Below are 72,089 nucleotides of genomic sequence, written 5' to 3' on the forward strand. Positions count from 1 at the left end.
GTTCCCCTTTTTGCGCATCCTCGCCAGCATCTGTCATTTCCTGACTTGTTGATTTTAGCCATTCTGACTGGTGTGAGGTGATATCTCATTGTGGTTTTGATTTGTATTTCCCTGATGCCGAGTGATATGGAGCACTTTTTCATGTGTCTGTTCGCCATCTGGATGTCTTCTTTGCAGAAATGTCTGTTCATGTCCTCTGCCCATTTCTTGTGTGGATTATTTGTTCTTTGGGTGTTGAGTTTTGAGCAATCTAATTTTGATAGGAGTTGTCATTATCCTTTTGTTGCTTGTGTTTGAGTCGGTTATGATTTTCTGGATGTGTGGATTTACAATTTTCATCAAGACTGGCACATTTTTGGCCATTACATGTTTAAGTATTTGTTTCCCTTTTCTTTTTTGTCCCTCAGAGACTCTAACTGTCTATGAATTAGGCCACATCAAGCAGTCCCAAAGCTCACTGAAGGTCTTTTCATTTATTCAATTCTTTATCTTTGTGTTTCATTTTGGATAGTTTCATTGCCTTCTAATGTCAGCCTATTAATCTTTTCTTCTGCAATATCTAATCTGCTGTATTTTCCATCTCAGTATTATAGATTTATCACTAGAAGGCTGTTTCTGATCTTCTTTATATCTTTTTTTTTTGAAGATTTTATTTATTTATCAGAGAGAGAGAGGGGGAGAGAGCGAGCACAGGCAGACAGAATGGCAGACAGAGGCAGAGGGAGAAGCAGGCTCTCTGCCGAGCAAGGAGCCCGATGTGGGACTCGATCCCAGATCCCTACTTAACTTTTTGAACATGTTGAATGCATTTATAATAAATATTTTAATATCCTTATCTATTAATTCCAATATATGTATCTCTCATACATCTATTACTATTGGTTACTTACTCTCCTCGTTATGGAACATTTTTTTTTTTTTTTTCCATCCAATCCCAGTAATCTTGAATTAGATGTCACACATTTTATATTTTACCAAGTTGAGTGCTGGGTACTTTATATTTCAAGTAAGTTTAACTTTTTTCTTAAATGCTAAAATAAATTATTGAAAAGAATATGATGCCTTCATGTTTTGCTTTTATGATTAGCTTGGTCTAATGAATGTTCAGTGTTGGATTAATTATTCTATGCTATTGAAGCAAAACTTTCTGAAGTACCCATTGTCACATAAATTAGTGTTTTTTGTTGTTCCAGCTCATGGGAATGGGCACTGTGTCCAGACTGATCAAGTTCCAAAAATTGTTACTTATAACTCATATGGATGAGAAATTATGTTTCCTATGAAACCAACCTACCCCATTCATGGTCCTTATTAGGGGCACAGGTCCTTGCTGTGATTTCTCTGCTTGCCATAGCCAAACTTTATCCAAGCTTCTGGGTAACTTTGTGTGGCCCTCTGGGCATGTCATGCCTCCTTCTTTAGGACCAGTGAGAACAATAAATTCTTTAATTTCATATTTTTCTGAGTGTAATTTCCCTGACCATGTAAGATTGATCTTTAAAGACCACTGAAAGAGGAGTTACTCCCCCACTTACAACACACTTAGATAGAAAATAGCTTCTTCAAATACATGTTGGAATGAAATCAATACTTGACCAGGATCTTGTGCATATGTTTGGGGTCCTGTCTAGCTACCTACTCTCTGATAAGCTATTCTAAATGGACTTTTGTTTCTTCACTCTTCCAGAATTCTTAGTTCAGACTCCTCAATCAGGAAGTTCATTTCATTCCCAAGAGACTAAAAACTCTTTCAAGACAATAACCTGGAACTAGGGTTCAACTTTTTTATTTACAATCTTTTTTCTTCCTTTCCTTTTTTTTTTTTTTTTTTTCTCTCCAGGAATTACTGTCTCTCTTTGACTGCTACCTAGTTTGAAAATTGTTTCTTATACTGTGTTTGGTTTTATTTTGTTTTTATTATTTCAGGAAGAAAAGTAAATGCTGTCCTTACTATTCTGAAACCTTGGTCAAAATTAGGTGATAGTAGATAAATTTAATGTATTTTTTAGACTTAAGACTCGAATATTTGATTAAGATAGAGTTAAAGAATAAACAGCACACAAAAGTAGATATAAAGTTCGATGGGATAGTAGGTCCTATTATGACGGCATTTACTTATTTAATGCTGTCAAAGAGTGTTGATATTTGGAAATATCTTTTGCCATAGAAGTGTAGAGACTTATCACTTTAAGATTAACTGAAAGTGAGGAAAGTAGTAGTGTCTGAGTCTTACTTTTTTTTTTTAACAATAGGGAGGAAATAAAAGCAAAACACAAAGTTTTATTACATACATTATCTCTACCTTTCTGATCTCAGTTTTCTTATCCCTGAATATCATCTAAGGAAATAAGTTCTTGAACTGAATTATTTGAATGGCAGTTTATGAATTTTCTGACTCCATTTTTCTTGGAAGGTTAACAGGTCTCCTGGTTCACTAGTTTTGAGTAATGTTCAGGGTGATATTTCTAGGGGCCAGTTACAAGTTAGCTCCTCTAACCGTTCCACCAATTTTCTATGTATTTGATATGCTAGATTTTTTTTTCACATAAACTATATAGAGTGGTTTTTCTTTTCTGTGTTAACACTGATGATAGAATTTACAACTTATATTACCAATGTGTCATATAGGTTCTTTTCTGGGTTTTTGGTTTTAAAATGAATGTGTGAAAATAGATAATACTGATATTAGGAGGTGATCATTTGGCTAATATTCTCAAAGAAGAAGACTAATGGTAAATGAATATTTTGGAGGCATATTGTAAAGTAAGGTTAAATGTAATTTCTGCCTACCTTGAGGTAGGCACTTTAATTTTATTTCCGTGACTATATTTTACTAACGGGATTTTTCAATGCACTTTATTACCCTAACTTTAGATAAGTTCCTTCCTACATTCTGGGAGAACATGTGAGTAGTCAGTCCTAATTTTTATTGGCAGTAGTTCCTTTTATCTTTTCATTTATTTTCATCGACATTTTGAAGTATGTTAGATATACCTACACTCATAATTGTAAGCCAGAGAACATTTTAATCTAGTATTATTATGAATAATTTCACATAGAGCTGCCTACTTTAACATTTTGAAGGACATAAAATGTTTGTTATCTCACTTTGTAAAAGGTAGCTTGTTTTCTGGATGTTAAAACTGTACAAGTCCTTTGAGTGTTGTTTTTTGTAACATTGGATCATTTACTTTATCCTTTTATATTCATATTCATATTCATATTTACCTTTTTTTGGTTATTATTTTGTTTTGGTTTCATTTGATGCAGTGGATTTAGAGAATGACACATCTATTTTGACTTGTGATTGACCCTGTAATTATGCACTCATTTCTCAGAATAAGTTCTTAAATGAACAAGTTTCTGATGTTAAAATCTCAACGTGAGCATCTTCAATATTGCATTTTCCCCATTTTTTTGTGCTTGCTTGCTATTTCAGCAACCTCTTTGAATGCTTAATTTTTCCTATTGCAATTAGCCATTGCTTTTCTGTCTTCAATCATGATAGGAATTTTACTACTTTCTTATATGTTTTACTTAATTTTCTCAGTTTAATAATTTTGAATTATTTTTCAAATAAATGTTTTACGTGGGCACCCCATTATTTCTCATTTAAAATTTTTTTTAAGATTATTTATTTATTTATTTATTTGTCAGTGATAGAGGGAAAGAGAGCAAGCAAGCACTGGCAGACAGAGAGGCACTCAGAGGCAGAGGGAGAAGCAGGCTCCCTGCAGAGCAAGGAGCCCGATGTGGGACTCCATCCCAGGACGCTGGGATCATGACCTATGCCGAAGGCAGCCACTTAACCAACTGAGCCATCCAGGCGTCCCTATTTCTCATTTTTAACTTGATGAGCCTCTATTGTTTTATTTCTATATTCTATGTAAGATAATACATTGGCTTCTTTACCCACAGCACTTCATAAAATGCTGCACTTGCCATCATATAACTGGAAGTATTTAATTGAAAGAAGAAATTACATGCTATTTTTTTTTCAAGCTCCCTTAATACCCATTCATTGGCATCCTTAGGATACACAGTGTGGGAGAAGACCTTTCTAAAAGGTATTGATTCTGTTAATATCCCTTAGGCTTATAGATTCAAATTATATTAAAAGCATCAGTTTGGGGAAAAAAAAAATCTTCAAGACTTCATTGTTTGGTAATACTGAAAGCCTGGTCAGACAGTCAAATCTGATTGCACAGGCTGTATCATTTGTATTTTCAAGGATCTCTATTCATTTATTGCACAATGTGACAGGTGCTCTCTAGAACTGTGCTATATATCTGATTTGATATCTTGATTGACTTTATAATTTTAAAAAAGTGAAAAATTCTGTGTGTTTTTCTGGAAGTCTTAAATAAAACAACAAAGCTGGAAATAAGGATTTCTTAGAACAAAAAGACTAACTAAAGGCTATTCAAGTACAGGTTTAGTTCAATATAATGTATATCTAGATTTAAAACCAAATTCATGTGCTGATATTGAGTTTGGATATAAACTTCAGTTTTCATTCCTCAGCAGCAGGTGCCAGAAATAATAAAAGAACAAAACCAAGAAATACACGAGACAATCTAATTGGAGCTCTTTCTCCCATATAGATGGGTTCATGAAGGGTTACAAATTTAGTGTATGATAGTAGCAAGAAATAGTTCCCTAGCCATGGAATGCATTCTATTTAGAAAGTTGGTTTAGATTTTAACTTGTGGGTTGCAATCACCCTTGAGATTTTGGAAGGTCAAGACAGCAGTCATGTAAATTTGTGCAACAAGCTCACACTACATTGGTCACACAATGATACCTCAATCAAGATGTTAAAGTAGAGTGATTCTGGACTGGTAATGATACAAGTAGATGGTGAATATGAACCCATGGTACAAAAAACAAATACAAAATTATGTGCAAAGAAATAAGGTACTATTTAAAAAAAAAAAAAGAAGAAGAAGAAGAAGTTAACAGGGGTGCCTGAGTGGCTCAGTAGGTTAAGCCTCTGCCTTTGGCTCAGGTCATGATCTCAGGGTCCTGGGATCAAGTCCCATATTGGGCTTTCTGCTCAGCAGGGAGCCTGCTTCCCCCTCTCTCTCTGCCTGCCTCTCTACCTACTGGTGACCTCTCTTTCTGTCAAATAGATAAATAAAATCTTAAAAAAAAAAGAAATTAACAGAATTGTATCATTAGTAATATTAATAAGAGAATTAATAGATGCAAATGGAAAATGATTAATGCATTATATTTAACTAAATAAAGTTCACATAAGAACAAATTAAAATAGAAAAATAAAAACTAAAATGTGAAAAACCATACAACTCTTACAAATAAGTGATATAATAAGAACATGGAAGTCATAAATATAAAAATATTTCTTTGAAGAAATATCTTAAATTCCACAATTGCAGAGTGTACTAGATTAAAAAAATTAAGGTAATCATGATGTAATTTTCAGCAATGCTAGAAAGAGTAAGAAATTTTGTTAAGTTGAAAAGGAATAACCTTAATAAATATATAAACATAGTTATCAGGGCAATGAAAAACTACCCTTTGGTATAAAAAAATTGAATATGATTGCCTTTGTTAAAATTCATCTTTACAACATTACTTTAGAGATTCTGTTCAATGCAGTGAAGGAAGAAAAAAAAAACAAATTAAAAAATAGTTTATGAAAAAAGATGAAATTGATTATTTATAGCCAATATTAAAGCATACATAAAATATTCCATCTATCTTATAATATAGTAATACATAATTGAAATTAATTGAAATTTAATTGAATATATCAAATGTGTTAGATTTAAAAAAATCAATAAGCAGAAATCTAGTACATTTCTATATTCCAAAAGAAAGATAATCAGGAAATAAAATTTAAATGATAACACTTCCAAAAGCAAAAAAATGTAGTAAAAATAATAAAAGGAAACATGTCCAAGACATTTATGGACAAAATAAATAACATTTAATGATACTTTAAAATGCATAAATAGAAAGATATAGAGTATTTGTGGACCAGAAAAAATATCATAAAATTATTAAATCTCTCCAAATTGATCTACAGATTCAAAGTAATCACAATCAAAGTCTCAGTAAATTTGGGGGGGCATGGACAATTTAATGGACCTATTTTAAGCTTTGTATGCATCAGCAATTAGCTAAGAGTAAAGTAGGTACTATGCCCTATATAATAAAATTTTAAATAATGAACTGGTAATTAAGAGTATGTATTAGCATACAGGTAGTCACATTGGAATAATAAAAAATACAGCAGATACACAGGGTCAGAAAATTTAAAGTATTAATGAAGCTCTAAAATGTATATTCACATAAAGCTTTAATAAGAATAAAAGATATGATACAACAGGAAAAGAGTGCCCAGGCAAACGTCAGAGAGGATCCAGCCTAAAGAGAATCGCTCTGAGTCCTTTCTCAGCATAGACTGGGATTAGTCTATGATTTGTGAGTAGCAAATACATGGGCAAGATTTCTAAGTCTTAGGAGACAATCAGTCTTATTCCAGGAGGCATCTTTCATACACCTGTGGTCACAGAGACAATATTATACTATATGACCAGGCTCAAAAGCAGATACCAAGATACTATAACAGACACTAGGTGAAATAATCAAGCAGTGTATTTTCTATAAACAATGTTCATGAACTAATATAGGTTTTGCTTTAGTCTGTCTCAGACAACAGAACATAATTATACCAAGCACTAGTTCATGCATTTTATTCAAGTTTGTGTGTGTGTGCATTTCATGTATCTAAAATAGTTTTTGACATATGTATTCAATATGTACTTTTTGAAAAGTGCATAGATGTCATCTATTGAGAATCTATTGTGTTTGGGCCACAAAACAACTAGCTATGTGTATGGTATCTCTCTAGTCTCATCACCTTTTCATATTAAGAAACCAGCTCAGAGAGTTATACCCACAATTTTAAAGTGAGGGTAATAGTTCAAGTCTGTTTATATTACTATAGAACTCATATTGTTTCAAAAAAAAGGAGAAAGATTTTCTCCAGGATATAGGAATAGTAGTGTTCTGAAAATTTTTTATCATAATAAAACTTGATATATTATCTCTAAGAAGGGTTGAATACTGATATATTATCCATATTAAGTATTTTCCCTTTAAATTTTTAATTTAGTGTTAAATAAACATTAATTTAGTTAATTTAATATTAAGCTATTTTAAAAAGAATTTTAAAATTTTGTCTTTTAAACACGTTCTATACTTTTTAATGTAGTTTTATTTCTGTAATAATATCATATCTGACTATATTACTTCTGTATTTCCGCATCTTTTAATTGCAATCAATTCAATAATTTTTTTTTTTTTTTTTTTTTTTTTTGTCAGAGAGAGAGCGAGCGAGAGCGAGCACAGGCAGACAGAGTGGAAGGCAGAGTCAGAGGGAGAAGCAGGCTCCCCGTGGAGCAAGGAGCCCGATGCGGGACTCGATCCCAGGACGCTGGGATCATGACCTGAGCCGAAGGCAGCTGCTTAACCAACTGAGCCACCCAGGCGTCCCTCAATAATTTTTTTAAAAAGATTTTTAGAGACAGAGCCGACAGATTTATTTATTTTAAAGAAAGATAAAGCACATGCTGAAGCAGTGGGAGTGCCAAAGGCTAAAGGAGAAGCAGACTCCCCACTGAGCAGGAGCCCCATGCAGGCTGACTTGAGCTAAAGGCAGATCCTTAACCCTAAGCAACTGAGCCACACTTCTGCCCCTAAATTTTTTACCTTTATTAATATTTTCTTACATTTAAAGACATTGCTAACTTTAGCAATTAGTTTTAACTCTATTTGAAGAAACATGTCTCACATGAAGCCTATACATATATATCACATAAAACTACATAAATACATATATATATGAATAAATTAGTGATAGATGAATGGTCACTGGCTATTGCAATTTTAGTTTCCTATCTTTTTATGTAGACGTGTAGCCAACTTTATTGATTTTAAATTACTTTCTCTATACAGTTATAGAGCAAAGGTTACTAAGATATATCATGGCACTTTGAAGACAGTATTCAAAGTAGTAATTATGACATTATTATATCAGCTTCCATTATATGCATATATATATGAATGAAGGTGTAGATTTGATAATTGAATTTAATCACTGGGTTTGGTTTTGTGCTGTTTTCAATTAGTCCTTGACTTACAACATTTTATAGAGCATTGTGATTCTTTCACCACTAAATTTAGCTCCTATTAAGTTCAGCAAACTAATAATTTTCATCAACATTTACATTTATTACTTTATAAATCCTCTGAGATTTCTAACATGGTATCTCTGAATTAATCCCTTAGGTAAAGTTAAAATATATCATTTTCTAGGGTTTCTTAAAATTGGTGTAATGTGGAAGAAACAAATATTTTCAAGGGTCATACAATTTTGATATTAGTGTTTGCAATATCTATCATCCATTTATCTACCCTGAAAAGACTTGTCTTTCTGGGTTGCCTGAGTGGCTCAGTGGGTTAAAGCCTCTGCTGTTGGCTCAGGTAATGATCCCAGGGTGCTGGGATCCAGCCCCACATCTGCTAGCTGCTCAGCAGGGAGACTGCTTCCCTTCCTCTCTCTCTGCCTGCCTCTCTGCCTACTTGTGACCTCAGTCAAATAAGTAAATATAATCTTTAAAAAAAATTGTCTTTCTCCTCTCAATAAAGAAAATGTCTGCTTTTGCATGCAGCCAAGTTTTGTGTTTGTAAAAATAAATAAATAAATAAATAAGAAATAAACTTAACCAAAGCTCTACATCTTGTCTAAGTAAGAATAAAATAACATTTAATTCTTTTCTGCTCTGCCATTTTGCTGCTATTATAAAGTCATAGAAGGATTACTACCAGGCTCTATTTTGATAGAACTCTTACCCTGATATTAGAGAATAAAAATCCAAGAACAATTTTCAGAACTTGAGTAGATTATATGCAGTAGAAGAAGTAGTAACTTGAAGAAAGAGATATAGTTTTAAGTTCTGCCAATGGCCCTGAGCATGAATTTTGCCAAGTCATTTATAATCAACAGTTCTCAATTCCCTCACAAGAAAAAGAAATTGGAATATATGACTTTTCATTTCCATCTTCCATTCTATGCCTTTTTTACTCTTTTGGAGAAAATTTCAGTTTGAAGATTATATAAATTTATGAACTAGAACATTCATGTAACAATAAATACATTCAACTTCAATTATTTTTACTTTAAATAAATGACAGATCTTAAATTATACTCAAGAAAAATGGGAATTATATTTTAAATGACATTGAAAAGTTTTAATAAAACTATCAAAATTATTGTATCATTATAGGATGAAATGTCAAAAATTAAACTAAAATTTTAGTAGAAAATGCAATTAAATATATTTCCGGTTTTATGCTATAATGTATGTTATAAATGGTATACAAAACCTATTAATTAGAAAACATAGACAGTTAAAAAAATAAAAACAGATATTTTGTTAAATTGAATATGGCCATATATTAGAAGTTTTTATTAAAATATATTATTTATCATCTACTACTAGGAAATATACATATATGATAAATATTTCATTACTTATTCCACATATTAACATATAAATTTTTTATTTTATTTTTTAAAGGGAGCCCAATGTGGGGCTGGGTCCCAGAACCCTGGGATCATGACCTGAGCCAAAGTCAGACCCTTAATGCCTAAGACACCCAGATAGCCCTTAATATATAATTTTATAAAATAAAATTATTCTACATATGAATAATTTAGAGTTCAGCACTTGTTAACTCAAAAGTAGTTTTAGGCTTATACTCTAGTCAGGTTGAAGTAACATGGACCAAATTTAATTTCCTGCCAGACACAACAAAAACAGACATAACAGATGAGAAAATGGTGTGCAAAACAATGAACGTCAGGCAATAATGGCAATAATTCTGAGAGATGGAAGACAAGGTGAGTCTTATCTTTGTACCCATGAACTCTTTGTTTCTTTATTTCCATAAACTGTTTTGAAGAAGTTTCCGAGTTCTGATATAGGGAGAAGAGACCCATTTGGACTGGATTACTACCTGAGTTGAAAAGATAACAGTGAACAGAGTCAGGAGAATTAAAGGCAGAGCTCACAGAACAGAGGACCTGAGAGGAGGTTGTTGGACACAGAGATCACACTAGGCATTTGTAGAAGATTCCTAAGTACTCAAATAAGTATTGATCAACAGAAGGATATAGGAAACTACCCAGTGCTGGGAAGAACAAAGGATTAGTTAATGCCTAACAGAATGGGATTAACAGTTAGAATGGAAAATGACATTCATGAAGCACTGGGCTGAGTACAAAAACGTCATGGTAAACAGTTTTTCCTACCATAAATATTTATCCAATTTTGCCTAATAAATCTGAAAAGCAAGATTGTAACATATCAAACTCATCCTAAGTAAATTAACAATATCACAGACAAAATTCAATAATCTTTATGGAAAAACAAAAAAAGATATACTCAATAAGTTTAAATTACAATGTCTGTCTTCCAATAAAAATTTACCGGGCATACATAAGAGCAAGAAAATAAGGTTTCCAAAGTGTGTGTGTGTGCTGGGTGGCAGGGGGCGGGGGTGGGAGGGTGGGGGAGAGGAGAGAATCAATCAGTGGAAATTGACAGAGAATTGACATAGATATAATAATTATAATTGTATTTTGTAGTTCAAAAATTAAGTAGAGACATAAAAGATATGAAGAAGATCCAAATGAAACTTATTGTAACAGAACTATAATATGAGGTGAGCATACCCCAAATGAGGGCATTAGTCACATTGGCAATGCTAAAGAAATAATTAACTGAAATCCTAGAAATAAAATGAACAAAAAATGAAACACTGAGAGTAATGAGAACTATAAAAAATCAAGAGAAAACCTAATGAACTGTGGCACAAATTCAAGTACCCTAATAAATATATATATGTAGATAGATATAGATATATAGATATCATTGATATCTCAAAAGGGAAAGGGAGGGCACAAAAATATTTGAATAAGTAAGGGCTGCAAATACTATACATACAAATATTATAAATTCAATTAAAATACTAAAGTAACAGATTCAAGAATCTCAACTAACGTCAAGTACAAGAAACATGAAGAAACTACCACTAAGTCATGTCACACTTAAATTCAAGAAGATCAACTATCAATAAAAAATTTTGACCAGCCAATCTACCTCGACTCTACTCTTCAAATTTCAAGGTCCTTAAAGATCAGAAAATTTTGTGAACCTGTCACAGATTGGATGGCTCCTAAATATTATTTGATATCCTGAATTTGATTTTGGAAGAACATAAAAGGAAATTAGAAGCAAAACTGATGAAATTTGAATGAAGTCCATAGTTTACTTAATGGTATTGTACTAATGCTATTTTTAAAAAATTTTGATAAACGTAACATTATTATGTAAGAAGCTAGCATTACAGAAAACCTAATTTGAGGGCACATAGAACCTCTGGTACTACCTTTGAAAAATTCCTCTAATTCTGAAATTATTTCGAAAATAATTTTTTAGAAGTTTAATATTTTATTATGTGTTAGTAACTATCTAGGTATAAAGTAATATAGACACGACCCTTGACCTAGAGGAGAAGCAACATTTAAACAAAAATTTCAAAAAATCTAGGGTAATCTGGTGTTTGAAAGAATATAATGTAGTAAGCATTGGGCTCATTTGCCATGTTTACCTGGAAATATAAAGAATTTGTATAGAAAAAGGCCTTGTTATTAGAGGAAATGTATAATTTTCTCTATAGATCATGCAATGCTATGAATGTAAATACTAGTGATTTATGTACATACTGCTCATATTACCATGTGGCCTGAAGAACCGAAGTAGGCAACTAAGAAATAATCACCTTTAATATTCAGACATGTCTGATTATATTTGGACAGTATATGGAAGTATCTTATATTAGGAATTTCTTGAAAAAAAATCATCCCAAGCATAGAAGAAGCTGAAATGCCCAAGTGTGAGCAAAAACAGCTTAGAAGGATCAGAGCAGAGAAATTACCCAAGAATGGAAAATAGTTACTCAGACTGTCCTCATTTCAGAATCCAATGAAGAAGGAGCTATTACAAAGAACAAGTAAAAATTAAAACTGTTTCAATGATCTCTCAGAAAATTATATGGAAAATTAAGAAACAATATCTTGTTTCCTATTTGCTTGAGTGTAGGAAAGAGTAAATGACAATTTCTTCACTGAGAATGACTTGTAGAATACACAAATTCATCGAGCTCCCAAAGTAATGGGCAGTGAACCAGAAATACACCCTCTAAAAGACTGTAAAAAACTAAAATATAAACTTCCTTGGCATTTGCTTACTGCCTTGATGACTTTGCAGCAATAGAAGCATATTAAGCAGAGCACAGGATATCAGCATAGAAATATATATGTACAAAGCAGGAGAAAAATAAAATGGCAGATGTCAAACTGAACTTAAAACACCATTCATGAAACACAATGAAACAAATTCTGAGGATACTGTTAACATCACTGGAAAAATTAGAAGAGCATCAAATTTCTGTACACTGATTCATGGTGGAGCTTGACTTTTACTGGTATGAATGATTAATACAATTGTAAATCTGTTTTTTCACAGATGGATATTGTTTGGTTTAAATTTTCTTGTCCTGAAAGTAACAAAAATAAGCAAAATTTTGTGAAATGGAATATTTGTATAAGAAGCCAAAAGCAAACGACCCATAAACAAATATGAGTTTTTATGGATGAAGGAGTAATAAAAAGTAGTTATTTAAATTGACCTGTGGGTTTTTATCTTTACTTACATTTCCCTATGAAACAATCACATAACGTTGTGGTCTCGAAACTGTTCTAACCATTTCTGATATTATAATCAACAGAGAACCCTTTTATTCTATCACTAAGGTTTATAGCAACTAGAATATGGAGTTTAAAAAGTGAACTAAAGTTCACTCAGTGATATTGTTAGGAGTCACTGAACACCAATATACGAATCTAGTATTTTCTGGTGGTTTTGTCCATACCTGACATTTTTGTTATTATTTTGTTATTATTTTTCAGTTTAAACCAAAAAAGGAAGAAAATTACAAGAGGCACATTATAATGAAAACACATTGCAAAATGAGTCTTCAAAACACTTACATTGTCTAATATGCTTAATTGCTACAGAGCCTTTCATTACTTATCCTTGAGTGGTTTTGCAGGACAATATTGAAAGTAAGAAAGAATTTAGTGGTTATGGGTTGAAGTGGCTCTTGAGCATTGTGAAGTAAAGGCTCTGCTTTAGAAGAATTGATCTAAATGCAGTTTGAATACACTGTCAGTTTTAAAGTACATCACTAGTGCTAACACTGCCCACATTATCTTATTGTTAAAGAACTTTGGAAAAATATCAGTAAATGGCAGAGGGGAAACATTGAAACTGGAATAAACAATAGCAACCAGAACCTTCAGGTATTCTGTTTTAGATACTTTCTCAACAATGGAAATACACAGCTCATTGCAAATGTTTCCATTGCATGATGGCAACTGCCAATTGATTACAAAGAAAGTAAAAGGAAGATATCTTACACAGTTCAAATACCAACTTACTCATGAAGCTCTATAGAGAGCTCATTGAGTCCAAACATCAAAGCAAAATAAAGTCAAACAAAAGAGGAAGAATTTGTTAATTTACAAATTCCCTTTGTTAGCAGTGGTATGATTTTTACTTCTCCAGATAAAAACTTATATGGAGTTTTTTAGAGTGTGTGTGTGTGTGTGTGTGTGTGTGTGTGTGTCTTAAGTTAGGTTCTAGTTGATTTGCAGATGCAGTTTCTAAAGTATCCATCATGTACCTTAACCATCACTCTATGATGTGTTCTCTTAGAGTTCTTTAGAAAATAATTAAAACTAGCCCTCTTTTAAAAATTAGCAGAAAACTTGAATGAATGTCCCAGAATACTATTTGACTATTAGTTTGTACAGAAACCAGGTAAGAGAGTGAGAAACACAGGGAGGTGAGACTTAACAGGCTCAAAATATTTGAAATTAGCTTGAGATGTTTGTTTAATAATGCCAAATTAATACTATTTTAAATAAAAAACACATAACAAAAGCACAGACTGATGAAATTGACTGCATTCACTTATGGGAATCACAACTTAAAAACCATTTAGACACCCTGGAACATGTTCAGAAAGCAATTAGGGTGGAGATGGGTGACAAAACTATCATATAAGGAAGTTCGGGGATGACTAGCTTGGAGAAGGGAAAAAAAAAATCATGAAATAAAATAGTTTCCAGGTATTTGAAGAAGTTACTTGGAAGGGGCCTTGCTTAGCACTTATTCAACAAGTTTTTGTCGGTGTTTTTGTTTTGTTTTGTTTTGTTTTGTTTGCCTACTATGTTTTGTGTTAGATGCTGAGAATACAATATGGAAGAAAACAATATATGGTCTTGACCTCAACTGAGCTTATCAGAGGCAGAAAGACAACCAATTTGAAAAAAAAAAATTAAATTACTAAATTTGAGATATATGTTATGAATAAAAGGAACAGTTACAGAAAATATCAAGAGGACATATAATAGATCATGTAGTGCTTGAAAGATTTTTAGAAAGTGCTATTTTAAAGGTACATTCTAAGAGACTGAATTGGGAACAAGACTTGTACCTATCAAAGAGATCATTTTTTTTCCAACAAAGAATAAATTCTTCAAAGTACAGTACATTGTCCCAGAATGTAATGATGTAGAGTCATTTGATAATTCAACATAGATTGAACGAACAAAAATCTCATTGGAGTATTAAAGAACGATAACTAAAATTAAGTAATAAATGGCATGTGGTCCTGACAATCTCTTTTTACATGTGAAATTACTCTATCAAATCAAAGAGTGAAACTGACCTTCATTACTCCCAGAATTCCACATTGAATTTCTGAAATTTAGGTAAAATTTCCAAAATAATTAAATATATTTTTGTGGTAAATGTAACAGAAAATTTTTAAAAATTATATCATATGCTTATTGAATAAATGCAGGGAAAAAGATCACCCTTATTAAGCAATAATAATTTCCTTCATGTTAAGCATATATGTTATAAAGCATATATGTTTAAATACACATATATGTTATAAAGCTACATCATTTGTATTTATTACCTAAGAATCCATAAGAAATAACAATTTGTCCTACTCCCCTACTTAACCTTACTCAACCCTTTCTAGTCTGAAACCAGAAACTTAGGCCAAGGAAATATTAAAGCTGGCTTAAGTGTTTCTTTTACAATGTCAATTAAAATAAATAACTCAAGAGAATGCAAAACAGACTTAGAAAATTGCACTGAGTCTTTTTTTTTTTTTTTTTTTTTTTTTTTTAATTTTTTATTTTTTATAAACATATATTTTTTATATACATATATTTTTATCCCCAGGTCTGTGAATCACCAGGTTTACACACTTCACAGCACTCACCAAATCACATACCCTCCCCAATGTCCATAATCCCACCCCCTTCTCCCCAACCCCCTCCCCCCGGCAACCCTCTGCGATTACTGATCATGCCTTCTTCCCAGCAGCTTCAAAATATGTGCTGAGATAAGAACAAGATTGGATATAGGCTTTGTCTAGGTTTTCTGTAACCAAATTATGTATTTCAGGCTTACAGGCCTCTAACCTTTGGGTGCCAGAACTCAAATCTTCTTTGGCATCTTTCCTCCCTTTCTCATGCACAGATATGCACACACACATATTAAATAAGACGTTAGTATCTATTGATATCAACTACTAAATACTTGCATCATTTTTCCATTACTTATAAAAATTATACAGTAATTTTAATGGGATTTCCTACTATAATTTCTTTTTCCCACTCCCCTACTTAACCTTACTCAACCCTTCATATATATGTCACTGTGTTCTTCTAAGTTGTAAATCTGACAGATGAGTTATGTTGGTCCCTTGAACAGAACTTTCTGACCAGGTATCTAGTTAGCCTCAAGATAAAGTATAATCCATTGGCCCTTGATACCTCCCTTAGATCATCTCCTGAGAATTTACCCTCCTTCCACATTTACCAACACATATTCTTTATATTTCCACAAGCAAAACTGCCTTTCTGGGTTCAACTTCTTAGTAAGAAATCTCCTTTCCTTAGGTTAATATTGATTATAAAATGAAATCTTATACATACTTTGTAACATTTTTTATTGCCCCTCGGGTACACTTCTACTTATGTTATATTATCATCTCTTAGTCCAGTGGCATTTAGACCTCTCCTTGCTATCCTGGACCCTTAAAATGTGTGTGTGTGTGTGTGTGTGTGTGTGTGTGTGTGTGCGTGCGCGCGCACGCATGTGTTTGTGTAGGTATTCATTCCAAAGGATGGAATATGACTAATCAAACTATTATCCCTTGTGCTTCTCATATTAACCTTTTATTGTATAACACTAAGAGTTCAGATTTGCATCATATTACATCGAAAAAGTAAATGATCTTATAGTTATTTGGAGAAAAAAAATCAAATCGAACCATTCTGGGTATTAATTCATAGAATTTTCTGCCCAAAATGCTATATATTATCTCAAATAAAAGGCTTTTGAGAAACTCAGAAATAAGTGATAATTTGAGTATAATATTCTAAATATATAGTATTTATAGGCACATATAAACTAGGGTTGTTACAACTGCATCTGAAGTTTAGTTGCCTTTATAAAATTAATTTGTATGAAAATATGAACCATAAAATCAAATTTTATAAGAATACCCAATGGAAGGACATAAACATGGTATGTAGAAGTTTTAATTTCAGTGGAATAACACTGAATGGTTATCAGTATTCATATTAGTTAATGACTCATCAGCACCTCACCAAAGGAAAACATGGGAAAAACAAAAAGGACATATGAAATAGCACAATTGTCCCAGAATTAAAAGCATATTCTTTTGTCTTGTATGAGAATAAAAGAAAAATAATTATTTCTCAAAGTGGAAGATAGAGTAGAATTGGAGAATAAGATATTAAAAGGAGTTTGGGGCTGATATTAGAAAAATTATGATAATATATAAAGATAGTTAAAAGTAGAATAATCATACAAACTTATAGAACTATAAATTTTTTTAAGATTTCATTTATTTATTTGTCAGAGAGACTGAGCACAGGCAGAGAGGCAGGCAGAGGCAGAAGCAGGCTCCCTGCTGAGCAAGGAGCGCAAGGTGGGACTCGATCCCAGCACACTGGGACCATGACCTGAGCCGAAGGTAGCTGCTCAACCAACTGAGCCACCCAGGTGTCCCTAGAACTATAAATTTTTAGATAAAATTTGCTTAGGTCATTTTCAAAATAGAATCGTATTAGAGAAACTTATTTCAGAAGCCACAATAACTCCGCATGTTCTTAATATTGTAGTGTTGTATATGATGGACATTGATCAATGTCAGCTGACACTGGGAGTTTAGCCCCAAACTTTCCTGAATTTGCACCTAGTCTGAAAACTTCCCTGAAAGGTAGAGGATATGTGAAGTGCCTTAATGTATTCCCATTTCCAAGAAGCCTGGTAGTTAGGCTAGAGGCAATCCTCAGTGCTGCCGATAGCAATCTTCTCTTCCAACTTGCTGGCTAAGACCTGACTGAAGGAAGAAATGTAGTGTGATGAGGGAGAGCAACTGCATTCCCTTGAGGCACTGTCAGGGAAACTTGTTAACAAAGGCAAAATCTTATCTCCTAGGACAAGCCCAGAGAGCACCATCTTCCAATGTATGGTTTTAAGGATTCTAAATTTTTCTTAGAATGTATATATATATATATAATAAAATCTTCCCTTTGGGCAGTTCACTTTTCATGAGTTGGGTTCCTATTTTGTCATTTACTAGCTGCATAAAATCAATAAGGTGATTTAAATGCCACATGCTTTTGTGCTTTAGTTTCTTCATATATGAAATGTGTGAAATACTTACATTATGAATTGACATGATATTGTTCAGAATGTTGCATGACATAAAGTAAAAACTCCTTATATTGTTACTTACTGCTATCAACACATATACTGCATTACATATAGTAATATACATATGCATGTGTATGTATATGTACTATCACTGTGTATAAATATATACACACACATACAGGATAATACTGGGTAAATAAAGGAGATAAACAATTGATGAGAGTGTAAGGCAGTTTATTATAACCTACTAGGAAAAATCTATGTTTATAGAAATTATCAGAGTACAGTAGAATAATATAGGACCAGAAAACAATGAACAGAATAGTTTTAATGATTGAGCTTAAGAATATCCATCAGTTTGCTAAAATTTCTATGAGAATGAGCTCCAAGGATAGAATGTCAATTCCTGGTTGGAAATAGGCAAGCCAAGCCAAGGCATAGTCTAAGAGAATGGATTAGCAGAGAGGTTGCCAGATCATGTGCTTTAGAATAGAATAAAATTGGGAAAAAATATCCTATTGCGAACTGACCTCAAGTTCCACTACTAGGGTATACTTACTGTATACTTAGTTTGGGGTTAAAACAGAAGGGTATAAGTTTAAGTTTAGGTCAGCAAAACAAGAAAGTGAATTCCTTAATGCCCTTCTAAGATAAGAATCATATTGGCAGAGGGAATGACAGAATAAACTCTTAGGTAAAGATTTTGAGACTTTACCTCTAGGAGCAAACATCATTTCCATTCTGGCCAAGAAACTGAGGAGGTAATGTGTGGCAAGCTAACTTGATCTGTAAGAAGAAAATTCTTCCAAAAGTTAATTTTTTTCAACTATAAATGAACCATAAATGCAACACACAACAGTCTCTCCTATATTAAATGTCAGGGTCAATGTCATTAACTTAAATCCTACCTTGAGTATCAAAATGTACTTAAATTCTGTGTTTTTAAGCCATGTAACATTTGATAAGATATTTAAATCTTACTATCCCTATGAAATAGAAAAGAGTAAATCAAATGCAGTCATTCTTCTAATTATTATAATCGTGATGAACTCCAATGTTTGATACCTCTCTTAAGCAGTGGCCGATGACAGGCTTAGGTAACATTTCTAATCTTATGGTTACAAATCACTGTGCCAAATCTGGACTTTCATTTAGCCTGAGAATCCCAGGTAGGGCTCACTCTTGTTTCAAGCCACAGAACTATTCTACTGCTGCAAGATTTAAACCACTTGGATGAATTACAAAAATAAGAAACTTTTAATAACCAAACAATTTTTCCAGAGCGCAATGGATTTTTACTCATTGGATTTAAAAAAAAAAAAAAAAGGGAACAGTCTTCCCATTTCATTAGCATAGAAGTGATAGACCTTTTGTATAGTGCCTCTTGAATAGACCGAGCTCTGAAGAGACTATGTGAAAATGTCTGAGCTGGGTTACAATTATTTTATAATTCTGATTTCCAAAACTCAGCCACAAGTGGAACTTCTGCTATCATCAACCCAGGAGGGCCCTGTTCATTTATGCATATTACAGTGTGCTTAAATGTCAGCTGCTGTGGATGCCATTTGCTGAATATACCAAGTTTAGCAGTGTGGCTGCATCAAAGGGACTTAAATATGTAGTAGTTCCATTGGTATTTTGATGTCTGTTAGAAAAGCATCACATAGGGTAAATCGTATCGAAGGCCAGCAGGACAAAGGCAGGGATTGTTTGTAGTGACAACATTTCAATGTGACAGCTGCATGTGGTTTAATTGCTCCAAAGTGGAACTAAATTCTGATTTTAAAAAGCAAATGCATTAAGACATTTGGATTATCTGAATATATGTAAAGTAATACAAATTAGTAATTTTCAAAATAATATTTATGATTTATGGTTTAAAAGGTAAAATGAAGGAAATTGCTATTATTCATAAATATCATTTATACAACAATGGCCATCAATGCTTACTAGCAATACAAGTAATATAATTCTTTGAAATCTGGCCATTAAAAAAAAAAGGGGAAGAAATAAACTGGCCATTAATTGTGGGAAGGAGGCTATGGAAAGGAGGCTGGGTTATAGAGAAAAAACAAAACAAATCAAAACAAACAAAAAAAAGAGTTAATTGTTAGTAAAAAGACTGGTAAAGTCTCTTTTGTTTATCTGAAATTACCAGATAAACATTTCCTTTGATTTCTATAATACTAAGGGAAAGAATTTTATTATTCATGGCTATGTAGCAAAGCACCCCACAATTTAATGGCTTCAAATGATGATTTATTATTTCTTCTAATTCTGTGGGGTGCCTGAACAATTCTTCAGCTAGTCTTGCCGGAGCTTTCTGATGTACTTGAGACTATCTGGTGGCTAGGTTGGGCTAGGCTAGGCTAGGCTGGGGTGGGCTTCCTCCACACAGTCTTTCAACCCAGTCTTCTCCATCACCTGTTCCAAGAATGTGAAAGCAGAGCTGCAAGGTCTCCTAGAATGAGTCTCAGAAGTCTCACTACATTATCATTGCTGATGCACCCCAAGCTGCAAGGTCAGGTGAGAGTACAGAAAAATGGGCTTCACTCTTAACGGCAAGAGTACTAAACATTCTGTTGCCACATTTAATCTAACACAGAATTCTATAATCAGTTTATTTTTACACATAATAAAGCCAAAGTCCTGTACTGTCATTTGTTATCTTGCACCATTTATTTATTGACCTATCTTACCATTCCCCTATCTGTATGATGCTGAAGGTTTTATAAGAAACCCACGTTTCTTTCACAATTGACAGCTAATATCTGTCACCAAATGGTGAACAGCAATGAATGAGATGCTGTCAACTATAAATGGGTCCTATGTAATGAAGAGGAAATATGACAAACACTGTGCTACTTGAAAGCATGAGTAACATCTCAGGAAGAATTGACTGGGCTCCATCACTCCAGAGCTCCTATATGTCACTTCCCCTTGTAGTATATTATTTCAAGTCTCTAGAATATTACAGAATATAAAACAAAATTCCATATATAGGCATATACACTGTGATACTTCTTTTACCTATGTACATTACAAAACTTTGCACATGGACTTAAGACACATATGAGGTGGATTCTTACAGTATTGTTTATAGGAGATAAATGTTTGGAAATCCATCAATGGAAGAAGGTAAATGCAAGGTAAACTAAACACTGACTGCAAATTATCTAATGTAACAACTACATGTTGTCTTCTATGATTTTCCACATGCTCTCTGAACATTTGGCTGAAATTCCACTAACAAACTAATACAGAAAGACCTTTAGCTTCTGTTACTATGTTGTTGGAGTCCATCTAACTTTGGAAAGAAACCTATGACCCAACAACTACACTACTGGGTATTTACCCCAAAGATATAGAGGCAGTGAAAACAAGAGCCATATTCACCCCAATGTTCATAGCAGCAATGTCCACAATAGCCAAAATGTAGAAAGAGCCAAGATGACCTTCAACAGATGAATGGGTAAAGAAGATGTGGGCCATATACACAATGTAGTATTAATCAGCCATCAGAAAGGATGAATACCCAACTTTTGCATCAATGTGGAAGAGATTATGCTAAGCGAAAGAAGTCAAATAGAGAAAGTCAATTATCATAAGGTTTCACTTGTTTGTGGAACATAAGGGATAGCATGGAGGACATTAGGAGAAGGGAAAAATGAAGAGGGAGAAATTCATATTCTGAAGAGAAAAGTCCATTTGAAAAATTACCCTTCCATTATGGCCAGTTTTTACAAACTAATTTTGATAGAAGCCCAACAAACTCAGCCCGGGTACTCTGCATTCTTCATTTCTTTAAAAGACAAAAAATTGTGTATATTTGTATACCCCATATGAGCAATATGAACTGCTCAAAATACCAATTTGATGATATTCTTCCATTTTATACACTATTTAATACCTATATAATACATAAAATATTTAGTCATAAAATCTAACCTAATTCACCATAACTTTTGTTTCACTTTCCCATTTTGACCACATAAATACACAGAATTGGGAATAAATTTGTATGTGGATGAGTGATCTAGACTCCTATGATACAGACATGTGGGAAAAAATTTGAATTGAAATCTTAGAAGAACAGCTAAAGATATTTTTTTCTCAACTAAGAACAATCTGTTCCTATGACATTTCAAAATAGAAATACATTTGTATGTACACTAAAATGGTTTCAGAATACTGCATTATTTTCATTAAGAAAAAGGAAAAGCATTAAATATTAGGGGTCTGTTTTAGATGTTGGACATATGAAAATAATAAGCTTTAATAAACTAAATATGCATATTGATGTTATTTTTTAACAATATTCAAAATTAAGTGGTATTTATAGATATATAGATATGTGGCAAATTATAAAGAAAAGTCATGGAACTGATAAAAAAAGTAAATATTGAGAATATGGTCTAGGAATGTCAGATGTTTAACTGGGAATACTCTAAGGATGTTTACTATTCTCTTTCTTAAACTATATACTAGATGTTCAGGGCTACTACAATAGATAAATTACATCCCCTTCCCACCATTAAATGTCCACACCTTAATCTTTATGGAGCCTGTGAATAAGTTACAAGACATGGGAAAAGCCACTCTGCAGCTATGATTAAATTGATTGGAAATGGGAGCATATCCTGGGTTATCTGGATGGGCCTAGTGTAATCACAAGGTCTCTCCTAAGTGAGCCAGGGAGGAAGGAGATTTAGTGTTAGAGTGATGCATCTTAAGACTAGACTCTCCATATTTGGTGTGGAATCAAGAAGGGCCATGAATCAAAGGATGTCAGCATCTTCTAGAAGCTGGAAAAAGTAAGAAAATAGATTCTCCCTTAGAGTCTCCAGAATGAATATAGCCCTGCCAGTAACTTATTAGTCCATCGAACCCAATTTCGGATTTCTCATCTCAGGTCTGTTTTGTTTGTTTGCTTTTTTGTTTTGTTTTGTTTTGTTTTCCAAACAATTTTCATTGTTTGAAAGCTACAAAATTCTTTGCAGCACCAATAGGATGCTAATAAACTGCTCCCCAACAGAGCCATGTTTAGAAAACATGTTATGGGGCTACTTTAGGTTTTCATTTTTTAAGACGTTCAAGGAAAGGACATGCTACACAATTTTATTCACGTAAACTTTGACTCTTTTTTAAAGTTTTAGAATAAAAACTTCATAAAAACACATTCTATGTTTTTCTATAATAACTATTCGAAATAAGTACCATGAACAACAACAACAATAAAAAACCCATAGGGTAAAATATTTTTTCAGTGTCATATTAACAACTCATTGGGTGATGTTATTAGATCCTTTTCTTATTTCTGAAATTACCAAAATTGAAAGTTCAATTTTATTTTAATTGGAAATTAAATCTAGACTCATACACTCCTATTCAAATTTAAGAAACTAATGAAGAAGTTCACTTCTTTGCCTATATAAATGATTTAATGTAGTAAATTTCTTTTATTGCATATATATTTTTATATTAAATATAATATGAACCAATGTTTTAAATTTGAGTTACATTATGATCAGAGGATTTTTAGGAATTTACTAAATACAGACATATTCCCATGCTCTAATGTACAGAAAATTAACCATCATTTTATATTCAGCATGTAACTAGAAAAGTAATCATGAATAAGAATTGTTCTTTTTCCTAAGTATATTTTTGCATGAATTTCAGCATACCTACTGGTTGGTAAGGTAGAATGTTACTATCTTTTACATAGTAACCTGTCAGTTTCTCTGGTAATGACTGTCACCCCACTTTTGTTAAGTGGAAGTGATGGACTTACTGAATATCATTCAAACTTCTCTTGTTATCCTGACAATAATTTCTCTTACTAAGAGCTTTATAATCATGTACTTGCCATGTTAAAAAAAAAAAAAAGTAACTGTATTTCAGATTTTTTTTTTTTAAACTGGGGATAAGGAAAACTTGAGAACATGAGGGCTTACATCTATTAGCTTAGGTGAAAGTAAATATTCAACATTTTGCAATAAAATTGGGAGAAGCAAAGGTGCAGAGTATTAGTGCTCCTGAGTCTAGAGTACATTGGGTTCAACCTAATGAGGGCAGGGAAAGTGTTGGCCATATCATTTATACATAGATCTGCCCACAACCCATACTCACATCTATTACCATATTTATAAATTTTAGTTTACAAATAAATTAATATAAGAAACAGTTAAAAAAAAGAAACAGTTAAAAATGGATTTAGCTATAAAATATATCTATATATTACCATGTTAGATATGTCAAATATTTATGTATAAAGTATACTACAGTGATATAAATAAGATATAATTATGCCAAAAATTTATATATGTGTAAAATTTTGGCATAGTTATATCTTATTTATATCACTGTAGTATACTTTATACATAAATATTTGGCATATCTAACATGGTAATATATAGATATATTTATATATCTTATAACACATAGTTTTGCAATTAAAGCATTTTACAAATTAAATCATCTTGATATTTTTTCTGTACTCTGAATTTTTTCAGTTTACTTTTTTCATATCATGTCACTTACAATGTTCTCTCCTCATTTCTGCCTGCCAAATCTTAAATATTTAAAAACTCAGCTTAACTGTCACTTTCATTTGGAAATCTTACCTATTTCTTAATATGTTCTTTTTGTTCCCTGTATTCTTCATTAATGTCTTCTAATTATATTTGTTTGGGTTATTGCTTCATTCCTAAAATACTTACTGTGAAGCTTTATTAGTAAGATGCTCCTAATAAAGTCTAATATACTGAAACAAAGAGAATATTAAGTCAGATGCATTCTACATCACGACTTAATTAAGGAAAGTGTAAATGAGTTCTTTCTTTCCAGAAGTATGTATTTGGTAATTAACATTGGTGGGTTTTTTTGGTAAATAACATCATTATACCTGAAAAATATATATCATCCAATGTAAAATATGTTTAATTATAACATTAAATAGTGTTTCCACATAGTACAATAATTTAAATAATTATTAAAGAAACATGAAATTTTTCCTGCTTCTCACAAACATACATGTATGTTGAATAACACTGACTTCACTTTAAAAGTCTAAAATATTACATGGTAAGATGACATATTAAATATGCACCATTGGTTTTGAGGGTGATTAGTCAAGATTCCCTTAACCAATGAATATTTTATAAAGGTGGAAGTTAAAAAACCCACCAAACTTGTTACTGAGAAAAACATTTGTAATAAAATTTTATACTGAGCTATGATTTAATATGTGAATGTTCAGATGGACAGAACTTTTTTATAACCCAAATTATCGACTCATATAAAATAAACTTTTATGAAGAAGTAATCACCTGTCAGGTAGTCTTGATTTCAAACTCATATTTTTTGATTTAGTATACTGAAACAGAATACTGATCTATTAATGTGATCTTTTACCTCCCTAGTGAACAGGGCATCTTACAGTAAGATTTCCTTCCCCTAGAATGAAAACATGCAATAGGTAGAGTAAAACTGTGATTAAGAATAATTATGTTCTGTATTAGCTGCTTCTTTCCACTCCCAGTCGTCATTTTATTCTAGCTTACTAAGGGAAGAAAAAAGTTCATAGATATTCCCTCTTTATTCTGTTTCAACTATTACTTTTCTTATCACTTAAAGAGCCACTTAGAATAAGGTTGAGCAAGACCTCCCAATGATGTCTAAATATATGTTTGGGGTGCCTGGGTGGCTCAGTGGGTTAAGCCGCTGCCTTCGGCTCAGGTCATGATCTCAGGGTCCTGGGATCGAGTCCCGCATCGGGCTCTCTGCTCGGAGCCTGCTTCCTCCTCTCTCTCTCTCTGCCTGCCTCTCTGCCTACTTGTGATCTCTCTCTGTCAAATAAATAAATAAAATCTTTAAAAATAAATAAATAAATAAATAAATATATGTTTGGTTGTCCAAGTCATTGTACATTTTAATTGCATAAATAACTTTATAAATGACAGGAAATGCAAACCAAAACCATGAGATACTACCTCACATCTATTAGAACGGCTATTATAAAAAAGGCAAGACATAACAAATGTTGGTAAGAATGTGACAAAGGCAACACTTACATATATTTGACAGGTGTGTAAATTGTTACAGCCACTATGGGAGCAAGTATTAAGGTTCCTGAAAAATTTAAAAATAGAATACCATATTACCCAGCAATCCCACTTCTGAGTATATATCTGAAAGAAACAGAATCATCATCTCAAATCAATGTCTTCACTTCCTTGTTTACTGTTCCATAAATGACAATAACAAAGACATGGAAATAACCTCAGTGTCCCTTATGGATAATAGATAACAGAAATCTCTCTCTCTCCCTCCCTCTCTCTTTCTCTCTCTCTCTCTCTCTCTCTCTCTCACACACACACACACACACATATTATTTAGCCATAGAAAGAAGAAAATCTTGCCATTTGTACCAACATGGATGGACCATGAAGGCATTATGACAAGTGAAATAAGTTGAAGAAAAAATATTGTATGGTCTCACTTACATGTGAAATCTGAAAAAGCTTAACTCACAGAAACAGAGAGTAGAATGGGGGTTGTTAGAGACTAAGGGTGAGAGAAATGGGAAATGTAGCACATACTACCAGTTACAAAAATGAGTATGTTCTGGGAATTTAAATGTACAGCATGGTACTCCAGTTAACAATACTGAAAGTTTCTAGTAGAGTTTATCCTAAATATTCTCACCACACACACACAAAAATGGCAAGGGGCTAGAAATGTCAACTAACATTGTGGTAATAATTCTGTAATATATATGTGTGTCAAATCATATTATACATCTTAAACGTATACAGTATTACATGTCAATTATATCTCAATAAATAAAAAATAAAGATATATGCAATTTAAAAAAACAGATGACACTTCAAAGGTTCAATAAATATCCAGTATGGTAAATACTAAATAGTCAAAAATAAAAAATAAAGATATATGCAATTAAAAAAAACAGATGACACTTCAAAGTTTAATAAGTATCCAGTATGGTAAATACTAAATAGTCAAAAAGTCCACAGATTCATGAGATTATATAACTAGAGAATGTGGTTCAAACCAATCCAGGGTGATATCCAATGAACCATTAAAATAATTTCTGAGCAGAGAAGGAATCACAGGTCAAACTATGACATTTAAACATAGTTACTGAATGGAGAAGCATTTGGTATGTTTGAATAACATTAAATGATGACTATATGGCTTGGAATAGATTACACAATTGTAGCTGGTAAGGTCTGTGCTTGCCAGAAAATTCATGGTCCTTCAGGCCTCAATAAGGACTTGGGAACTTACCCTGAATGCACAGAAGAGACTTTCCATATTTTAAAAATAAAATAGGCATCATCAATTCATAAGATTATTCTGACTTTGTCTGAAAAATATTTAATAAAGAGAAGGAGTGATAACAGTAAGGAGACTATTATCCAAAGATATGACTTCTGCTTATACTAGAAGTTAGTGGAATTGATAAAATGGAACTTTAAGGTTTATTTAGAATGTATATTTCTTCTAAAATAAATCAAGTTGTATTCATCAAGTTGTATCATTATGAAATATATTGAGGAATAGTGTACCTATATTGAGAATAAAGCACAATAATAATTTAAAATGTATAACTTGAATTTAAATGGTTATCCACATTCATGAATTTTACTGCAATGACATTAAAGATCATGTTCATTCCTTTTAAAACTTCTTTGCACTTGTTGGCAATCTGTTCCTCCTTCAATATCTGATCTCAGATAAACAGATCTAATGTTGTCAGTGTAGTTTAGTTTGTGTTTTATAGAAATATAAGTAGAATGCACAATTTTGTGTCTATCATCTTGCATTTGGCATAAATGTATGCTGATTTATATATTTGTATATTTACAGGTATATGCATACATGCACCTTATGTATATATGTATTAGGAATATGAGTCTAATTTTTGGTAGTGTATATGTTTTATTTTTTTAAAGATTTTATTTATTTATTTATTTGACAGAGAGAGAGATCACAAGTAGGCAGGGAGAGAGAGAAAGGAGGAAGCAGGCTCCCTGCTGAGCAGAGTCCAATGTGGGGCTAGATCCCATGACCCTGAGATCATGACCTGAGCTGAAGACAGAAGTTTAACCCACTGAGCCACCCAGGTGCCCCAGTGTATGTGTTTTAAAGTAACATACATATTGAAATTACCTAGAAGCCTGTGACTAAATAAAAGTGATTAGTGCATTTTAAGTATATATAGTATTCAGGTACTACATGCTAATAAACTTTCCAAAACTATATATTATTACATTCTATCTTGCCTATGTAGGCAGGTGATCTGAGAATTCTATACAAGAGTAATTCAAATAACAATAAAAAGTAGAGAGAGCCATAGGCTAGGTTGATGTAGCTTTCAGAAGAGTCAAATAAATCTAAGAATGGGGGTCATTACTTACCCAATTACTCAAAGTTTCAAAAATAAATGTATTACAAACAATTCAAACACTGAAGACATTTTAATATAAGTGGTTAAATTATTTTGGCAGATGCTAGAAACCCAATTATCAGAATTTTATACCTAAAATGTCCTAGTAATTGGAATTTTTAAGCATAAGATTATAGTAAGTGCTGTTTTAGAGGAGGTATTCAATCAGAAAATATTACAATCATGCAGAGACAGAAAATATTCTAGCAATTTATCAACAAATATCCTGACTTGACAACTAGATTAAATAAATGAAAAAAAATATAACAGGTTGGAGACAAGCCATCATGAAAGGAAACTTGCTAACTGAAGCTGAAATTAATGCCATTAAACATGATGTTTCAGAAGATTTGAGATTTAAACAAATAACAAATGAAAGCTCCCTGCTGCTGATGTACCAGAAGATAGAGATTAAATGGATAGGAAAAAATGTATGAACAAACAATATGGAATGGGTGTGAATAGAGAATATAGTATGTATAATATAAATATATTTATTTAATATATTATATGTGTATATGTGTATATATATATATATATATGAACATATATATATATGACAAGTATTATCTCAGGGTTTATAATTAAGTAAGAAAAAGCACAAAGAAATGAATTTTTATGATCCTTTTAAACCCTTGAGTTCAACACACTTCAGGTAAGCATGGGATTGTATTAAAACAAAGAGACTTTCACAAAGGTCTTAGAATGCTAAAAATGAAATACTTCTTTTGGTCTTTTCTGTCCCAAATCCTCTGACCCTCCCTCCAAAATTTTTCAAAGTATACATAGACACACATGTGTGTGCATGCACGCACACAGATACAAACGCTGCTAGGAAATTAACCATTTACATTTGTTTGTTTAAGAGAGAGGGATTTTTCATCCATTATTCAAATAATAAATAGCACCATTAGTGAAGTCTGTTTTTTTTTTAATTTATTTATTTAAAATTTGCCTAAAGGACTTGAATAAAACTTGAAACCATAAAACTCCTAGAAGAAAAACCTAGGCAATAAGCTCCTTAGCATGGATAGGTCTTAATGATTTTTTGAGTCTGACACTAAAAGTAACAAAAGCAAAAACAAACAAATGGGACTTTATAATACTAAAAAGCTTGTGCACAGCAAAGAAAATCATCAACAAAATAAAAAGGCAGCTTACTAAGTGGGAGAAGATATTTGCAAATCATATACCTTATAAGGGGCTAATATCCAAAATATATAAATAACTCATACAACTCAATAGCAAACAAAAACAAAAACAAAACATCCAATTAAAAAATGAGAGAATCTGAACAGACATTTTTTTTTTTTTCCAAAGAAGAGATACACATGGCACAAATGCAATAAGACAATATGGCACAATACCGAAATAATACCATCACATTGAACTGTATACATTCTCCTTCCTCATAGTAATTCTGATACAAACATAATTCCATTACTGTCTATACAAAATATCAGCCATTAATATAGTGGGTAAACATTTATAGAGGATATATGTGATGCCTGACACTCATAGACGCTGTGGATACAACAAAGAATGAGATAAATTCTCCATCTCCACGCTGCTTTTATTAAAATGGTGACACAGAAAGTAAACAAATAAATTTGTTTATAATATATAATAAATTTCTAATACTACCTCCTTAGAGGAGCTTTTACTGACCAAGCTCAAGAAGAGTTGTAATTCACAATGATCTGACATTGCTTTTTACTTATAACAGTGTCTAGTTATACATAATATACCAATTTATTGTTTTAATTGGTTAATCTGATACCTGGCAGCTCAGGTCCCTCTCCTGAGTTGTGAAAACAACAGACCAAAAATTATGGTAACAATAAAGCCCTTAATCACTTATAGTGAAAATATAAACGAGAAGCTAGACTGGATATAGTAACCCCACCCACCTCCACCCCTACCCCCAGACACTGGGTCAGGTGGATGAGCACAGACGTACAGGTTGTTCCACTGCCAAGTTGCCCTGTGTAAAAGACTTCTACAGCTGCAGTTTTACAGACCTTAGCAGAAGTAAGGGGAGGAAAGAGTAGGAAAAATGCTGAGTACTGAATCAGAGTAGAGCATTTTTAGGTTTGCCCCTTCCTTCCAATAAGGTGATGTCAGCAAAGGCACTAAGTCTTCTGTTTTAGGCCTCAATCAAGAGACCTCCAAATGCACTGGGAATAGGAATGTAAATAAAGTATAAAAGCATGACTGACCAGAAGGGGCGGAGTCCTGGACTGCCCCTCCCTTTGGACACTATAATGCAGTGGCTATGCACCAAGTCTGGTATGGAGAGACCAGCTTTCCTTGTGAGGACTGTCAGAGAAAGCTTTCTTAATGGCCTGTGGTCAGGCCTGAAAAATTACACATGTGTTTGTTTGTTTGTTTTTTAAGGTTTTATTTATTTTTTTGACAGAGAGAGAGAGAGAGAGTCGGGGAGGTGGGGAGCAGACTCCCTACTGAGCAGACAGCCCAATGCGGGACTCGATCCCAGGACCTGAATATTATGACCTGAGCCAAAGGCAGAGGCTTAACACACTGAATCACCCAGGCACCCCACACACATGTTTGTAAACAGAAGCCAGTCTCTTCAAGAAGTATTCGAAGTGATAGCTGAATGAAGTGATGTCACTTTAAGAAATTAATTTAGTCATAGAATTTATAGATTACTCATTATGTTCCATGTAGATGCTAGCAGACACTAACTTTATTCCAAATTTGTGTAAGTCCAACAGACTTAAGATATAAATTTCCCCCTTTGATGATATTTATTTAGCAACAATGTCAACAATTATAACCAGAAATATATAGGACTTAACATTTGCTAGGCTTTATTCTTAGTACTTTAACATATTGATTAACTGAATCTCATAAAAACCTTATACAGAAGTTATTATCAATATTTTCATTTTGCATATAAGGAAATACAGATACAAAGAAATAGAATATGGTGGTGGTAGACAGCAAATATGATTACAAATTATCCTAAAATACTTACCTTATACCTTTGAATAACCTCAAACTTTTGGGGGGATAGATCAGTTATGTGATTTGCTTTGGCTAATATATTAACAATTGTGATGTCGGAAGTTGTTTGTTCTCATTTCTTAGGAATCCTACAGCTACTAACATGTGATAAGCTAGGTCCATTCTGCTTAAAAAATAATGGTCCAGTAATCCAAATTCACCAACCAAGGGTCAGCTAACTGTCACACACTTAAATTGTCTGTCATTTTCTGTCAGCATATTGTAAACAAATGAATTTAGCCGAGATCAGTAGAAGATCCCCCTAACATAGTCTAATCCCAATTGCAGACACACAGATTATATAATTCTTCACTCATTTAAACCACTAAATTTTGAAACGTTAGTGGAAAAGCAATAAATAATTTATCTCATGGCAAATAACAAAATGTAAAAGATAGTTATAGATGGTCCTTTAAGTTAGGTTAATATGTTGACTTTTTCACATAATATTGGAAAGGGAAAATTATATAAAAATTTAAAAAGGTCAATTTTTTCCTATATATCAACAATGAACAACTAACACTTCAAATTAAATTCACAATACCATTAACATAAAAACCTCCAAAAATGGAAGACTTAGATAAAAGTCTCACAAAATTACATGTAATATCTGTATAAGGAGAACTATAAAACTGATAAATCAGGAAGAACGAAATAAATAGAGAGCTATTACATGTGCATGGATAGGAAGACTCAATAATGTCAAGGTGTCAGTTCTTCCCAACTTTACCTATTGACTCAGTACAAACCAAATATAAATATAGTCAACTTATCTTTGATAAAGAACAAAGGCAATAGAATGGAGCAAAGATGACCTCCAAGTGATGCTAGAAAAATTGGACACAGACATGTTAAAAAGAAACAACAAAAAAAAGAATCTAGACACAGACCTTACACACTTTGTAAAATTTAACTCAAAATGGATCATGGATTTATAAAATGTAAAACTATAAAACTCCTAGAAGATAACATGATTTTCCATATATTAACTTGGGTATGCTTTCTTGAATACAATACCATAGAAGAAATAATTGATAAGATAGACTTCATTAAAATTAAAAATTTCTTTCTGCAAGAAAGGAAGAAGACAAGCCACAAAAGAAAAGTTTGCAAAAGACACATCTGATAAAGGACTGTTATCCAAAATAGAGAAAGAACACTTAAAACTCAACAGTAAGAAAACAACCCAACTTAAAAATGGGCTAAAGATCTTAAAACTCATTTCACCAAAGAAGATATACAGGTGGCAAATAAGCACATGACAACATTCTTCATGGAAATGCAAATTAAAGTAACTATGAGATACCACACCAGACTTTGTTGGACTAGTCAAAATCTGAAATACTCACATCAAATACAGGTAAGGATGTGGAACAACAGAAACTCTCACACATTGCTGGTGAAAATGCAAAATGGTGCAGACACTTTGGAAGACAGTTTGCTGGCTTATTAAAAAACTAAACATACTCTTAAAACATTGTAGAGCGAAATGGAGTCTCTCATGTCAAGCAGGAGCCTGCATCAAGCAATGATGCAAGCAAGTAAGGTACTGCAGCTTGGAGATACCACCCAGACAAAATGTCAGCTGACACCCCAGAACTGAAAATGAGCAGAACCAGAGGAGGTCTGCAGAGACTCAAAACTGATTAAATCCCTTTAAAAAGGGAAGGATTTTGACAGCAAACTGTCAGACTCTTCAGACCTGACCCCTCTATGTCTAACCACTTAAAAAAGACAATGGCTACTGAAGGTTTTGCCCAGCTGATCTCCCAACAGAATGGAGATCCTTCACTGCTTGAACATCAGAAGCAAAAAGTGCCATGAACTAACCTGGACCGGACCAACCAAGGCCTTATCTCAACTGCAGGACCATAGATGGACTTCACGTTTGGTTTGTTAACTTCCTATACCATTCTGTTATCTTGTTTGTTGTGTGGCTTGTCTTCTGTCCTGCTGTGTAACAAGCCAAGTTTAATCACCTGGTGAACTGTCATTGAGTTCGGATCCTGAACCTGCTTTATAATTGTGATTTAACTTTACTTTATGATTGAATAAAGCTGACGTTGTGGAAAGGCACAACTTGTGCATGTGCCCTAATAGTGTGCTCATGACACGCAAAATCCAGCCATCAAACTCAAGGTATTTACGAAAAAGAACTGAAAACTTTTATCTACACGACAATCCATGGATATCTATAGCAACTTCATTCATAATTGCCCAAACTTGGAAGCAACCAAGATGTCCTTTAGTAGACGAATAAACTGTGGTACATCTAGACAATGGAATATTATTCAGCACTAAAAAGAAATGAACTATCAAGCCATGAAAAGACATGGAGAATCCTTAAATGCATATTATTAAGTCAAAGAAACCAACTGAAAAGTATGCTATTGTGATTTATAATAAGAAATATATATTTGGTCTTAGTCCCCATTTCTGGCCCAGAGATCCTAAGACTCTTGGAATTTCCTAAGTGACAGGAGCAATTAAAGTTGCCTTTTGTTATGTTAATGAGTGGACAATTGACTGTACCTTAGAACAGGACCGATTGCCAGGGGAACTGGAGTGTGAATAGAATACTGGAATTTTCAGTTCTATCCCTTGATTGAATTAAGGAGGGGATAGGGGCTGGAGGTTGAATCAACCACCAATGGATAATAATTTAATCCATTGCACCTATGTAATAAAGCCTCTGTAAAAACCCCAAGGAAGGAAGGTAGTTCAGGGAGCTTCCAGGTTGGTGAGACATGATTCCAGTGCCACCAGGTCAGGTCCAAATTCCATGGTGACAGAAGCTCCTTTGTTTGGGACCTCCTCCTATGTATCTTTTCATCTGGTTATTGATTCATACCCTTTAATGTCTTTTTTAATAAATTGGTAATCTAGTGAGTGAATTAAGTTTCCTGAATTCTATGAACCACTCTAGCAAAATAATCAAACCTAAGGACTGGGTGATTGGAACTTCTGATTTGTATCTGGGTCAGTCAGAAGCACAAATGATAACCTGGACTTTTGACTGACATATGAAATGGAGGATAATCTTGTTGGACTTAGCCCTTAACTTGTGGAATCTGATACTATCTCTGGGTAGACAGTGTCATAATTAAGTTGAATTGTAAGACACTCAGCTGGTATCAAAGAGTTGTTTGCCACACATTTGAATTTGGGTACAGAACCTTTAGAAGGCCACAGACATATGTGTGATTCCAATTATGTGACATTCTGGAAAACACAAAATTATAGTGACAAAGTTTCAGTTGTTATCAGTGTTGAAGGGAGAAGATGAGAAGGCAAAGCACAAAGGATTTTGAGGGCAGTGAAAATATTCTAGAAGGTACCATAATGATGGATACATACCATTATAAATTGGTCCAAACTCGCAGAGTGTACAACACCGAGAGTGAACTATAATATAAACTATGGGCTTTGGTGATTCTGATGTGTCAATGTAGGCTCATTCTTGGTAAAAATATGTACCATTCTGATGATAATGGGGAAAGCTATGCATGCTTGGGAGCAGGGGGTGCATGGGCCATCTCTATACTTTCCTCTCAATCTTGTTATAAACCTAGAACAACAAAGTCTTTAAAAATATGAAGAGTAACCATCACCATACATGAGAAGGAAATAAAAGGAAGTATACTCTATACAATAAATTAAATGAAAAACAAGTCACGTCTAAAAGGAGGAGATAACTGAAACACGTTGAAAATTATTTTCTTTTTTGTGATCAAAGTACTATTATGACAAAGTTTTCACTCTCAAAAAGTTATCTGAGATAAGTGGAAAGAAATTCAATTTTATAAACTTTTAATAAAGATTGAGTTATCCTTATGTAGTCTGCAAATATTTAAAGAACATACGGACAATGATTATATCACGACAACTATTCACAACTGCTTGGGCCAAATTTTCTTAACTTAAAGCTGTGTTTAACATAAGGTTTGATAATTTATTAAAACAATTTGACAAGTAACAGGATTATTTGTCTTGATCAATGCAGATCTTACTCATAAATATCCTTATTTTTCCAGGACAAAGCAAAACTTACTGTCAGTATCTAAAAACAGATCATTGACATTTATATTTATGCCTTTCAAGAAATGTTTTTCAATTCTAACATAAGAATTAATTCATAGACACTGAATTACACATGGACTACAGATTACATATTAGGAACTAAATTTTTTTTTTTAAATGTTTAGGTGTAATTAAATAGCATCGAATTAATTAATATAGAACTACTTTTTTTTTTCTTAAAGATTTTATTTATTTGACAGAGATCACAAGTGGGCAGAGAGGCAAGCAGAGAGATTGGAGGAAGCAGGCTCCCTGTGGAGCAGAGAGCCCGATGCGGGACTCAATCCCAGGACCCTGAGATCATAACCTGAGATGAAGGCAGAGGCTTAACCCACTGAGCCACCCAGGTGCCCCTAGAACTACTTTCTAATGGTCAGGAAGTTTGCTCTCCAAAACTCTCTACGGACACAATTATTAGAAACCTATTATATTCAAATTTCATTTAAAAATCAATTTTTTTTAAAGAGTTGATTTATTTGACAGAGAGAGAGAGATCACAAGCAGGCGGAGAGAGAGTGGGAAGAAGGCTCCCTGCTGAGCAGAGAATGATATGCGGGGCTCAATCCCAGGACCCTGATATCATGACCTGAGCTAAAGGCTGAGGTTTAAACCACTGAGCCACCCAGGCACACCTAAAAATCAGTTTTTTAACTAATCAGCTCACCTGTATTCCCCATATTTGACATAAAGTGTGATCCTAAGTTGGTAAACTTAGAAGTCAGTGTGGTTAAAAGATCACTTCTGTATTACCCTTCAGTTATAAAATTCTATGGTGGGCATATTTATCACAATTTAGCCTCAGCACAGAAATGATAATATATCTATATATTTGCTATAATGATTTCAACAATAGGTGTAATAAATATGATCAATGTTACCTACATAAATTTTACATTGATGCAATTTTATTGTGTTTTGCTGTTTGATAATAGTGATATTATACAACAATGTTTATTTTCTTAAGGGAAATACTTCCATCGATCAGCAGTTATTCTCTACATCTTGGTGATGTCCTTTTAGCTACACAACATTTGGAGTCACCACTACACAACTGTTTTTAAGATCTGCTAAAATTAGGCCTCAGCATTTTGATGTCTGCTGCCTTTCCCCTAGGTCATGCTTTCATTTATTCTTGTTGATATTATAACATTAAATTGCATTCCCTATACCCTATTATTGATTGTATCTCTTGAAAATGAAGAAATGAAAGTAGAAAAAATATATTGCACTTCTCCCCCTATAATGTCATAGGGGGAGACAGATGACATATTCTACCCCTATTCTTTCCAACTTCTTACTAATCACCCAATTTTTTTTTTTTAAAGATTATTTATTTATTTATTTGACAGACAGAGATCACAAGTAGGCAGAGAGGCAGGCAGAGAGAGAGAGAGGGGGAGGCAGGCTCCCTGCGGAGCAGAGAGCCCGATGCGGGGCTCGATCCCAGATCCCTGAGATCATGACCTGAGCCGAAGGCAGCGGCTTAAGCCACTGAGCCACCCAGGCGCCCCTAATCACCCAATTTTTAAACAAAAGATATTATATGTCATACTCAATTCTGTAGACTTCCGCCGCTTCAGTAATTTAGTCTTACAAATATTTCTATCATGGTAGTTCTGTGATGCCTTGGAAAATACATCTTGTACAACCTCAAAATCTTCTTTAATTACTTTCCTTTAGCTTTTCTTAAGCAGAAGAGAGGGGATACATGGTGGCAAAGTGAGAGGCAGAAGAAGTTAGATATTTCTCTCTTCTACATAGCAAGACCATTTCAACTATTTAATTACCCCAAGTCACAATATAAAATAAGTAGAAATTTATCTTATGTATATAAGATAATGTATGTATATATATATATATATATGTATATATATTGACATTGTTTTAAAACATGTTAAATTCTCTAAATTGTTGAGAAGTCTGAACATTTGTTGAATCTATGCTAAACAGTTAAGTCCAACTTAATTGTTTAGTTATGTATATTCATTGAAATATCAAAATAAAGTGGTACATTCTAGAAGATCGAAGTAAAATGTGAAGATCAGGTTATATTAAAAGGACATATAACATTGTTATAAGGGATTCTGTTTCCAACAATGCTGAAATAGCTTCTTTAAAATTAACACTCAGCAGAAAATAATAGGAAAGAATAATACATTTGGAAGCATCACAGAACTACCACAACAGAAATATTTGTGAGTTTAAATTACTAAAGTGAAGGGGAGCTGGAGAATCAAGTGTGACATACAAGACCCCTTCTCTCATTTACAAATTTTGTGATTAGAAAGAGCAGGAGAGTGGGGCATCTGGGGTCGCTCAGTTAGTTACTCCAAATTTTTAAAATGTCATCTTTAATGTATTTTTCTTATTTCCATCTTTGAATGCCAACAAACAAGCAACCTTTATTAGTTTCCTTAACTACTCAATCACATAAATTTCATTGGTTCTTTCTTTAGTCATTGTGTTTATTACTCAAAGTGTCTTCTACTGAAGAGCCATCTTTCACTCTCATGAAATAAATTTGCATTATTTTTTAGTTTCCTCATCTCAATCTCTCCTCTTTATCATTCTGGATGTACTATTTTCTTATGATGTTGATTATTCTAGATGGACTGATCCTATAAAAGGTTTATCTTCTCAGATTTTATGACTATTTTTTTTTTTTTTAAGATCTGTGCTTTAACCATAAGACTTCCTTTGACCTCTCTACCAAGCACTACTCCACCATGTGTTTACACAGGAACTCAGGTAATCTGGAAAATATTGATATCCTATTGCATGAATTCAATATATTACATCTAAAATAGTATATCTTTAAAAAATATTTTCCTTAATGTATTATAAAACTTATGAAAAGGTCCTTTATTCATTTATTAATTTGGTCTCCAATACCTTATAGACATAGACTTTACCAAAAATACCTGGTGAGTTTTGACTGTCTAATTGTATTTAACAAGGCAAACAATTAAAAAGTCAGTATTTGCAGGAATTTGTTCTTGGGATGGAGGGTTCCCTCAGAGATAAATTCGTCAGATAACCTGTTTTGAGTCGTTATTCTTGGTATTTATTAGACAGTATCCAAAATCCTGCTGCAACTTCTGCCCCATTTCTCTGATAGTTTTTACAGAGATGTATCTGAAGTGCATTGTCTGAGCCTGTTGTCTTTTTATTATTTTCATCCTGTTCTCTATCGACCCTACTAACAAAGTCTCACAAACATTTTGCTGTGGAAGAGCTTTTTCTAAAATCTCATATGATTTACACAGTTTTTAGTTTTAGGGAAGCTTTGAAGAGTATTTCCGTTTTATATACACTACCTGAGACCATATGAAAAAGATCTGAATAAATTACCTTTAAGTCAGATGCCAAAGAGTAAACTATTTTAAACATTACCATTAAAAGCTAGATTCAAAGATGGAAGTTATTGTTTAACATTTTACTGGCAGCAGCGTTCAATTCATTAAGATAAGGAAAAATTATAAATGTAAAAATATCACAAGGAAGGGATAAATCATTTATTATTTACAAACATAGTTATTGCCTACCTGGTAATCTCAAAAAAAAAAAAAATTCAAGCTATTTGAATTAGTGAGAATTTTGCAAAACCTGGTTAGATATAAGATCAATGAAAAAAACTAATATTTTAAAAAATACCAATTGTGCAGAAACTTCTAATTTCCTTAACTGTTTTTTCTCTCTTCTTCTTAAAGCGCATAACCCTTAATTTTATTGTAGCGACTTGCCACTGTGGTTTAAAGACATATTTTAAATGCTCTTTGTAGCTAGCTCTGGCCATGTAGCAAATTTCTAACTAATGAACTATGAACAGAAGATTAGTGGGTGATTTCAAGAAGATTCCTTAAATTGAGGGCACATGCTCTTTCTGCCTTCTTTCATGCTTCCTGCCTGGAATGCAAATGCAATGGCTGGAACTGCAAAAACCATAATTTTCTTTGAAATAACCTTGAAAATGAAAGCAACAGATAATAGCATAACAATCCAGAACAATCCAGACAAGGTTTCTGTTCTCAAAAACATTAGTCATGCACTGACAACCTGTAAAATTCTTTTACATGTTTAAAACAGGACCATTTTTTTTTAATTAAACATTTATTTTTAATTTCTTTTTTTTTTTTAATTTTTTATTTTTTATAAACATATATTTTTTATATACATATATTTTTATCCCCAGGTCTGTGAATCACCAGGTTTACACACTTCACAGCACTCACCAAATCACATATATTTTTTTAAGCCACTATTTCCTCAATCTTGCTTTTGCATATAAGATCTTAGCCAAAACAACTTTTAAAACAGCATAATTAGAATAATAGAAAATGGATTTAATTCACAACAGAAACTTATAGTAAGATAATGGCTAAAAATGGAATACAGATAATTTTGCTTATTTGCTTATATGACCTAACATAATTTTACAGTTTCTTTCACATTCTTCGTGGTCATTTTGTCTCACTGATTCATTCTGTGCATTTGTTGACCATATTATTGAGGCACTGATATTGTTTGAATTTATTGGGGAATGTCACAAAAAGTCCAGCATCTAAATTATTCTGTATATTCTATTTTTGGAGAAAATCTCAAATTCATATGCTTTTTTATTATAGGTTTAATAAAGTTGAAAAGGCTGAATGGGTTACATAACCTCTTAATTATTTTTATTACTGTATCTGTCCAATGGAAGACTTAGCTTATACTAAATTAATAATGTGAAATAAATTACAGAATAAGCGTGGGATGCCTGAGTGGCTCAGTCCGTTAAGCATCTGCCTTTGGCTCGGGTCAGGATCTCAGGGTCCTGGAATTGAGTCCTGCATTTGGCTCCCTGCTCCTCTCCCGCTTCCCCTGCTTGTGCGCTCTCTCTATCTGTGTCAAATAAATAAATTCTTTAAACAAATACAAAATAATTTTGAAAATATAAACTTCTCCATACCTCCTTTTACCAAAGACTGCTGAAGTTATTGATTGATGTCTCCAGAATTTGAATTATTTCATACTCTTCTAGGTAATTTGCATGAGTATATGGTAGCAGGAAATGGGCAGGATAGACCATGGGAAAGTGAAGACAGACCTTAGAAATATCCCAACAATTCACACATTTTGTTGACCCAATTTTGCCTTACATCATTTGAGAAGTGAATTTTTCTTTTATAATTCCCCATTATCCAAATAAATACAGATACCTAGAAAAGAACTTTATAAGCCTGTCAGAGAATATTATTTCTTTGAAAATATTTTGCTAAGTTTGCAAACTGGTAACAAACTAAATTACTTATGGAATTTCTCAAATGGTGAGTAAAAGCTGAATTACTTACATTATAATATTTGTTAAATCGTATATAAAAATTTACTGGTCAAATTCCAAAGTGAGTTGATGTTATTAATTTCACCAAATACAATTACAAATTTAAGCAATAAAAACTAGAAACAAGTTTTCTTTATTGTAATTACTCTTTTTTTTTTTTAGATTTTATTTATTTATTTGACAGAGAGAGACACAGTGAGAGAGGGAACACAAGCAGAGGGAGAGGGAGAAGCAGGCCTCCCGCCAAGCAGGGAGCCCGATGTGGGGCTCGATCCCAGGACCCCGGGATCATGACCCGAGCCGAAGGCAGATGCCTAATGACTGAGCCACCCAGGTGCCCCGGTAATTACTCTTAAGATACCATTTTAAGGATGCCTGAGTGGCTCAGTTGGTTAAGCAGCTGCCTTCAGCTCAGGTCATGATCCCAGCATCCTGGGATCGAGTCCCACATCAGGCTCCTTGCTTGGCAGGGAGCCTGCTTCTGCCTCTGCCTCTGCCTGCCACTCTGTCTGCCTGTGCTCGCTCTTCCTCCTTTCTCTCTGACAAATAAATAAATAAAATCTAAAAAAGCCATTTTAAAGCATTATCTCTCCCCAAAAATCTCTTTTTGGTACCTCTGAAATATGTATAGATGCATTCTTAGCTACATACAAAATATTTAAACTCTGTATGTATCCCTTTATCCAAAATAAATTGTTTAGAAATTGCTTATTAAAATAACTTTTTCAAATGATAAGTCAACATTAGAAAAAAATAGTACATTTGGAATTATTATTAAAATGACATCTGGTTGTTAAAGAAATAATAGGACTCAAAAAGATTCTTGCCACATTGCAATGGTCTCCTGTTGCTTTAGAAATGAAAAGTAAAGATGAATTTTGAGAAAATAAACTCTCAGGAAAAGCTTAAGTTTATATTTTTCAACTAGAAAATTCTTATTAAAGACAATCTTCTATTAGGCCTTTATTTGCCTCATTTAATGATAAATACAATTTCAAATGTTAATGTCTTTTAAGGTCTTCCTAAACACTAAATTGAAGTGATATTTGCCTATTGTATTATACACTCTATGTTGAATAAACTGTGATCTTAAAGATAGGAAGGTCTTGGGCGCCTGGGTGGCTCAGTGGGTTAAGCCGCTGCCTTCGGCTCAGGTCATGATCTCAGAGTCCTGGGATCGAGTCCCGCATCGGGCTCTCTGCTCAGCAGAGAGCCTGCTTCCCTCTCTCTCTCTCTGGCTGCCTCTCCATCTACTTGTGATTTCTCTCTGTCAAATTAATAAATAAAATCTTTAAAAAAAAAAAAAAGATAGGAAGGTCTTAATTATATCCATTTACCTAGAACCTATCACTGTGCTTGGAGTTGAAGAATCAATCAATAAAACTTACTATCAGTATTCATAAATTAATAAAATGAAAATTATATTAGTGGAAAAACTCATGAAGTATGAATAAAGTTGACAATTAATAGTATTTAACCAATGCTATTCAAAATATTTTATTTATTTATTTATCTTTATTAAATGTATTTATTTATTTATTTGACAGGCAGAGATCACAAGTATGCAGAGAGGCAGGCAGAGAGAGAGAAAGGAGGAAGCAGGCTCCTGGCTGAGCAGAAAGCCCGATGTGGGGCTCGATCCCAGGTTCCTGGGTGCATGACCTGAGCTGAAGGCAGAGGCTTTAACCCACTGAGCCACCCAGGTGCCCCTAAAAAATATTTTAATCTATGATATTATTTAAAATGTTAACAGTAAGAAAATATGAGAATGTATGAGGAGAATAATAATTTCCCCACATTTCTGTAAGTCCAAACTTCTTTTTTCAAAAAATGAATTATAAAAATAAAAGATATTGAAATTAGACAATGCTCTCCTTTTTAAGTAGAATAGCAAAACAACTTTACATAAATGGAATCGTGTTCAAGGACTTACTTTAATGGATTTGAAGAACTACTGTAAAGATACATTTATCAAAATAATGTGGTATACCTATAAAGATAGAAAAGTAGATTTATGGAACATAATAAAAAGTATAGAAATAGACTCATAAATTATAAAGTTCAAAGAAATTCAGGAGAGAAATGACAGCCATCGATACTGGACTAATGATGCTGGACATCTGGATACTTGAATACAAAGAAAAATGGAAATTTCGTCCTTACCTTCTATAGTATATAAAATTAATAAATAATCAAAATTAATTCAAAATGCCTAACAGACCTCTTTGTAAGACCTAAATCTTAAGGTGTAGTAAGATGTGTAATTCTGAGTTCATACACTAGAACTTAAGTTGTATATTTTGAATTCATATACTAGAATAAAGGTAAACCAAAAAGCTTAACAAGGTTGTCAAATTTAAAGGGTCATAAAGAAGTAATTCAGAGTTTTTTAAATACATAAATTAAGGTTAAAATCCAATAATTTAGCCTATGTTTTCAGTAAAAATGTTCTGAGATATAAAATATTAGATAAGTAAATATTTTTATTCATATACATTTTCCAGCCAATAAATGAAGAAGGCATATAATTAAATATCATTAATGAATTGTATCTCTAGGATATAAGGACAATTGACTGATAACATAGCCTGAAAAGAAAAGTAAAACAGTCATGCTGTTTTTCTTACTGGGAGAATGCAATGTCAAGTACAAAGAAGTCTTACCAAAAGCAAATTAAAAATACACACACACACACACAAACACACACACATATCACCTACCTAGGTGTATTTGGCTATGTATATACAAATATAGATTTATCTTTTACATGTTTATATCTTTATACTTCTATATAAATATATTTTAATTTATTTAAAATAATTAAAAGAAATATTTACAAATATCATCTATGTATATGTCTGTTGAAACTGATAACATTCCCAGATTAAGTAATCAATTCACAGGAAGCTAAAAGGGCAGAGGAAGGTATTCCCTCTATACCCAGTATGTTGAGAGTTTTTATTATGAATTGTTCAAATGCTTTATCTCCACTAGTTAATAAGATTTGTATCTTTCTTTTTGCTAATGTGGTATATCACATTTACCAATTTATAGACATTGACACATCCTTGGATCTTTGAAATAAAACCTGCTTGGTCATGGAAAATTGATCCTTTTAATCTACTGTTGAATTTGGTTTCTTAATATTTTGTTGAGGATTTTGGCATTTATGTTCATCAGAGATATTGGTCTCTAATTTTCTTTTGTTGTAATGCTTTTGTCTATTTTTGTTGTTGTTAATTGGGGTAATACTGGTCTCTTGAAATGAATTTGGAAGTGTTCCACCCTTGTAGGTGTTTATTGTTATTAAATTCTCTCCTAGAATGGCTATTGCTGTATCATAACTTTTGGTATGCTGTAGTTCCATTTTCAATTGTCAAGTGAAAAAAGAAAAAGCCCTAGCTATTTTCTTGCAAAATGAAATTGTAAACAACAACAACAACAAAACTTGTGGAGGGAACATTTAATAAAGAAGATCTAAAAAATATAAGCACCCTCTAAAAGAAGATAAAAACAAATTACAGTATTTTAAAATGCCCATTGAATTTATAAAACTATAAAGTGAAACAGAAACATAATTACCATTACATGCAGATAGTGGTCATCTCAGGTTTGGGAGCTTTGAGATACGCTATCTGGAGGAGTCTCTAATGACTAGAAAGTCTATTTATTGATATAAGAGCTGGTTCCGTATTCAACTTGTAAATATTCATGAAGGTCACTGTATGTGAAGCTTTGTGTTATATTTTACATTAAAAAAGGGCTTTTGACCAATAGGATTCAAGGAAGTAAAGTATATAGCTCATGTAATCTATAGTAAAGCCAATGACTCCCTGGGATGAAACATTGAAATCAGGGTGGCTAAAAACCTTAGCCAATATCTTGTCACAGAAAGCCAATTGATGGCAATGCCCTCACTGCAACTGCCATTGGCATTGTCACAGTCACAACCACAACTGCTAGAAAAAGGAGTCACAGTTTGCCTTACTGTCACTACCCATACTTTGTCACTCTCTTGTTTCAGAATATTCTTAGGAATGCCTAAATATTCATGCCTAAATCACATGCCTATCTATATTATAGTTTCTATAGCTTTATTATAGATCCAAATCCATTCATATGTTCTGAGGTGGAAGGTTGAACAATTGTACTGTGGAGAATTCCCAATTAATATGTATAAATATTAGGCTCTAAAACCTATATCATAGAATAGACCTGACAACTTCTATCTCCCTATAGACATATTAGTTAAAAAGGAATAGAGAAGTTATAAGTAGAAGTGTAATCATGTTAGAAGGAGATGGATTGGGGACATACAAATAATTAGAGGATCCTACTAATGTATGTGGCCATAGCCAATTTCTCTGGGAGCTGAAGGTGTTATATTTTATCAACAGGAAAGCCCAGCATTACAGGGAGAGAGATCAAAACACAAGTGGTCCCCTGGGGCAGAGTAAAGAATGCAATGGAAAGGGTGTCTGGAATGACACCGAGGATACTGTAAAACCCAATCAAAGACCCTGAAGGCGGCAATATGGATTTTATCATTTATACAATGGTATAATGGAAAGCAACTGAAATGTTCAAAGAGAAAGGTTACATGAAAACATAATACTTTATGTTGACTCATTTTATAATTTTTTTAAAGATTTTATTTATTTATTTGACAGACAGAGATCACAAGTAGGCAGAGAGGCAGGCAGAGAGAGAGGAAGGGAAGCAGGCTCCCTGCTGAGCAGAGAGCCCCATGTGGGGCTTGATCCCAGGCTGGGCTTTAACCCACTGAGCCACCCAGGTGCCCCTATAATATTTTATTATCATTTTAAGAAACTATTCTTTTGGGATGCCTGGGTGGCTCAATAGGTTAAATGGTTGCCTTCTACTCAGGTCACAATCCCAGGGTCCTGGGATCCACATCAGGCTCCCAGCTCTGCAGGGAGCCTGCTTTTCCCTCTGCCTGCTGCTCCCCCTGTTTGTGCTTGCTCTCTCTTTCTCTCTCTCTCTGACAAGTAAATAAATAAAATCTTCTCTCTCTCTCTGCCTGCCTCTCAGTGTACTTGTAATTTCTCTCTGTCAAATAAATAAATAAAATCTTTAAAAAAAATAAAAAATAAAAAGAAAAGAAAACTATTTTTTTATTCGTAGTTGACTCAGAGTTTAGAATTAATGCACACTGGATATAATCAAAGATATTTTTCATATCTACTGGGACTATCAAGATCTTTCTTTTATTTAACTGCTGATACAATATACTATATATGTATATACTATACATTTCCTAATATTTATCAATCCTCAGAGTCCTGGGAAATATCTGCTTCATAATAACACCTTATACATTCAAATGTTGTTAAATTGTATTTGTTAGTGTTCTATTTTGGATTTGGGTGTCTAATGTACTTATGACTGAAACTTTTAATTTTCAATATATTTGTCAGTTTCTGTTAAAAAGTTTAGTGAAGCTTCATGAGACAAATTATCTCAATTTTCATCCTTTTTCTCCATTCTATGAACAATAAGAATTATGTCTTTTCAAATATTATAAAAACTCTACCAACAGAAAATAAAATGTCTGGGTCAGTTTCTTGTCTGTTAGCTCATTTGCCCAGCCTCCTTCAACAGTCCTTCAAATCTAAGTTTGTCTTCTTTTATGTTCAAGCTTTTCTTGACAGTCAATAAAATACAAACCACTTGGATGTTCTCTCTGCCCCCCAGAGTTCTGCCTTCTATTCCCTGATCTAAATTATCACTCTTCTTCTATGTCAGAAACTTTTCCACTAACATCTGAGGCTTGACCAATATTCTTTTAAAAAAATAATCCCTCCTGGGGCACCTGGGTAGCTCAGTTAGTTTAGTGTTAATTGGGGGAAATGTTGCCTGGGGCATGATCCTGGAGTCCTGAGATGGAGTCCCTCCTGGGCAGGGAATCTGCTTTTCCCCCTGACCCCTCCCCTCTCACACTCTCCCTCTCTAAAGTAAATAAATAAAATCTTTTAAAAAAATAATAATCTCTCTCCCTACATCCATCAGCCCAGAATGCTTCTTTGAGTATTTCTTATACCTTATATTATTCCTGTCCTTAACCAAAATTTGTGTATCAACTAAGACTATTGCTTTCCTTGCAGCTACGTGGCATCTACCTCGATGGCAGGAAATAGGGTTATGTGTTTTACTTAATTTCTAACGCTAGTTCTTCATTCTTCTTCTACATTCTTGTTATTTGCTTCTTTAAGCCTCATTCCACACAGATTCCCCATTCACTTCTTATGATTAGTATATAAACCCACTACCCTCTTAGAAACTCTGAATTCACTTATTCACCGAATATTTTCTCTCTTGCATAGGATTTTCCTACCCAAATCAAATGCTGCCAAAATTCTGAGTGACTTTATTATTCTATGGACAGTATATCCAATGCTCTTTTCATGCTGTTTCTTGACTTTCTCATAAATTTCATTCTTTATTTGATCTCACCAACAGTTTCTACAGTCACACATTTTAACTTGCTGTCACAAGAAATGGTTTCCCCTCCTAAATTACTTTTTAAAAACTTATTTCTTTTAAAGATTTTTTCAATTTATATATCTTCACACGAGGGAGAGAAAGAGAGAGAGAGAGCACACAGACGCAGGGCACTCCCATGAGTGGGGGGGGGGGTAGAGGGAGAAGCAGACTCCCTGCTGATCAGGGAGCCCAATGCAGGACTTTATCCCAGGACCCTGGGATCATGACCTAAGCAGAAGGCAGATGCCTAACTAACTGAGCCACCCAGGCATCCTAAGCATTTATTTTAACATGTGTATTCAGATACTATAATCATACATTTTTTCTTGATTTTTGTCTCTATTCATCAACCCTCTTTTCCCTTCTTTCACTTTATGAATTCTTTAGATCCATGACACATTATGTCATTTACTCTTATTTAAGATATACTAAGATTCCTCAACACTGGTCCCTTAAGTTCCACTTAATTAGCAAAAGCCTAACACTGATGGATGCATGGATTATCATCCCTATATGAACCCACAAATAAGCCATTATACTAGTGAAAATAATACAAGCTCTAAGTGTTATAGCCATTATAAATTTATTATCTGCAAGTGAGTTCTCAAAACTCACAGGAAGTATCCCTTATTTACTGAATGAGACAAGCTTCTCATTGTTGCCAAAGAGCATTTCAACCTTTCCTCTTCCCTCATCTCTGATCAACACAAGGCCCTTCAGCGAGAGGGAGGGGGGGAAGTAGTCATATGACACAGACTCTCAAATTTTCATCAACTTTAAACTATCAGCTTCGGACCTACCGTCTCCAAGTTAAATCATATTAGATTAGCTAAATACTCCACCTGTTTTCTGAACATCATTCCCAGCAGTTTTCTCAGAGAGAGTATAATATGAATGATCTTCTTAGAATCATCTTTCCCCCTTTGTTTCCCTTTCCTTTTCCCCCTCTCAACTGAGTTTTTGGCCATTAGTGTTCATATCAGTGCAGTTTTCCATTCAGATTGAACCAACCAACCAATAAAAGCTCTACAAAAGCATCCTGTCCTCCACATACCCAGAAATAGGTGTTCACTGTTACTCTTCTTCATCTCCTACTGTTAATCATATGACAATATAGCTTTAAAACTCTGATTTGTATCCAATCATAAAAGTCTCATATGCTTCTAAGGCCAGTGGATAAAATTCAGCCTTCCATTAGTTCATTTTTAGAAGATTTGAATGCAGTTGGCCAACCACTCCTCTCTGAAACACTGTACTCTCTTGGTTTCTGCGTTGCCACATTAATATAGATAGCATTTAATTAGACTTAAAATGTGAAAGTAAAGAATATGAATGCAAATGTCATCAGTGTACTGTCCTTTCCACTATGGATTGTAACAATATGTTTTATACTCTTGAATAAAGCTAGCATCTGAAAATATTAAAAAATGCAACAAAAAAGAACTATATTTAAATAAAATATATGTTACATACATTAATAATTGAATGTGAATACTAATGAGAATAAAAAAGAACATATGTATGTATGTATGCACTCATAACTCAAGAGAAGGGGCTAAAAAGAACTGAGAACTAAGAAGTATGGCTACCTCAATTCTCTGCACATAAAATACTAAAATTATTTCACATTGTCATATTAAATAAAATAGCTGTAAGTACATTAGCAATCGTAAAAGTAAGTTCATAGATCTTTTTGGAATGATATTTTTCAGAAGATCTGAAATGAACCAAACAAATTACCTTAGTAGATAGGAAGAAACTTAGTTACTTTAATTCCCAAAAAAAGTTTATTCCTGTAATTTTCAAATGTTAATGCCTCTATAACTTAATTTTCATACATGGCAGAGTTAGATAGTTATATTATAGCTTTTTGAAATACCAGTTAAGGGATATTTAAGATGCTCAAAACCTAAAAATCACTGATACCATTATATGGAGGTGACATATTTTAAACTGACAAGGTATACCAATTAAGGAGCAAAAATTGCTTAATCATTAATTATGAATTTTCCTTAGAGAAGAAATATGAAATTGAATTTAGTTGTGATAAATTTTTCCCAAATGGGTTGCAAAGTAAAATGCAGATACCTTAAAAGAATACAAATTATTTAATATCTTCTCTTTAGTTTTTTTTTTTTAATTTCCCTAGTTATAAAATGTGATGTTTACAGAACCTATCTGAGAGGTTTTATTTTGTGATGACAACACTTTGATCAAACTCATCATCTTAACTTCCATATTAAAAACAGAATCAGAGTCTTGGATAGATTGTTAAAACCTACATCAAAAACTAATGATACACTGTATGGTGATTAACATAATAAAACAAAACAAAACAAACACCAAAAATTAGTCTGGTAATTCACTGGTAATCTAGGAGTAGAGGTATTTTTTGTTGTTGCTGAATCATGACAATAACTTTAATTTCCACAGCAGAACAAAAATTTATAGCTCACATTGAATGATTTATTTCCCCATATCAGTATTATTTTAAGTGTTTTACATGTTTTAGTTATTTCTTAAAACAACCCAATGGTATACTTCCTCTTCCTCCCACTCTTCTTCCTCTCCTTCTTGTTCTTCTTCTTCCTACTATTATTTCAAGTTTATGTGGAAAATTTAAGTTACTTAATAAGTTATAAATGAAAAGTGAACTATGGAAAAAAATGTTACCAAGTTTAGACAATCAGTATGGAATGTGGTTAAGGCAGGGCTCTGCCTCCTGAGAACCTTTGTTTAGTCACCACACTGCCCGTTTCACTACAGAATACAGAGATCAGAAAAATTTTCCATTTTGTAAGTAAATTTAACATAGAAAAACAACTGTTTAATGGAGTTTTAGATTTTACTTTAAAAAATTTGCCCAACACAATTCTTTATTCTTTTAGGAGGGAAAAAAATGGATATAAAATATAAATTCACACCTATATCTATATAGATACAGAAGAAAATGCCAGGGTATATAATGAAATGGTGCTAAGTACTCAGAAAGTATTAAAACAGAATTTAAAAATTTGTTTTTTCAGTTATCCTTCTCAAATATACATATGACACATATTGTATTTTAGTTAACTGTGAAAAAGCGGTCACAAAAATCCCATATTTCATTTAACAGGTGTGTTCAAACTGTAAGAAGAAGTAACACAAAATGAAATATCCGTCTCGGGATTTTTAAGATTTGTAGTTTATTTTACACAAAACTTATACTATAAATATTTGCGCATTTTGAAGGTTGAGCACTTTCTCAGTTTTTATCATATTTTTTCAGTGAGGTCCCTGGCCAATAAAGGATGAGAACTGTGTTCACTAATGTGAGGAACAAAGCTTATTAGGTGAATGATTTCCAAATAGCTGTTTTAGTGATGTTCATTTAATGTGCTACCACACAGATAATGACAGATCTTGACTGCACTGCTAAACCAAATTGCTAGACCTTATTGAGTCTTAAAAAAAAAAAAAAAAGCAGTGAATAAAAGATACCCTTTGATTATGTAATATAGGACTAATCAAGTCACTTGAGCTGTGCCTTAGCTCAAATGTAAAATGACTAGATTTGATAAGGTCAGTTCCTATATAGATTGATGTGGGTTACTAAGAAATCAATGGCACAAGAATTATTGAACAAGTTAATGAGTAATCAATGATGTTGGACATGATATAGGACCTAAGCCAGCTCTGAATGAGATGGGAAATATTCCAGACTTGACAACAGTAACATTCTACAGTTGCAGTTTAATTTGACAAAAAATATATATAACTCCCTGGTCTATCTGCCATCATTTATTTAATTTCCAAAGTATTTAACATAAAAATATGTTGAATAATTATAAATTATTAATATGTGCCAGACATAATTCTAGGTGCTTTACCTGTGGACAAATTTATGATGTAGGCACTATCAGAATTCCCATTTTCAAAAGATTCATCTTTGAAATTTCTCATTTCTTCTACTTTAAAGGAATTGTCATTTTGTGAGGAAAGTCCTAACAGGCTGGTTTCATTTGGGGACCTAATTATTATCCATTTAACCCATTACTAATTTTTCTAAATAGCTAAGATGAATTCTAGGGGAAAAAAACAAAACAAAACAAAAAAATTCTCTGATCTCCAGATATCTATTTGTGGAGTATGCAGTTCCTGGTTTTGAGTGTCATTTACATATATATATATATATATATATATATATATACACCAAAATTATCATACTTTTTGAATATAACAAAAGTAATAGTTTATGTGACTACAAAATAACAATTATATTTCACATTTAAAAGAACACATTAGCTTTTATCTCAATCTTACATATTGTAGAGCATAGTTATTTTTTAAAAACTGGAATTTTATAGTAGCTTGGCCAATTATTCCCTAAGCCACCTGTACATTTAACCAAAAATAGGAAAGTAACAAAGAAACATTAAAATTCTTCTTGCTCTTAAGTGGACACCACAGTATAAATCAGGGATTTTGGCAATTCAGTGAAGAAAGGCAGGGGAGTGTCACTGTGTGCTCAAATGACCAGGAAAAAAAGGAAAGAATCCTTATCCAGAATACAATTACTGCTCTTGTATTTCTAATTCAAACATTCTATCTCTACTTACTATGTCAACCTATATAAATGAAAATTATTTAAATGTAAATGTAGATGGATTTTATAATTTTAATTTTTCTGGCTTTAAACTGAGGGATAAATTTGCAAGAGTTGCCAAATTCTGTGCCACCTTGCAAGAGTCAAGAAATTTTTCTTTCTTGCTTTCACTTTATAGAAACCATGATTTTCATGTGAGAGCAGAAGAGATCAAAGGTATTTTATTAGGGGTTTGTTTTAAAATTATGTTTACCAAACTAAATCAACAGTAATTTCCTCAGCAACAATAAGAGACAAAGGTAACAATTTTATTCCAAAGGTCAATTGTATTTTCCTGGTTTGATTTTACTTAAGATACGGATATTGTTTACTTGAAGTTCACTCTACTCAGCTACAATCAAGGGAATCTACTGAAATGTTTATTTTATGAGAATTCTTTTTAAGGTTGATGCAATTGTTACTGATAGATTCAAGATCTATAATTGTATGAAGTCTCCAGATACGCGTTTATACCTGCATGAAAATAACCTTTACAGATGCAGGTTCTGGATGTTATCAGGGGCATTCTACATATAGAGTAATTTTATAATTTCAATGAAATGGCATTAAATTCATATCTGAGTTATCCTTAAGTAATTAAATAAGGTTCATGATAATATAAAGATTATGAACAAAGTTACCATGTGTGATTTATGAAAAATTAAAAGTAAAATTGTGATGTAATATGGTTTTCTTTGAAATCACTTCTTAAAATAATACATATATAATAACATTTATTTTTTATTTTGAGTACATAGTACTGGCCTAAAAGTAAACTAATTAATAGTTAGGAAAAATTTTAAGACCTTAGTAATAAATATATAATATTCTGGGATTATTCTGATATCTAATGTGCTACACTTTCATATTTTTCATCAAAAATGAACAGAATAGGAAGAGCAAAAAGATTCCAGAAATTAGCTTCATTACTTTTTATGGCTTTAGTCAAGAAATGAATTACATTTTGAAATTTCACTTTCCAAAGGAGCTATATTAGTATACAATTGCCTATAATATTAATTTCAGAATTTAACTTCTGTGCTATATACATCCACTTCTTTATAAATATAATCTATAAAACAACATATTATGGACAGAAAACATTCATATGTTCTCTAAAATCATTTTATATTCAATTAATATTTTAATTTAAAATCAACCTATCTATTTACTTTATCTACTTACCAATCAATCTACCTATCTTTCTATAAAACCTAATAATTATCTATTTGGACTCTGCCTGAGAGATAAGACAAATTTTAAAAGTATAATATTTATGAAAACTTTATTGGGAGCATTAATTAAGGATGTTATCCACATTGCTAAAATTCCTAAGAGAATACTGTTCTAAACATAAGCTAATCTAAAATACACAAAAATGTCTCTAAGTCCTCCTTTCCTGTTTATGTTCCCCCGAAGCACTCACCTATGCTATAGCTTCCAACCACAAATAAAAATATAATTTAAAAAGATTAAAAAAAATACATTTTGGGTAAGTAAGTAAATGTGGAAACTAAAAGAATATTTATCAAAAATCAGAAAGGACAGTTTTAAACTTTTCTCCATTTTTACAAGAACAATATTGATATTTCAGCTATTCATTTATTCTGTGTTTCACTGTTCATGTGAGGTTAATGTTGATTTCTCCTAAAAATTGTTATGAAAACAATCAGATGTTTTATTAACAGACAATTTCAATTTACTATTGAAGAGTAGTGATAAATATTGATCAATTCAAATACATTAGTTTACCTATTTTTTCCAACTCATTTCAGTTGAAATAAACACAAGAGGGAATAAAAACTTTAGTTTATTATAGTGGACCTTTTAACTTCTTGTGAATAAATAATGATATATGGTGCAGGCTGTATTTATTTTGGACCAAAGCTATTTCCCATTTTAATCATGTATCTTTTGCAAAACCACTGTTTATTTGCAGTCAAGTGTTTTCTGCAATGTAAATTGAATCTCCTGCCAAAGTAAGTCAGCTTTCAACTTAAAACCGTGTGTATGAGTGCATGAGACAGAAAATCAGAATTCCTATGGTAGGTACATTGTTTAATTAGTCTGGAGATTTTGATAAATCCTCAGTATGTAGGGTTGAAAAACAATCGAAACCTATTTTTTTGAAAGAGAATTGTCCTTACTTAAAACATTCTTTCACAATTGCCACTTATACACTGTTGAAATTAGAATTAATAGGCAATATATTTGGCTGGAAAGGGGCATAACAAAATAACTATTTTACTTCATGGGTGTGTGAATTTGTTTATAAATAAATAAAAGAAAGAAAATAAGCCAAGTCTTGGGATATTGCACAATGTAATAGTTGCAGTTGTCTTTGTTTCCAAGGGATGGAAACAGCCATTTCTGTGTACTAACTCAAGCTAAAATGTCACAAAAAATTGCATTTCATAACAAGCAGAAGAATAGTACATATCATAACTGTTAGAAGTTTTATTTAAGCATCTTCAACAGACTTTATGAGCTGCACAGATGTTTTAAAATAAAAACAATAAATACAATTGAGTTTCATAATTAAAAATAAATGTCACATGCTTTAACAGTGCAGTGATCTTATGAAGGAATATCATGAAAGTGTCAACCAATCTAATAATTAGGTCTATTTTTAATTATGCAGGTATTCTTAGATGATTACTAAGACTTTTTTGCAGTAAATCATTAGAAATCTATAATTTCTGAGGTTAACTGCTCCCTGACTTCCTTTGATCACACTTTATATCAAATATTATTTTAATATTGAATTATTAATAAAATTACATATTAGCTTTGGTCCATATTCTACTCTCAGGTCAAAAATGTATACAGAATTTGCCTTAAACACCATAAAACTATGTATAATATAACACTTGCATCTCCCTGTTACCTAGCTGAAATGCTTTCTTATAAGGAACACTGTTATGTGATATAAATAATGCCATTTGGCTACTTTTTCCATATGGACTCTGAAATCAGGTCATCACTTGAACTTAGTGAATACCAAGAGTCCCTGCATGTTCAGTGTTGAATTGCACATGCTGGTACCAGTTGCTTCCTATCAATAGAGGTAACTCACCTCATCAGCAGAGTTAACTATGCAGATGATGGCCTTCAAGACTTTATACCAAAGTAAAAATACACATAAATTGATTTGTAAAACAATACTGAATCTTAGTTTAAGAATATATGTTTACTTTATACTCTGGTACACATTAAAGGGATAATTAAATGTTAAAAATTGGGGTTGAAGTGCCAGTCAATAAAATATTCTAGCTTGAACTGAGGAAGCATACAGAAGTTAAGAGCAGAGACTCCAGAATTTCACTCCAAACCCTATTTCTACCACTTACTAGCTGTGGGTACTTGGGGAAAAGTACTTTATCTATTTAGGTCTCAGTTTTCTTACCTATATACAGAGATAAAAAGAAGTACTTACATGCTGTTATAATAATTAAGTTATTGTTGCAGAGCCTGGCACATAGTAAAGCTAAAAAGATTTTTGTTAAGCCAAATTGAGATTTAAAACTGGGATCATGCTTACAAAGCTAAAGTTGAAGAGTCTTGGGCATATTTCTAACACATAAGAGGAATTGAGAAAAAATTACTAACAAAAGAAGATATGTGAAAAATGCTGATGCAGGACATTTAACAGGATTAACCAATGACATAACAAAACAATTATAAAACAAAGCAAAACCATCTACATTTTGTATAATTTAATATTTGTATCTATATACATGTGTCCTTATTTGTCAAAAGTGAGTGGGTCTTTTTTTTCTTTTTTAAATATTTTATTTATTTATTTGAGAATGAGTGAAAGAGAGCATGAGAGAGGAGAAGGTCAGAGGTAGAAGCGGACTCCCCAAGGAGCTGGGAGCCCAATGCTGGACGAAATCCTGGAAGTCCAGGATCATGACCTGAGCCAAAGGCAGTTGCTCAACCAACTGAGCCACGCAGGAGCCCCCTATGAGTGGGTCTTAGTCCAATATGACTTGTGTTCTTTTAGGAAGAGAGGCAGATATACCAAGATGCTCAAGCCCAGGGGGAAAAAAAAGGTCATTTTTGAGACACAGCAAGTTGGCAGCCTTCTGCAAGCCAATGATTGACAGAGACTTTAGGAGGAAAAAAAGACTTTGTCAACCCCTTGATCTTGGGCTTCTAGCTTCCAAAACTGTGAAAACATACAATAGTCCCCACTTATCTATGGTTTTGCCTTCCATTGTTTCAGTTACTCATACTCAACTATGGTCCAGAAGCAGAGGATCCTTATTCTGACATATCAGAAGGTCAGTAATAGTCTAATACTATGTCACTACGCCTGCTTATTCATCTGACTCCTCATCGCATAGGCATTTTATCATCTCACACCATCACAAGAATGGTGAGTACAGTACAATAAGATATTTTGAGAGAAAGACCACATTCACATTACTTTTATTACAGCATATTTTCATAATTATTCAATTTTATTATTGTTGTTAATCTCCTATTATGTCTAATTTATAAGTTAAACTTAATCACAGTTATGTATGTACAGAAAAAAGTAATATTTATAGGATTCAGTACTATCCATGGCTTCACACACCCACTGGGAATCTTGGAATGGATTACACACAGATAAGAGAAGGGTCTACTTTAACTGTTATTTAAGCCACCCAATCTGTAGAATTGTTATGATATCCCTAGAAAACTAATAAAGATGCTATTTGATTATATTACCAAGTGAATGAGTATGGAGAGAAAAGAGAAAATGTCTTCTTTATAAACATTTAGACATTTATTGGTAAGATGAGAAAAGAAAGTTGCGGGGGAATCGACAATAGTACAGTAGAGAAAAACAAGAAAGTATTGTCTATAAAGGAAATATATGCCTTCCTAATGCTTTTATTTTGAAAATGGAGATAGGGAAACCTGGGTGGCTCAGTTGATTAAGTGTCGGCCTTGGACTCAGGTCATGATTTTCCTGGGATCAAGTCCTTCCTGCCTCATTTCCCTGCTCTGCAGAGAGTCGGCTTCTTCCCTCTGCCCCTCCCCCATTCATGCTCATGCTCGAGTGTGCGCGCGCGCTCTCTCTCTCCCTCTCAATTAAATAAATAAAGTCTTTAAAAAAAAAAAGAAAATAGAGATTAAAAAATAACTGACTATTTATGCTTTGAACTTCAACACTATCATTTCTGTCTGGAAGGATGGGATAAACCAATCTTCCCCTCTTCCACTACTAAAGCAATTACCCTCCTGTATTCTTCATTCATCTCTTGAGGCAATGACAATTACCCTTACCTTCAAAGAAAAGAATTGGTCGGAAGAAGGTATGCAAGACAGGCTGATAATAGATATCTGGTGATTGCTCAATAGTTTTGTTTTGTTTTGTTTTGTTTTTAGGGAATAAAGTATACAATTACTTATAGAAAAGACAATATTGACTGATCACGATCTCTTGATCTAATAAAATTCTATTTGTCATCATGGCTATTAGGTTGTAAGGGATCCTGAATGAGAATGCTTTAGAAATTTAAAATAAGTAATGTGGATAAGTATATACCTCACTTCTTTACTACATCACTGCTGATAAACTGATTATAAAGTGACCTTCCAAACACATGTAAACATGCTGAAATATTCTTTCATATTTTATGTTCCTATTCTTTCATAGATTTTGGCTTGTATTCTTTGAACTTTACTCATCCACAATATTTTTTTTCTTTTTTTAAAATTTAATTTTGTTTAAATTCAATTAATTAACATATAGTATATTATTAGTTTCAAAGGTAGAGTTCAGTGAGTCATCAGTTGCCTATGACAGCCAGTGCATTATAACACATGCCCTCCTTAATATCCATCACCCAAATCTCCGAAGGCAAGGGAAACAAAAGCAAAAATGAATTATGGGGACTCTAAAATAAAAAACTTTTGCACAACAAAGGAAACAGTTGACAAAACCAAAAGACAACCTACAGAATGGGAGAAGATATTTACAACTATCTTATCAGATAAAGGGCCAGTATCCTCATCCACAGTCTTGCTTGTTGCGTCTTATTTATGATTAAGCAAACACTTGATAGGACACTTGATAAAACATTTGCTAAAACAATGACTCAATTTACAGAACTGGTTATTTTACATATAGACCCCACCATAACGTCTTATAAGACCATGGGGTGCCTGGGTGGTTCAGTCTGTTAAACATCTGCCTTTGGCTCACGTGGTGATCATGGAGTCTTGGGATGGAGCCCCACATTAGACTCCCTCCTCAGCAGGGAGCTTGTTTCTCCCTCTCTCTCTGCTGCTCCTTCAGCTTGTGCTTTCTCTCTCTTTGTCAAATAAAATCTTTAAAAATAAATCTTATAAGACCAAATAAAATATAATAAAAGTAAGCAAAACTTCAAGTGACTATTGATTTATTTATCTATATATGTATGCATGTATACATAATAAGCACACGTAGCATGTACTTCATATACTCTTCAGTTCATATTACTTTTGAATTCTCTGTATTTGACAAATGGAAACACAGAAACATGTGTACTAGAGAATTATCCACAAACTTGAAAATTCTTGTTATTTGTTTTAGCTAAGTATTAGAGTAATTGATAGTGAGGTTTCAGATTGAATAATGAAAAAGTAATAATAATATTTTATATTTAACATATTTCTGTTTTAGGTGAATTCATAAAACAAACATATATTTACAAATAAATCAGTTCACTTTTCATGTGAGTATACTAATATAATTCCTGAGTGTCAAAACAATGTCTGGAGCTATCCTTTCTTTCTTTCTTTTTTTTTTAAAGATTTATTTATTTATTTTAGTGGGAGCAGGGGACAGAGGGAGAGGGAGAGAGAGAATTTCAAGCAGACTCCCCACAAGTACAGAGCACAAGGCAGGGCTTGAGTTCAAGAGTCAGATGCTTAAGCAATGAGCCCCCAGGTGCCTGTTTGGTGCTGTTCTTAAGTGTGATCTTGCTTTTGGTTGCCAGAGTGTCTTTATCCTTATAGTCATTCATTTATTTTTTCTCTTTCTCTCTTATCTTTTCCTTTTCTCTCCCTCTCTATCTGATGTTATTCATACAATAATCTTTGTTCACATTTTTTAAATAGCAAATCCATATTCCTACCCATGTGAATCAGAAAGAATATATTCTCTCACAATTTTTCCTTTGCGGAGTAGGACTTGAGTTTGTTCTAAAAATTTCTGCCAAACCTATAGAAAAAGATTGACCCTTTAACTAGGGTGATTAAATGAGAAATGGCATGTGTTAGGTTCCTATGGCTGTTGTAACAACTTCCCCCATCAATTCAGGGGCTTAAAACAGCATGAATTTGTCATCCCACGGTTTTGGAGTTTAGAAATCTAAAATCAACGAGGTTGTGTTCCTTATGGAGGTTTCAGGGGAGACGTTTTCCTTGCTTTTTGCGGTTGCTAAAGGTCACCTGTATTTCTTGCCTGTCCCTCCACACTTTTGTTTCTGTTATCACATTTCCTTCTCTGACTCTGATCCTCCAGTCTCTCTCTTAGTAGTACCCTTGCGAATACATCTGGCTTATCCAGATAAACCTCAATAACCTCTCCATCTCAGGATCCTTAACTTAATTACATCCACAAAGTGTGGTTTACCTGAGGGGCTCAGTCAGTTAAGTGACTGCATTCAGCTCAGGTCATGATTCCAGGGTCCCAGGATCTAGTCCCACATCAGACTCCCTGTTCAACAGGGAGTTAGCTTCTCCTTCTGCCTGACCCCCTTCATGTCTGCTCTCTCTCTAATAAAATATTTTTAAAAATTTTCAAAAAATCAAAGTCTGCTTTATGATATAAGGTAATGTTTCCACAGATAGAAAGGTAGGGAGTGGCAGTTTATGGGGAGACATTATGTAGTATGCCTTATCAAACGGTATTATGCCTTCTAGGAAAAGAGAAATCTTTTTTTAAAGATCTCATTAGAGAGAGAGAGAGCGTGCATGAGTGGGGGAGGTGCAGAAGGAAGGGGAGAAGCAGGTTCCCTGCTCAGCAGGGAGCCCAATGTGGGGCTCTATCCCAGGACCCCAAGATCATGACCTGAGCCGAAAGCAGATGCTCAACCAACCGACCCACTCAGGCACTCCAGAAAAGAGAACTCTTGTGAAAGAAAGCCAGAATTTTAATACTGTTAGTTGAGTCACTGGATCACTCATATGTAAAGTTAACACTGCACCTGGACCCTTACTTAATTTATTCATCTTTCCCCTCCGCAACACTGTATGGGATTTTTTTCTACACTTTAAATATAAGTAGCTTAAATAACACCTTGAACAATCATAGGCCTACCTAGATCTTTAGCCTTAACTTCTGCTTCTGTTACTCTTGCTCTTTCTAATTCACATTTGCCTTTCTCCTATTTCAACATTCCTCACCCTTTCACCTCAGGACCTTAAGACGGGTGTTATTTTGTCCACCTGAGTTTCACTCCCTCCCACGTTCTCCTAGACAGTCCCTAACTGTCCATCTTTTCCTTTAAATATCGATTCCAGGGGCGCCTGGGTGGCTCAGTGGGTTAAAGCCTCTGCCTTCAGCTCAGGTCATGATCCCAGGGTCCTGGGATCAAGCCCCACATCGGGCTCTCTGCTCAGCAGGGAGCCTGCTTCCTCCTCTCTCTGACTGCCTCTCTGCCTACTTGTAATCTCTGTCTATCAAATAAATAAAATATTAAAAAAATAATAAATAAATAAGTAAATAAATAAATATCGATTCCATAGAAAAACCCTTCTTGAACACATAGACTAATTTGAATTAACACATGCTCTTGGAGCATCTTAAGTTTCTTTACAATAGCACAATTGAACTCAGTTATCATTGGATTTGTTTTTAGCTACTAACTTTACTACTAAACCGAAAAGTTCTATAGGGTACATTTACCGTGTCTGTAATTTAACTGCTATATCCTCAACACCTGACACATATAGGCACCCAATAGTCAAAAGCAAAAGGAAATAACATCATGCTCAGAGCTCTGCTCTTAGGTTGAATGTATCAAACATAAACCAATTCAGAATTTCAGAGGTAATTCTGATTTGCTAACTTAAACAAATGACTGAGATTTAAAATAAAGTGTCTGAAGTAATAATATTATTACTTGAGCACATTAACCTTTGGTGAACTAGACAATCCCAATGCACAGTCAATGTTCCACACCAATAGCTCTTTCTGAAATCAAGGCAAATCCTTAACAATCTTGTGAAATGCTACTGATACTTTTTTTTTTTTTTTTTTTAATTTTTTATAAACATATATTTTTATCCCCAGGGGTACAGGTCTGTGAATCACCAGGTTTACACACTTCACAGCAGTTGGGTCCCCTGATTTCTGAAAAGGGGGGAACACCAAAAATATCAACCAGAATTTTTGTAAAGTAGGTTTTTTGATTGATATCCTACCGTTCCAAATCTGAGGGTTTGTAGAAAGTAGTAATTATTGTAGATGTTAGGTGTCCCAGGGAGCAAATAAGCGAGAAAAATAGATGTGCTAAGAGTTTTTTCATTCAGCAAAGAGAGGATTTCATTTTGGTGACAGGAGCCAAACTAAGAGTCATTTTAGTTTCTCAGTTTTTTTTTTTTTCATTCTTCAATTAACTTTTACCTTGACTATTAAATTAGCTATCTGGTTCTAATTTTATCTACCAAAATGTTGTTAGACTTTTCCCATATGTAATTCAGGTATTTAATGGTAACATAAAAGAACAAAATAAAACATCTGTTGTTACTGACATGTTATAGTACTGCCCAAAACTACTAGTGTCTGTGCTCTTGCCACACCAATAAAGGATTTGCATTCCTATCTCTTCAACTCTTAATAATTTTTTACCTTATAATCACTATATCGATACTTCAAGTATTAATTTTTTCCTAAAGACTACTTGACTTGCTTTTAGATATATTCTCTGATGCCCCAATCTAAGGTAATAATATAATCTTATGTCTAACCCATTAGAATGTAAACATCAGGAGTGGAAAGAATGATGTGTTAGTCAAAGTTTTACTTGTAATGTCTGGCACTGAGATCAGAATAAAGTTGACCACCAGCCACTATTTTGTTGGATAAACAAACACTTTCAAAAGTGAATGAATACATGATTACTGAAATTTTTTTATTGTTAGTATAAGAATGAAATCTATAAAAGTAACACACAATCAAGTCAGATTAAGCTTTTGATTTGGACATAAAAACCCCAGGGCACTCTTGGAATAGGTTAAGTTCTTTGGCCAATTAATTCTTATTAAAAAGAATTGACTTATTGATATTAATGTATTTCTATTTTACAAATGCTGTTATAAATCTTCAAACCACCGTCCCAGTAAAATCTCTATACACACAATCTAGATATTTTCTCTAAGACTATCAAGAAAAGTTTGAAAAATTGTATAAAGTTGAAGCCACTAAAGATCAGCTGGCAGATGGTTTAATCAGGCATTTCCTACATATTAGAACACTGACAAATTATGGCAAAGATGACTTTGTGCCTGACAAGGGTATTTTTTTCCCAGTGTTTTGCCAAGGTATTGGATGAAAAAAAAGCGTACTATGTGGGGAGGAGCATGTTATGGATAGTCAACTGGTATAAACCATGACCATTCCCTATTTAACATTCATTCCTCATTTCTGTGCCATAGACATCTCTTTCCTCTTTATATGTTGAGACAACTTAAGGTTCAATGCTAAAACACTCTTTCCATAGCATTCCAAATTTTATTGCCACAATCCAGAAGTATATATAATAGATACACAGTTTAGATTTGAGTAAGTTAATAACAGATGCATTCTTCTGGAATATTTTTAAGATAACATAAAATGAAATAGAAAAAATCTGTCTAATCAAAACAGATGTGCAATTCCCCAAACCACCCATTAGATTTTAATTCTTTTCTATAACATTAAAACATCTGTTCTATATAATAACTATGGTAAAAACAGTTTTATCGGCACTGTGTTTACAATACAATTCTATAGACAGCATCTCTATTTTAAAAGATGCATTTAAACATATTACATTGGAATTGAAAGGAAATCCTAACATCTAGGACATTTTTAAATTTAATAGACTATATCTGAAAATGTGCCAACAACAACAACAACAAAGAATTGTTAAGAAAAGAACAAAAAAATGGATTTAAATCTTTTCCTAAACTTGAGAGGTTTTGCTTGTGTTTGTTTGTTTTGGGTAAGAGCACAGTTAGAGTCTACACACCAAAACATTTTTATGTTCACTATAAAATAATGGTTCATGTTGAAGGTTTTATTGCACTGTTTATGTAATAATTTTTGTCTTTTACATCCTTTTTGAAACACTTCTGTATTTTTTCCAGATACCCTTCCTTTTGAAAAACAATATCACATGAAAAGAAAAACTGATCAGATCTAATATTTTAATACTCTACTTAATTAAACAGCAGTTATGGTTAATAAATTGTTAGAATGTCCATGGGACAAAAATAGTGTGACAGAAATGTTTTAGGGCACTGAGTACAAAATATCATTAAGGTGGCAATTCCTTTTTTCAACTAAGAATTGTTCTCAAAGACAAAGGGATAATAGGCAAGCTAACAGAGAGATGCAGTTTAATCTGCTCACAATCATTTGCGTTCATAAGGAATTTCTAATTCTGTTGTTTGGTTATTTGCTTTATTGGAAAAAGAGAAATGTTATTAGAATGCAATTCAAATCTACTGACTTGCAGTTCATAAGGGATATATGTTAGAGATGAGGAATTAATTTTTTTATTGTCTTTCTCTTTAAAATTAATGTTTGTTAGGGAATTGGATCTCCATTGAGTTATTTATATCATAAATTGTACACTTATTTTGAGATTTTATTGCTACCATTTTTAACTCAATTTGTATTGCCCATACATTAGGTGAAAACAACAAAGAGAAAACTGTGTTCTTATTGTTATTATTTCTATGTTATCTTGACAAGTTTAGCGATTGTCTGATTCCCAACCCAGGACATATGACTTAGAAAGGGGAGAAAAGTACTTTTTCTCTTTCAGTTTGAGAAACCCATAATTAAGACTTTATTGTGTGTATATCTGTTATTTATGTTAGCAAGTCTGTATCCAAATTAATAAAATTAACAGCATTATATTTTAGCAGATATGCATTTTCTAAAAAAATGGGAATTTTTAATTCATCTGATAAAATATACTAACTGGATCATGTCTATTTTTTGGAATGAAGCCACTTTTGAATTTGCATAACATTTATTATTTATGTTTACCTTAGTAACTAATAATCACAACATCTAAAACAGTAAGCTTTATTGATATTAAAGTGTATATTATGTAAGCTAAATAATATATTTGCATTAATACTTCTTTTATATCCATTGTTAAGTATGAATAGAAATTAGGATATAAATTTATAATTCACATTGTTAAAATGGCATTTGTTAGAACTGTTCCATGCTTAATTTTTAAATTATACTTTTCCTTTCAAAATCTTTTTTTGTTTGTTTGTTTTAGTTTAGAGAGATAGAGAAAGAGAGAAAACATGCATGCATGGGGAGAGTTAGAGAAGCAGACAATGCTGAGCACAGAGCCTGAAGTGGGGCTTGATCTCACAAACCTGAGATCAGAACTTGAGCCTAAATCGAGTCTGATGCTTAACCTACTGAGCCACTGAGGTGCTCCTCAAAATCCTTTAATATAAATATTAACCATGTACTCAAAATATGCCTAAAAATAATTGACAATATTTTGATACATTTAAGCATGCCATTTTATTTGACCAGATCTGGTAACAATTAAGATAAATAATCACAAATAACAAAAAGTTTTTTAGATTCAGTCAATAAAACATTACAGCCACTCTCTAGCAAAGGGTTAAACTGATACTGCCCCACACAGATATGAATATTGTGTTTCTCTGTCTCTCTCCTTTGATCTGTGTGAAATCATGCAACATGGCACTGCTGGTGCAGGGACAGTAGATCCTCGCTGGTGTTGTCCTGAGTTGGCAGTGTCATTCTGAGAGCATTATCAATCTGTTGGCTGACTGACTACATACAGAAGATTGAAAAAATAAGTACATATTTGGGTAAAATGTTATAAGAATAAGCCATGTAAAATTATACAGCATGAAGTATAATTTTGAACCCAGTTAAGATAGAAAGGTAGGCAGATAGAAATAGTTGTTTCTATGTGTGTGTGTGTGTATATGTAATCTTGACTTCTGTCTAATAAGAGGGGTCTAGAAACAAATGAGAATATCTAATGTTCATAACTTAGATTTTATACCATATCCTATAAAAAGGTACCAAGGCTTATTGGATTTCTGGACTGTGACAGGATAAGGACAAGATGATTCAGGAATATCTGAGCCAGAGCCCCTGGCATCCCCTATACTCTCTGCTTCTTTGAGTTTGACCATTTTAAATACTTCATGTGAGTAGAATCATGTGTTACTTGTCCTTCTGTGACTGACTTACTGCATAAAGTTCTTCAATTTGTGGCATAGATAGAATTTCCTTCTTCTTTAAGACTAAAAAGTATTTCATTGTATGTATATAGCACATTTTCTTTAGCCATTCATCTGTCAGTGGACATTTGTCCTGGTTCTATATCTTGAATATTATGAATAATTCTGTAATGAGCATAGGAGTACAAATATCTCTTCCCAAATCTTAATTTCAATTATTTTTGCATACCAAGAAGTAGATTTGCTGGATTCTATAGTTAGTTCTATTTTTTTAATTTTTTGAGAAACCTCCATACTGTTTTCCATAGCTGCTGTACCATTTTTATTCCCACCAACAGTGTATAAGAGCTCCAATTTCTCCATTACCTCCCAACACTTGTTTTTATTATTTTGATAATAGCCATTCTGTTAGGCACATACCTGAGATATGCATGCTGATTCATACCATGAGTTCTATAGAAGAATGACAATAGAATTATCACAAACTTAGACATACCTCAAATTTCCATCAACAGGAAAACACATATGTAAATTATAGAATAATTTCCTAAAATGGTTACTAAATGCATGAGTGAAAATTAGCAACTGCTGCTATATGTAAAAACATGGATGAATCTATCTCATTAAGCAAAAAGGCCAAAAATAATAAATTGCATACTACATGATTCCAGAAGCAAAAGTCAGAAATAGGCAAAATGAATCTGAGTACAGGAGTCAGGATAACTACCTTGGTCATAGGGACACTTATGACAGAGGGTGAGAGATGGGTATGACCTTTGGAACACTGGTCATAACTAGGATTTTATGTGGTTAAGCAACATTGGGGGGGATAAACCTTTGGTGGAATCAGTCAGGTATGAATTGCATATAAAATGATCTAAATATGTAAGGCAGAGAGTATAAAATAAACCATAGAATTGTTATTAATAAAAACCATTAAAAATAACTGTAATAAAATAGTGATGAGCTTTACAATTATTGCTATTTTTATCATGCATCTCTGTCATCTTATGTGTAATCTTAATTCATAAAAGAATAACTAAAGCATCATAATTACATAATTAATATCCATGATAGAGTGGAACAACATTATCTGTTGAATTATACAGCAAAATGTATTAAACAAAGACAAATATTAATGACAGTTAGATAGCTAAATTAATTAACCACAAAATTGGTTCTAAAATTGTAATAACTGTTGTTTTTCTTTGAAAAATTTCCAAATAAACTTTCATTTTCTAAAACCACTTGATATAGAGCTTTACTTTAATCATATATTTATATCCTTGTATCCTCTACTGCAATATTATTCTTTGATAGTAGGTTTTATATTTTATTCATTTTATGTACATTGCATTGAGTGCAACTTATATTTAATTGGGTCTGGAATAAATAAAATGACAACATATACAACCAAAGAGGATGTTTTATAGTACTTTTGCAAGCTGAGATAAAAAGTATCTACTACTTACTGAGCAACTAATATGTGAGAAAACAGTGCATATATTGTTTCATTCTATTTTCACTTTACTGAAAAGGAAAGTGAATCTCAGTGAAGTTATGCCATCTGTTGAATGTCATAAAAGCTGATAAAGAGAAAGAGGAGAATTTATATTCATATTTGGTGGTGGGTATTATGGAGGGCACGTATTGCATGGAACACTGGGGGTCCTGCATAAACAATGAATTTTGGAACACTGAAAAAAATAAAATAAAATGGAAAAAATCCATATTTTAAATATTATATCATATCTTCACAGTTTGGGAAATCTTGCTTTAAATCAAAAGTTGTGGTCAGTGAGCCTTTTCAAACTTGCTTCCAGACTCTAATCTACCTACACAGAAAAAGCCCAGGTACCTCCACAAACAGCTGAAGAAACATTACAGAAGTTGAGAGGTTTACCTTTTATAGCTTTCACATTATTTAGAATACAACATTTCTAAGGTAGAAATAATTGACTATTTTGTCATGTAAGCTTGGAATTTTGAATGGTATGAGAAAAAAATCAAAGAAGCCATATAATATAATGAAATAAGAATATTAATAAAAATGTTTAAAGGCTTTATTGAAACTATTGTTTAATATATACTAGACAAATATAATAAGGTGGATGAATGTTGGTGTTTTTGATATCATTCCTTATTTTAACTAACTGATATGTACTTATAATTGTATGCTAAGCATTTTGTAAAATATATAGAATTCAAAGCAGATTGTAGGGTATTTTATCACACATTAATCAGATGAGTCGAATAAATATTCATTCTCTAAATTGATGTTTAGGTTATATATACCCTGTAACCCTACTTGGCAATCCATTCAAGATTCTGATTACTTGTGTGCTTAGATTACTTATTCAGAGTTTCTTACATGTAAGTTGGTGTAAGAATGACTCAGACTCATTGAAAATGCAACTTCTTCATCCTTAGGGTGAGTTCTTCTTTAGTTATTTTGTGGTAGTCAATATGAGGATGACATTATGAGAAATACCATTCTTCATTACGTTTCCCTAGGATAAAGTGAGTACATCTAGTATGCTTACGGAAAGCAATTGTTCAGTAAGTTGAATGGAAAAATTATTCCAATAAGATTTGCCAATTTAGTGAAAATAGCCAAGTTAAACTGACTTCGCTAAATTTTAGTAAGACTATTTCCCTCCTAATGAACTCCTGGACTTTGACTCACCCAACCTCAACAGGCACTGGAATACAAACAACCTTTTCTACTATTCCTTCCAGGGAAGAACATTCCCTAATCAACTGTCTGATCACACCACCTTCTCTTTCCTTTTCTAGCCTTATTTACTTCTCCCTCTGTTTCTATGAAAGGAAAGCCTCTCTGCCAGACCTTTGAGACACTCACATATATGACTATTGGAGCCTTCTCCCTCTTCCAATGGTCCTCTTTACCCAACTGCAATAGTCTTTTGGAATAAAGTCTCTACCTCTTTATTTTTTATTGAGATGTAATGAACATATAACATAATGTTAGTTTCCAGTATGAAACATGCTCATTGGATATTTGTATATATCATGAATGACCACCACAAAAATTCTAGTTATCATCACCACACAGTTACAATTTCTTTTCTGTGATGAGATTTACTTGTGATTTTAAGATCTACTCCCTTAGCAAATTTCAAATATACAACACAATATTATTAACTATAGTCATTTTGTTGTACTTTATATTCCTATTATTTTATAATTGAAAGTTTGCATTTTTTGAGCACCTTCACTTATTTTTCTCATCTTCTACCCCCCACCACTGCCAGTCTGTCAACCACCAATCTATTATTTGTATCTATGAGTTGTTTCTTTAAAATTTCTATATATGTGAGATCATATGGTATTTTTCTTTTTCTGACTTGTTTTACTTATAATAATGCCCTCAAGCTCCATCCATGTTATTGCAAAGATCAATGGAACAGAATAGAGAGTTCAGAAATTAATCCACACATACATGGTTAATTAGTCTGTCACAAAGGAGCCAAGAATGTACAATGGGAAAAGGATTGTCTCTTTAAGAAATGGTGCTCAGAAAACTGGACAGCCATTAGTAAAAGAAGGAAACTGAACCCCTATCTTATAACATACATAAAAATTAACTTGAAATGGTTTAAAGACTTACACATAACACCTCAAACCAAAAACTCCTAGATGAAATCATATGGGATAAGCTCCTTGACATCAAGTTTGGTGATTATTTCTTATATTGACATAAAAAACAAAGGCAACAAAAGCAAAAAAATAAACAGGTGGAATATCACGCTAAAATGCTTCTGCACACAAAGGAACCATCAACAAAATGAAAAGGCAACCTACCAAGTGGGAGTAAACATTTGCAAATAATATATATATATATATATATATATATATATATATATATGATAAAGGATTTATATCCAAAATATATAAATAAATCCTACAACTTAACTGCAAAAAAAAAGTAATTAAAAGTAGGCAGAGGATTTGAATATACCTATTTTTCCAAAAAAGACACACAGACGGCCATCAGGGACATGAAAAGATGTTCAACATCAGTACTCAGCAGGGAAATGCAAGTCAAAACCACAGTGATGTATCACCTCACACATATTAAAATGGTTATTATCAAAAAAGACAAAAAATAAGTTGGCAAAAATGTGAAGAAAAATAAACACTTGTACATTGTTGCTCAGAAAATGAATTGGTATAGCCACTGTACAAAGCAGTATGGAGATGCCTCAAAATATTAAAACCAAGAACCAGAAATACTATATGATCCAACAATTCAATTTCTAGGTATTTATCCAAAGAAAACTAAAACATTAAGTCAAAAAGAAATGTACACCCTCACGTTCACCGCAGCATTATTTACAATAGCCAAGATATGGATGCAACCTAATCATTTAGTCTTCAAATGGTTTACTTGTAATCTGTACATAGATAAGCTATACTTATTAAGGTTTTTTTAATTTTTTTTAAATTTTATTTATTTATTTGACAGATAGAGATCACAAGTAGGTCGAGAGGCAGGCAGAGAGAGAGGAGGAAGCAGGCTCCCTGCTGAGCCCAATGCAGGGCTCGATCCCAGAACCCTGAGATCATGACCTGAGCCGAAGGCAGAGGCTTAACCCACTGAGCCACCCAGGTGCCCCCTATTAAGGTTTTTAACAAGCAGTGGAACCTCTGCTTCTCAGAGCATAAGGTTAATATATTGTGTACTGCAGCATAATGGCACAATGTCCAAGAAGACAAAACATCAGTTTCTGGCCAATCATTTAGAGATACATGTGCTTATGTTTAGACTACTGAATTGTTAGATAAAGGTTCTACAGAGACACACCTGATGAAATAAAAAATGCAGCTAAGAAGTGAAAGTTTCATCAATAAACTAATATCCTTTTATTATGTTCAATTAGCCATGTGGAACATAAGGAATAAACATTTTCTGATTTCATTGTTCTTACTAGAATAATGAAGTACAGATATAGTGAACTATTAGACTTTTGGGAAAGTTCTTTGAAATAGGAACACATCAAAAAAGATAAAGAAAATTGTCCTTACCAGCTTGTATTATGTGTATAGAGAACAGCATATTCAGAGATTTATAGAATAATTTCTCTAAAGAGTTTTAAGACATTTCAAATAAATTTTAAATATGTCAGCAAATTTGATCTTGATATTAAATTTATAAACTAAATAAAATACATTATATATAGTTCCTCATTTTATAGCAAATTAAACTGGATCCCATTTTACCTGGTCTTATAATGCATTTCCAACAGTTCTAGGTTTGATTAAGATCTCAGGATTTTAATATTTGGTACTATACTACTACATAGCCCCATTGTTTTGTGTATTTGTATACACACACATGTCATCGTCATGGGTAGCATGGACTTTTTTTTTTTTTCCAGGCCAACATTTATCACTACTGAGAGATAAAGGAAATGTCTGTATGCTATAAACATACAATATAGGTTTATTTTCCCTTAACTATATTGGTGTTAATGTTAAATGACATTAGCAAAGAAGAAGTTGTTCCATTTTAATAAGGTGTATAGCAACAAGGTTTGGATCAAAATACTTATTTGACTTAATCTGACATTTTCCTCAGGAAATTGTTTCTTAAACGTTAAACCTAACTAGTAAGAGATTCTCATCATGGCATTCCCAACGTAATAATTGTTGCTGGAGAGTTTTCACAAACATTCTTTTAAAAGCATGTAATTACTACTACATGGGATTTTTTTTTTTAAAAAACAGCAGGTTAAATTGTGTTATAAATGCAATAAGTTATGTGTATATATACCGTACTTTCTAGATTTTGAATTTATCAATTTTAATTTCAGGTTAAATATCCAAGTCATTCTCAATTCTTCAGGAAGTATTAAACACATTGCTTTATTAACAAATTTCAAATGTTTATCTTTGGTCTTGCAAAGTAACAAGAGATCTATGTTAGTTCAATTTCTTTCAGAAATAATTTCATTTCTAGTTGTCCAAGGTGTGTTAAATGTAGTGCTTCAATAGGGTTCAAGGACCATATTGCTTTATTGAAATAATGACAGTTACACCAGTGAAATGTTCCATAGTAAAAGAACTTGTTAGCTTTGACCCAGTGTAACGCTTTGACAAGGAAAACACAAGCTCCTCTGTATGAAAGGAGTCATTGATTATTCCCTCCCTTCTATGTTTTCTTATATACCTGGTAACTTTTTACTTATATTTATAAAGTAAAATCAACCATTACCCTCGGGATATTGATCTGGAAGATCTGAGAGGTATAGTGCTTTCATAGACTAATACAAGCATTGTGGAGATAGATATAAAATCAATTCAGAGCAGGTGCAATCCTCAGAGGGAAGGTTCATTCAGTAAATACTTACTGAATGGCTATTGTATGTCAGTAACTGTTCTAGGCTTCAGGGATTAAAAGACCAGATCTCAAAGAGTTTAGGGAAGTATAGCATAGAAAGAAAACTAAACAGATAATATCTGTGGAGAGTAACATTATGACAATTTTTTTTCTGTTCCAGATACAAAACTTTTTCCATTTCCCTTTAAAATATCCTTGAGAATACAGAAAAATCAAAGTCTGGCAAGAGCACTGAATGTTTGCTATTGCCTGGAGAAGGCTTCCACTAAATGAGTGATTGGAAAGATTGAATTTAGAATACGGTCCTGATTACTCAC

The sequence above is a fragment of the Mustela lutreola genome, chromosome 13 (assembly GCF_030435805.1).
Source record: "Mustela lutreola isolate mMusLut2 chromosome 13, mMusLut2.pri, whole genome shotgun sequence".
In the NCBI taxonomy this organism is placed as follows: Eukaryota; Metazoa; Chordata; class Mammalia; order Carnivora; family Mustelidae; genus Mustela; species Mustela lutreola.